Below are 72,089 nucleotides of genomic sequence, written 5' to 3' on the forward strand. Positions count from 1 at the left end.
CTCACCCTGTTATGTATGAAGTTCTCTTTTGAAGTTCCTACTAAGCCCTCATCTTTACCTAAACTCAGCTTTTGTATCTTTGTTATTACATATAATGTTTTTTATCATGTCTCCATTGTGTAATTTCTTTAATGTCATCAAGTATAATACCCACAATGCTCCTTTCTTTCTATCTAGAATCATTCTCAAAGTAAACACACTGAATAATTATCATTGTAGCAGAAAAAAGAAAAAAAAAACTTACATATTTAGAGTTCAAAAAAATTAGGGCAGACCTATCCAAAAGAATATCACCTTGCTCATAAAGTGCCTTTTTTTTGTCTTTTCTTATTGTATTGGTTTGTGTTTGGTGGTAGAGAGATGAGTTTTAATACAGTTACAACTAGTGTCAATAATATTTTAGTTACCATGTTCCTTGCAACAGAAATATGTGTGTATATGTGTTCATGCATAATAACAGGGTGGTATGAAATGTAAGAGGGGAGATAGCTAGAATGCTTTGTGCAATAAATTGTTTTTAGATATAATATTTATGTTGTTGAAAAACAGCAATACCATCCTTCCCCATCTCCACCTCTCTCCAATATACTTTTTTTTTTTTAGAATAGTTACATATTTACAGGAAAATTGTAAAGATGGTACAGACAGTTCCATAATACTCACCCAGTTCCCTTATATTGTTAACATTATGTGTGATAAGATATATTTCTCACAATTAATGATCAATATTGATACATTATAACTAATCGAAATCTATACTTTATTCAAATTCCCTTAGTTTTTATTTTTTCTGTTCCAGCATCTCATCCAGGATACCACATTACATTCAGTCATAATGTTTCTTCGGCTGTTTATGGCTTTGATAATTTTCCAGAAGTTCCTTGGTATTGATGACCTTGATAGTTTTGAGGAGTACTGCTCAGGGATTTTGTAGAATGTCTGTCAACTAAGATTTGTCTGATGCTTTTCTAATGATTAGACTGAGTTTATGTGTTTCTGACAGGAAGACTGCAGAGGTCAAGTGCATCACTCATCACTTAATATTAAAGATATATGTTATCAAAATGATCTATTACTGCTGATGTTAACCTTGATCACCTCGCTGAGGTGGTATTTTTCAGTTTTGGTACTGTAAATGTACTGTTTCATCACCCATTCTGTACTGAAGTCTTTGGAAAGATATCAATCAGTAAGTGCAGTCCACACTTGAGGAGTAGAGAGTTAGCTCCACCTTGTTGAGGGTGATGTAGCTACATAAATTATTTGCCAATTTTCTGCGCAGTATGTTTTCTATTCACCCCATTTATTCATTTATTTAAATATTCTTTCACATTAACATGTGCTGAAAGAAATTTATTTTGAATTTTGGATTATAATCCAGTACTGCTTTATTTATTCTGTTGCTCACATTGGGAGCTTTTTCAGTTGGCTCCTGTCTTGTGTTCCATTGACATTTTTCCATTGATGTGAGCTTTTTTTGTTTGCTTTCTGTTTGTTTTTCGCTTTTTTGGTTTTAGTGTTTTTATGGTATGAGGGAGAGGATGGAGACTTTATATTCCTGTACCACAAGATGCTGCAGGTTCATTGTGTATCTCTCTTATCCAAACATGGAATTGGCCATTTTATCAAGTAACCCTGATTTCTCTTACTGGAAAAATGGTATTAGAAACTAAGATCTGAGTGGTAGGTGTGCTCTTTGATACTATGATTATTTCTAGGTTCTCTGAAGTGACAAAGAAGGAAAATACATGTGTGTATACTACACCATGTATGTACACATATCTATAAATATCCCTATATATTAACAGCTACATATGTTATACTAAACATTCTGATATCTCTAATTCTAACACATAAGTACATGGATCATGCAAGCCTTTTCCCCTTTCTGGTCTATAATTTCTCACTTTAATAATTAGAAAACTGGCTCCACCATCTGCCATTATTTACATTACTGTTCAATTCCAATAGACATGTATAAGGTCTGACGGTTATGTTTGAGAACTTGTTGCAACTATGTTGCTAACTTTTTGATATCAGAGGGATTGCTTATTATGAATTTGTACCAACTGGACACTCAGTTAACTAAGTTTACTCTTTGGAAGTGCTGAAAAAGTTAGACGACTTGAACTTTTGGCCAACAATGCATGGTTCTTGTATCATGACAAGGCACCAGATCTCATGGCACTGCCTGTGAGGGAGTTTTTATCAGGTAAACAAATAACTGTATTGGAAAACCCTCCCTACTCACCTGATCTTGTCCCCAATGACTTATTTCTTTACTCTAAGATACAGGAAATATTGAAAGGAAGACTTTTTAATGATATTCAGGACATCAAGGATAATACGACAGCTCTGATGGCCATTCCAGAAATAGAGTTCTAAAGTTGCTTTGAAGGGTAGATTAAGCACTAGAGTCTGTACATAGCCTCCAAAGGGGAGTACTTTGAAGGTGACCATAGTGATATTCAGCAATGAGGTATGCAGCACTTTTTCTAGGATGAGTTCGCAAACTTAATTGTCTGACCTCATATAGCGATTTCAGAAACTTACACTTATACTCTTGTGGGAAATATTAATAACTACAATACAGTATATAGTTTATTTTACCCTGAATCTTATGGATTACACTCATGTTCAAAGTTACTTAGTTCTGCAACTTGTGTCCCCAGCCCCTTCAGTGAGATTGCGTCATACATTTTTAATACCGTTAGATATTTTAATCATATTTGTCCTTCCATCTTGAGATTCACATATCTTCTAAAAGGCTTTTAAATATGTGCATTAAGGTCCTGTTCCTGTGCATTACTGGGTACATACTTCATAATCTCCTTCCCAATATACAGAATCAGATTGCATTAATTCCACCCCTATTAGGAACTACCGTAGCCCTTCACAGAAGGTCTCATTGGGTTCTTCCACCAGCTTCCTAACTCTAACAGTGAAACGTTTTAAGGCTTTGGTTTGTTTGACATCACTTTTCTTCTGTTCCTCAAAAGGAACAAAAACTTCTTGGGTAGATGAGTTTTCCCCTTTTCATTCCTCATCATAACTTCCAAACCCTCTTTGATTCAAAATCTGCATGTATTTCAATTAACATTCTTTAAATTGATGAATATCACAGAAGAATAAAAATTTCCACTTTACAATTCCATATCACAAAGTTTCATTATGGAAAGATTTCTGGATTTAAATCTTGTGTGTATCTGTGGGTGTGTTGTGTGCTAATATGTAACACATGAGACTTAGAGTTATTTTACATATAATTATATAAAGTAGGCACTATGTATTAAAAAATCAAACAAATTTTCACCAATTATTTATGTTTGTGTTTAAAATATAATGATTTTTAAAAATCTAGGCTATGGGTCTTTAAGATACCTGTGCCCCAGTAATTTATTCTTTTACAAATATAGCTATTCTTTTAAAGCATTAACTCAAACATTTTATAAATAATTGTATACTATAAAGAAACAATTTTAATATTAAACACATCAAAATTTAGCAACTTAGTTATCAAGAACATAAAATCTTAAAATCCACTTCACACGATGAATGTAGAGACTAATTAGGTGATTTGCTTAAATGTCAGACAAAACTCTAATGCCAAAATCTAATCTGAAAGCATATTCACATTAATTGCATGTTACTTTTCATTTTGTTCAATAAAGGGATTTTTTTTTTAAAAGAAAAACTGGAAAACACAAAGGAAAAAAACAATTCCAGATGGATGGCTATGCTGACGATAGCACTAACAATCTGTCTCTTTAACTCAGACATTAGCTTTGTCCCCAAGGCTAAAATTATTAGTCATTCTTGAGCTAAAACTTGTTTTCCTAACACATTTTGTCTATATTCTTAAGATGCTGTTAGGCTTATGCATAATCAGCAATCGTTCTTACCTTGACCTGCCTGTACCTTGTTTCTTGTTCACTCCATAATCAATCTTCACCTAACTTTATTTCATTCTCCTAGAATAGTCACATTCCTTTCCATGTATGAATTGTAGTTGTATTATAGTTCAAAATTTACTTTTTCAAGATGTGAACTTTTCAAAATAATTTAAATTCAGTGTCCCTGAAACCAAGTCAAATAATTTTTGTAGCTATATTTACATAAAAATATTTTCAATTTGCAAAATAGCTATATGTTGTTTTTTAAAAAGAATTAGCTCTAGGTTTAATTCAGACACATGTGCTTGTTTTCTAATTATTGTATGAATATATATTCACAATTGGCTATAAATTTATAGTATCACATTATTTTATATACAATTTTAGCATGAAAATATTGTAATGCTTAATTTCATTTGATGTGCCTTAGTGGCATTTAAATTATTGTTAAATTTAACATTTATTTCATTACATAAGCTCTATACACACTTTGTTCAAGGAATTTATCATCATTTATTTGGAAAGGTGTTACCTCTATTATCATTTATGTGTTATCTATTATTTAAATGCTATGTATTTTAAACAATTAAACACTTTGCAATAAATTGAATAATACAAAGCTCTTTTAAATCTATATACCTATTGTCTTTTATGGTAAGTAGTAATTTATACACTGATTAGTGAAACTTTGTGGACACTTCATACTGTTTACAAGATAAGTTAGTTTTCTCTATGAAGTTAAAGTACAGATTTATTTGGAATGTAAACTATCTAGATATACAAAATAAAATATTTTATCCATAGTCATATGAGTTTTGGGGTTTGGGGTTTATTTTTTTTTATTTTTTTGTTTGTTTGTTTTCTGTTCATAAATACAAAGAAAGTGGGATTCAAATCTTTAGGTCCAAGTCAGAGGTGTAGTCAAGGTAATTCAGTTGTGAAATCAATTTTTTTTAAGTCTATTTTCTACCTTTAGCTTCTACAAGGTGACTGTCAAATTTACTGAAAGAATATATTCAATCTTCTATCTTCTGTGAAAAAAAACAAATAAATTATATAAATATATATGATTTACATATTAATTATGTATATAATATATATTAATATATAAATATATATGTATTTCTATTAATTGACTATCTGGAATGTATATTAAGAAATATTATCATTAATTTGAGCAATTTAAAAAAAAACAGTGCTACAATATTTGTTCAGATATAAAAAGGAAGTTTCCCAAGTGACCATGTACTTGATATTCAATAAATGATTCTGGAATAGTTCCGCTTTATTGTTTAACAATTAGATATATTTAGCACGTAAATTTATTCTATTAGGCTGTATTCAATTTTGGAGTTAAGTTTTATCTGAGCAAAAATTTTTATTTATTTATTTGTTTGTTTGCTTTCAGTTTATCAGGGTAACAATTGTTAGTAAAGCTATGTAGATTTCAGGTGTACAATTCTGCAATGCATCATCTGTATATCACATTGTATGTTCACCACCCAGAGTTATTTCTCCTTCCGTCACCATATACTTAATCCCTTTTGCCCTCATCTATCACCCCCTTCACTAAACTGTTGTCTGTGCCTATGAGTTTTGTTTCTTCATTTGTTTGTCATGTTCCTTTGTTGTTTTCAGCTTTATATACCATATATCAGTGAAATCATATGGTTCTTGACTTTTTCTGTCTTTTTTCGCTTAACGTTATAATTTCAAGATCCATCCATGTGGTTGCAAATGGCACTATTTCATCTTTTTTATGGCAGAATAGTATTCCATTGTGTATATATACCACTACTTTGACAAAATAAAGAGGCAATCAACCGAATGGGAAAATATTTTTGCCATCAACACCTCTAATAAGGGGCTAATATCCATAATATATAAGGAACACATACAACTGACCACCGAAAAAACAAACAATCCAATTAAAAAATGGGCAGAGGACCTGAATAAACATTTCTCTAAACAGCACAACGAAATAGCCAATAGACATAAAAAAAAAAAAAAAAAAAAAAAGTCAACATCACTAATTATCAGAAAAATGCAAATAAAAACCACAATGAAATATCATGTCACATCAGTTAGAATGGCTATCATCAACAAGAAAAACAATAAGTGTTGGAGAGTCTGTGGAGGACAAGGACCCCTCAGACACTGTTGGTGGGACTGCAGACTGGTGCAGCCACTATGGAAGGCAGTGCGGAGATTCCTCAAAAAATTAAAAATAGAATTACCATATGACTCAGCAGTTCCTCTCCTGGGTATCTACTCAAAAAATCTGAAAACATTTATCCATAAAGACACGTGTGCTCCAATGTTCATTGCAGCTTTACTTACGGTGGCCAAGACATGGAAACAACCAAAATATTCTTCCATAGATGAATGGATAAAGAAGTTGTGGTATATATACACAATGGAATACTATTCAGCAGTAAGGAAAGATGAAATAGGACTATTTGTGACAACATGGATGGATCTTGAGATTATAATGCTAAGCTAAATAAGTCAGACAGAAAAAGCAGAGAACCATATGATTTCACTGATATGTGATATATAAACCAAAAACAAAAAAAGAACAAGACAAACAAATGAGAAACAAAAACTCATAGGCACAGACAATAGTTTAGTGGTTATCAGAGGGTAAGGGGGATGGAGGGTGGTAGATGAGGGTAAAGAGATCAAATATATGGTGATGGAAGGAGAACTGACTCTTGGTGGTGAACACACAATGGGATTTATAGATGATGTAATACAGAATTGTACACCTGAAATCTATGTAACTTTACTAACAGTTGTCACCCCAGTAAACTTTACTTAAAAAAAAATCTGAAATCATTTATTTGTAAAGGTACATGTGCTCTGATGTTCATTGTGGCTTTATTTATGGTGGCCAAGACATGGAAACAACCAAAGTGTCCTTCGATAGATGATTAGCAAAAAACATATTTAGAAAAACAATCACATTTAATAATCTGAATATTGTTTAAAAAGTATTCTCCTTAATCAATTTCTTTAATTTCTGTCAGAGTTTTTGTATAAGGAATTGACAGACAGACAACCCTCAATAATTTTCTAACTAAAATGCCCCGCATTTAATTCCCCACATAATTTTTATCCAGCTGGGTTGTGAGTACACAAGCACAGAATTCTGTGGTGGAAAGTGGGATCTCATAGATTGCTTTTTGGGGTATCTAAGCTTGTTAATAGCATTCTCTGTTGTGGGAAATCTCTAATATCAATAAATCCTGGTTGATTTAATAGACTTGTCAGCTGATAAGTTAATAGTCCACTTGATAAACATTAAAGAGAATATGGCTTACCAATGAAAGAACTCATATTAATGTAGTGATGTTGACTGGTTATTATGGCTCTTAGCTAATGACAAAGAGGCACTAAATATGCCATTTTAAAGGAGAGATTTCAGAACCCAGAGTGTTAGTCCATGTAAGGCATTCCATTTGACATAGTGCTTAGCAACAGTAAGCACCCAAAATATTATTACCAAGCCTTTCTAGATATAGTTCTCTCTTAATATTTTCCCCCTACTTCTTAGAAACCAGGTCTTTTTATGTTCGTTTGTTTGTTTTGTTTTGTTTTGGTCATCTGAAAGAGAAAGTATACAATAAATTTGGTCCAGATACTCTATTCATGACTTTTATGGAGTGAAAACAAAACAAAACAAAATTTAGCTACCAAGTAGTATCCTGGCTCCCCCAGTATATCACATTATCAAAGAAGATCAAGCAAGAAATGAAACAAAGATGGGTGGATGTGGGGTAGCGAGAAGGGGAGAGAGAGAAGTCATGTTCCTGGTGGAGACTATATAAGGAAGCTCTGAGAAAACTCTTAGACACGGGGGATGTGTGCCAAAAAGAGAGTCCTGCATCATGGCTACATGTTTGTTAAACTGAAACATCTTGGGGCCCACTCTGCTGTTCCAGTGACTAGGGAAGGTACTGGTGAAGAATTTCTTAGGAGAATGTAACTTGTCTACCATGGTGTGTGGAAGCAAAACATTAACACAGAAAGTGGTGCACATTTAGAAGTGTGATTCTAGGAGTAGTTGTTGGTAGCAGAGTGGTGTGAAAAATCCACGAGGTAATATGCCAGGAAGAATATAGTGGTGGGATGGCCAAATCCTGTTACTTGTTACCTTTAGAATTCCAGTGATACAGCCTCAACTTGTACTGTGAATCCTCTTAAAGATGTATGGTGGTTTTTCAAGAGAAAAGAAATGTTGGAGATGCTCAAAGGTTGGCTCAAGGGGTGGTAGAACTAGAATAGTCTGATCATTTTGGTGCATGCTGTATGTTTATGTGCTGAAATGAGCTTTAAACCCATATCTATCTTAATGAGTCAGACATAAAACCTTTCTGAAGAGCTTTCTCATACATGAGGATTTTCAGTGATTATAGCCTTTCTGTGAGTAAGGCATTGTTTCATACCTCTGATGGTCAAACTGTAAATCCAAGAGTTTACATAATTATTCAGAGCCTCAAAGTAAGAATTGCAGATGAGTTTTCAATACAGAATTATGAGTTACATCCCTTTTGTTCAATTATAAAACTTATTCCATCTTGTCCTTTAAGTAAATTTGCAGACCATCTCTTCATTTATTTTCAGAATACAGACATGTGAAATGAGTCATACATTTTAAATGTCACATCATTAAAAATAATAATGATAATTGGTTTTAATTTTCCATTATTTTAATTTTTATTGATATATAATTCACAAGCCATAGAATTCACCATTTTAAACTGTAGAATTTAGTTGTTTTTGCATATTCACAGAATTGCGGAACCATCACCACTATATAATTTCAAACTATTTTTATGACCCAAAAAAAAAAGCCTGTGTCCATTAGCGGTCACTCCCTTCTATCCATCCCCAGCCTACAGATACCATCAATCTACTTCCTTTCTTCCTAGATTTGTCAATTCTGGACATTTCACATAAATGAAATCATAATATATGTGACCTTTTGTGTCTGGCTTCTTTCATATTTCTTTCAAACTTCCATCCACAATGGTAACTTGTAACATGTATTGGTATTTCATTTTTCTGCATGGTTGAATAATGTTTCATTGTAAGGATATACTGCATTGTATCTGTTCATTCAAATTATGGGCATCTGCATTTTTCCTACTTTTTGGGATGTTATTAAACATTTTTCTTTGATCATTCGTGTACAAGTGTTTGTGTTCACATAAACATTTATTTCTCTTCCATGTATACCTAGAAGTAAAACTGCTGGGTCATATGGTAATTGTGCATTTATGTAGTTAAGGAATTGCCGAACTGTTTTCTAAAGTGGCATTTAAATCCCCACCAGCATAGTATGAATGTTCCATTTCTTCCTACTTTTACCAACACTTAATATTGCTCATCTTTTTTTATCATAGCCATGCTAGTTGTTATGAAGCAGTATGTGATTGTGGTTTTGACTTGCATTTCCCTGACAAATAATATTGAATATATTTTCATGTGCTTATTGGCCATCTGTGTATCTTCTTTAGAGAAATACCTATTCAAATAATTTGAACATTTATTACTTGGGTTACTTATCTTTTCATTGTTGAGTTATATTTTCTCCCATTCTGTGGGTTGTCTATTCACTCTCCTAGTAGTCTTTTTGAGTCATAAAAGTCTTTAATTTTGAACAAATCCAATTGATTTTTTTTGTCACTTGTTTTCAGTTTCTTATCTAATAAGTTATCAGATCCAAGGTCATAAAGATTTACATCTATGCTTCCGTCTAAGAGTTTTATGGTTTTAATGTTCACATTTAAGTCTTTGTTCCATTTTTATCACATCAAACTCTCTTTCAATTCTTAAACTCTTTTCTCAGAACTTTTCATTCATATTTATCATTTAGCTTAACACGTTACGATGCAACATTTCAAACGCAATATATTTAGCCAAATGCACATTTACTTCTACAACCAAAGTAATTCTTCAGTATTATAGCTATAGCTTGAGAAATGCTATGAAACATTCATATTAGTATGCATATGTATATAAATATGTATTACATATTGATTTGTCAAATGATGTATTATTATTCTAGTTAAATTATAATTATTCTAGTTAAAGGATATATTTCACATGTTTAAGGCAAAAAATATCCTATATTTATGTCCATGTCTTATTCAATATCATGTCAACTTTTATGTTGCTTTCTTATCGGGCTATGACTGTAGATAGATAGATAGATAGATAGATAGATAGATAGATAGATAGATAGATACCTAATTACCTTTTTTTTCTTGTTAATAAGAAAAATGTAACCTTTCCCTGTAATCTCAAAATTATCACCCATTTACTCAGCCCCAAATCCTTGCGTCATCTTTGATGCTTTGTTCCTTATCTCACACATGGAATCCATGAGTAAATCCTGTTGACTGTATTTTCAAAATGTGTTCAGAATTCATTCTTTTCTGATATGGATTAACTCCATCCACATCTACTCCTTTCTTTCTAGCCTGTATTATTATACAAGTTTTCTAAATGATCTTGCTGCCATTTGTTTGCTATCTATGATCATGGTATATAACACAATATTCAAAGTGTTTCTTTGATAAGAAAATAGTATAGAAGTCGCTCATAGAATCAAATTCCCCTTTTGGCCTTCTGTCATTTTCAGAATAAAACCTAAAGATTATATATAGATCTAAATGACTTACATTAGCTAGGCGTCAATATTTCTCTGATCACTTCTCCCCTTCTACCTCTCTCTCACTCAATCTAGCCACACTTGCCTCATTTTGCATTTATTGAAGCCAATTTTGGTTTTTACTCATGGAGGGCATGCCATTAAGAATATCATTAGTATTAACACTAGCATTATAAATGTTAAATACGAGTGTTTGTAAAAATTACTGTTTTTGAAACATGTCCAGAGGCAAATAAATTGTGATTTATTTACTTAAAATACATTTAATGCCTCTATTTCATTTGGAATCATCATTTACTTTACTATTTCTGTAATCACCTTGAAATAAATGATATATGTGTTTTAAAAGTACAATTTTATAATAACCTGATTTTCATTGCTATTTCAGTGTAAATTTATTATTCCATTGATGAGACAATCAGGGTTGAAGACTTTGGTGACAAATTTTATCTGGCAACTAGTCCAGGCCATTTTGTAGCTCTCTAGCTTTGGGCATGCCATTCATATTTTGAGGCTGGCTTTTCTAATATATAGAATAAAGATAACAATAGCTAGTTCAGGGCTCTGAGTGAGTTCAGTTAGGTAATGTATTTAAAATATCTACTACAGAGCCTAGCACTTTATAGGTAATCGCTAAATGACAATTCTCTTTTTCCCTTTTTATAAATCTCCATCAAGGGTTATATTGTTAACTACATTGATGTTGCTTTTGTGACTCTAAAGTCAAGTATTATATTGTTTATATAACTATTATGTTATCAATGTTATATTTTCTAACTATCTTTATAATACTATGATCTTTATAATGACTAGAAAACTTTTAATATTTATGGAAGCAAGTTCATTTATCTTCTTTTCTAAATAGAGGGTGAAGGAAAACAATAGTCTCTTTGCTTGTAGAAAAATAACACTATCTTATGTTGGTGTTATGAAGGTTGATTGAAGCATTCGATTTAAGAAAATTACTTTCCCATACCAAGAAATGTATTTATGTAACACTTGACTATTAACTACCAGGCATGGTAATTTCATCATTCCACCAGCTGTTCACATTTAATGTTTGCATAATAGAATGAATAGTTTCTATAGTTATTGGTCTAGATTTTCATCTCTATTCCATGTGGACACACTTTTATCAAAACAATCACATCTTTCCTGAGCTTTCTGTTGGGTCTAGTTTACTTTTCTTTTGTAGTTATATGGTAATGAGGAAACAAAGTTTTTCTTACAAGGTAAGTCTGTCAAGTATTTAAAAGCATATCAGGTTTTATTCTTTTGACACACAGAATGAAGATGATTTGAATCAAAATCTAATAGCATATTACAAAACAGTTTGTGCTTTATGATTTACATAAGGTGTTCATATTTCTACTAGTGTGTTGAACATGCTGTGTCCTTTGAAATGGCAATCAAATTACCTGTTTGCTCTAAAGTATTATTCATTATTCATATTCTCATATATTTACTTGGATATATATACACACACACACACATATATATGTATATATACACATATATATGTGTATATATATATATATATAAATTATAGCAGAAAACAACATTTTATCATACACCTGCATATAACTTACTTAAAATAAGTTGTGAGTGTGTGTGTGTGTGTGTGTATACATGTGAGAGTGTGTGTATGTACATGTATTCATACACATACATATACACATACACATATCTTCACACATACGTGAATTTTTATCTACTATGTATACCCATTTGGGCTTTGAAAGAAGAGCGATAGAAAATATGATTATTATCTCCCATTGCACAGTGTACCCAATGCTTAGTACAAACCTGTTGACTAAAATTTAAATGCTGCCTAGATTCTTAAATTTGTTAAATCACTGAATAATTAAGAAAATAAGAGGCAAAAAATGAGATAAAAGTAGAAGACCTAGGATTTGGTGAAATGTAAATGTTGATTTCACTCTGACCATATTGATGAATCTTTATCATATTGAGGTGATAGATTTATGGGAGACATGTGATAAAGTTAGAAGGCTAATAGGACATCCCAGAATAAAGCAGAAATTCCCCCCAAAAATGTATATCTTAATTTTACGGTGAAAGAACACATCATCAAGCAACTTGCTTTCTTTGAATTTAACACTGGATGGAGGGAGACAATTCTCTACTAAGAATCCATGAACATATGTTGGCCCACACACAATTTCACATCACCCCAGGGTGGAGAGGCAGTGAAGTGGGTACCCCAGCAGGTAATTTTAATTTAGCACATATGGAGTAGTTTCTTTTTCCATTCGTCTGATAGGGACAAAGGCAGATATGTTAGGAGTGATACAATTTCAATTTAGCTGTAATTATTTCTACAAATTAATTATTCAATGAAAACTCATAAAACCAAAAAGAAAGAAACATCATGAGGCTGAACTTGAAGAGACAATTGTGAGCAGAATAAAAGCTCAAAATATTTCCAATATTGAAATTGTGAGACAGAGAACAAAAATGTTATTTAGTTTTATATAAGAAATAATTAATGGAGTTGAATATATTTTTAAAAAAGGAAGGGGAGTCTATACAAATTATCAAGACATTTTGAAAAGTTAAAGACTTTAGAAATTAAAAACGTTAATAACTGAAATTAAAATTTCAATGACTGATTTAAACCACATATTAGAGCAAGCTGAAGAGCTACCTGGTCAGTTATATATTAGATACGAAGCAATGAACCAAGATGCAATTCAGAAGAACACAGAAATGAGAAAAGTGAAAGATTAAGACAAATGGCAATCAGAATTAAAATATTTAACTTTCATTTTATTAGATAGCCAGAGGGATATCATGAAGAATTGTAAAAAAGAAAATAAAACAATGACAATTAAGATTTTTTTCGTAATTATGAGAAAAAAAATCTCAGTTTTGAAAAGTTCAAAAATGAAGAAAAATAATTCGGTGAATAGACATATAATAGTAAAAATGAAGAACACAAAACCACAGAAAACCTTATAAAAACAAAGACCACAGGAAATATAGACAATTTATTTTTAAAATTTTCAAATTATTAGGTGGGTGCAAAAGTAATTACAGTTTAAAGGGTTAAAAATAATCACAAAAAACACAATTACTTTTGCACCAACCTAATAGATTGATGGCTGCTTTCTCAATTAGAAGGGAGCTTGAAGAGCCTAGTATGCTTTTAATAGCCTGGCTTCCTAGGGTTGGCTTTATGTAAATTATGTTTTTGGTTTATTGGGAAAATAGGTCCAGTAAAGACAGATTAGCTTATATTCATACTAATCTTTCTTCATATAGCAATTATGAACTCTGGGCAAAATATACAAAAAACTCCTGGCAAACAACCAAACATATCTTTGGTTTTCATTTAAGTCAATAAACGTATAAACCTTTGTAACATCACATAGATGTAAGATATAGTAAAGTTTGACTCATTATATATACATCAATTAAAAATTACAGTATTATTTTTCCATTCTCTAACAAATCAGAAATTTTTTTTTTTTCCACATGCTATATATTCTCAGTAATGAGGTGGTGAATAAAAGCTATGGTTTACTAAATTTTAGATTACATATTCTTTGGGAAATATCCCAAATATCCCAAAGATAGTGTATGTTTTAACAGACAAGAACTTCCAGGTATGGTTATCTAATATTGTCCAATCATTCCCTTGGGGATGACATAGTGGTATTCCTTTATCAGTCCAACAGTAACAATATAACCACTAGGGAAGTGGTAGATACCATGGGAACATGTTAGATTACACTAAAAAGAAGATGTTTGATAGCAAGAGACAGTAAACTGTCTAGTAACCTCCTGTCATAGCTTAGATTAGCCAGTCTTTCCATAAATTTACTACCATAGCCTGGCCTAAATTTCAAGAGATTGTCCCTAACTGACTTCCAGAAGTAAAAGTAAATCTTCCCTTGAGAAACTCCAAATCATCTGGATATATTTTAAATAATATATCCAGCATGCAATAAAAAATACATAGAAAAGCAGAAAACAGGATCAAGGTCATTACCGAAATAGAGAGCTACAGAGAGAGAAAACATTTTTTTAAAAAGGACAATAGTCACATAAGAGATTCGTGTGTTGGTGTTCAAAACTTGGAGACAACTTACAGAATTTTAAGAGAAAAATATATTATTTTTTAAAAATCAAACAGGACTGAAAAATCCAATAACTGATATTAAGAATTCAAAATATGAGTTAACAACAGATTGGACTTGGCAGAGGAGAGGATTAGTAAACAAAAAGAGCTCATTAGAAGATATTTTAACTAAAAAGAGAGAGGGAGGGAGATAAAATGGATGAAATAAACAGGAATTACATATAGGACACTGAAAATATCTAGCAATTTAATTGGAGAGCTAGAAGATAAGAAGATACAACATGACGTAAAAGCAGTATATGAAAAGATAGTGGATAGCAGTTTTACAAAGTTGATTAACACATCAAAGCACATATTCAAGAAGCAAAATTTAAGCAGGATAAATATAGAAACAACGGTATCTAGAAGTATAAGAAAACTACCAAAAGAACAAAGAAATGAGACGACAAAGGCAGAAACCGGAGAAGAAAAATCAAATATTAGAGAAAGTATAATGCAAACTGAATTGTATACTAAAGACATTTGAGGATAAAAAAAATAGCAATAAAATGTTAAAAGCAGAAATGATGAAATAGAAGGATAGGACAATAGAGCAAATGAAGAAAATCAGACTTAGTTCTTTCAAAACACTAATACTTTTGATAAAGACCTGGCAAAACTGAATGAAAAAAATAAAAGATTTTTCAAAAAGGTACATTACTACAGGTACTAATAAAAATAAAATTATGAGGATATTATAAGCAAATTTGCCAGTAAATTTGAAAACTTAAACACACAAATCCCCACATAAATTCCTAGACATATTAATAATTTGATGAAATTTAACACTTATGATAGAAGTTTTATTATTGAGGGTCAGCAAATTCTTGAGAGGCTAGATAAAAAGTATTTTTGTTTTGTTGGCCATACAATGTCAGTCATAACTGTTCAGTTCTGAGATTGTAGCATAAAACACCCCAGAAAATATGCAAATAGTCACTGTTATGTTCCAGTATAACCATATTTATGAGAAAAGGCCATAGTTTGCTGACCCTGCTCTATATAATTATGAATTGTAAGGAATTTGTATTAATCAGATAAACGGTATTTTTTTAAACCTACAGCCAACATCATATGTAACCATTAATTATTGAAAGCTTTCCTCCTTTAGATAGTAAAACAGTCAAGGATACTCACTTTCATCCTTCTGTGTAACCTTTACAGGAGCTTTACACATGTGCTGTCTAATTACAATAGCTTCTAGACGCATATGGTGATATCTATTTAAATTTAACTTAATTTGAAGCAAAGTCCATACAAAGAAAAAAGAAAAAAACAAAACAAGAACATCACCACCTTTATTACAGTTAAAGCAAAGTAGGAGAATATAGCTTAGTATAAGAGCCAAATGTTCCTGCTAACTGAATTCCAGATTTAGACATATGTACCCAGCTCAGCTCATACAGAGCTGGATCAGAACCTCTGCACACTTGACAACATAGAGATTAAGAGAAAGCTTGGTCTTTTGTAATGAGGTGTGCACCCAAGAAGCACAGAGCTGAGCTAAGTACACCCATTATTTTTACATACCTATTCAGAAGGTAAGTCATTATATCTCTGCCTTAGTTGTGGGGAGCCATGGTTACAGCTAACTCCGAGCCGTTTATGCTTAACCTGTTTCCTCCCCTGAGGCAATTGTCTCTGCCTGCACCTGGAGGGTGCTTGCAAGCTGCTAAGGAATGTGGTGGGAGCGGCCAGTTCCTGGACACAGAAGACTGATGGCTATCAGGGTAATTGATAGGATAATTACTTTTGAGAGTTTCAGTGAATTTTGTATCCTCTATGTAAAAGTTAAAGAATTTACATTTGCTAAGATAATGCATACTTTCGTTGCTAAGTTGCACGTACTCAAACCGCTTATATTGGTGAAGAAGAATAAACTCGGCGCTTCAGCATCACTGGAGTCCCATCATCGCATCATCATGAATGTGTGAGTGTCTTTTATTCATTCCCACTCCCCCATTCGGGAACTGATCGACTTGTGGCGGCTGGCCCGTCACACTTAGTCCATTCAGGCTTCTGTAACAAAACACCGCAGACTGGGGCTTATAAACAACAGAAATTTATTCTCACAGTTTTGGAGTCTGGGAGTCTGAGATCAGGATGCCAGCATGTCTAGGTACTTGTGAAGACCACTTCTGGGTTGCAGACTGCCCAATTTTTACTCTGTCCTCACATGGTGGACTGGACTAGACAGCTTTCTCAGGCCTCTTTTATGAGGGCACTACTCCCATTCATATGGGCTTTATCCTCATGACCTAATTACCTTCCAAAGACAGGACATCCTAATACCATCACCTTGAAGATTAGGATTTGAACATCTGAGTTCTGGAGGGATACAAACACTCACACCAGTACTGGATGAATTAAAATAGTGGATAATGTTCAAACCTATACTAGTTAACCTCACTTTATTAACATAAAGAAAGAAAAAAAGTAACACCCGTTAAGGAAATGGTCTTCAGTTATCCATTGTGGATCTAGAGGATAGATTTAGCCAAAGCTATCGATGACTCACCATAACGTCTTGGCATTTAACTTTCTTGTGCAAGGTAGCCTGACTTTCAAATGCCAGTACCTATTTGTCTGAAGACTTTTTCTAATGATTGTTGTGGAAAAACTAAATATATGGGGGAATTAACTCCCCTTAGAATATCCCTTCACCAAGGAATGGCAATAGGGGTAGATAAAGACCCCAATTTATTTCTGTCTCAGGCATGTAAAATACAAAATATGTTATACATGGTCTCCTACAGTTCCTAGTATGGATAATCTCCAGTTGATACAGGGTAACTTGCTGAATACCTTACCTTTCTTTGATTTCCCCCCACGATATACCCCATTTTCCAATCTATGAGAGTATGTTATGTATTACCTGCTAAATAAATTATTTACACCCAAATTATTTTCTCTTGTCATGTGAAGGAATTCAAACCAAGACAATATTTTACTGTTTTTTTAACGACTTCCTATATTTTCAGTGTTCTTGATCAATTGGTTAATTTCTCCCTTAACACAAGTCAGTTGACCCCATTAGTATCTAGGCCACTTTTATTTGCATTAACCTCGTTCTAAATCTGTTCTCTTTTTATCTACGTTAGATTATATGATCCATCATTGCAATTACTCTTGCTGATATGCTAAGCTTCTTATCCCCATTTCCATTGCTCTCTTGATTCAGCAAAATGTCAACGGTGCATCATTGTAGCTGTTCTTCACGATATCTGATAATACCCAGGCTGCTGATCATTGCAGAAGAAAATCGCATAATTCACAGAATTAGTAACAATAAATTTGACCTTTTAAATAGAACCAAAAGCACTGTTAAGCACTCAAACATTTCCATAGTAAGCCCACTCACCAAATATTTATAAGATCTAGTTCAACCATTCCTTCTCTCTTTAAAATAGTCACATCCCTGCCCTGACACACACACACACACACACACACACACACACACACACACACACACACACACATACACACACACGATCTCTCATTCTTGCAGTATGATCACTCCCTACCTTTCCTTGCACGAAAACAGTTTTTACAAATACATCCTTCTACACCAACTGACTACACACTTTCCTTCACCATCTTTGAACATTCATCTATCATTGGCATTGAATTATGTCCACATGTATGTCATGCATTCATATGTAAAATAACATACTTGGAATAAAACCTATAAATGTCACTCCGTTTCTCTAGTCACAGTCAAGTAACGTTGAAACCATCCTGATTCTTCCTTTCCCAGTATTCTCTCGCAAATCTTCTAATCCGGAGTCTGTTACAACTCCTGTGCATCTCTTACCCACTTCTCTCCATTGTCACTGTCCATCATCTCTTCTCCCTGGAATTAACCAAAAGCCTCTTAACCTCTTGATTTGCTATCCCTCTTACACTGTTCCAATCTAGTCACTACTTTCCATCCAGTGATAATTTAAAAACTGAAATATTTATACGTTTTTCATTTGCTTAAAACCCTCTAATAGCCTACAATTTTCTCAAAATACAGTTTATACGTCTTAAAATTTTAAAAGCCCTCTTAATATATTTCCTTCTAACCTCACCTTCCAAGTTCTTCTTTTAGATCCAAGCATTTAGATTTTATAGATCCATTTTGTCTTTTAAAAAAAAATAAATTTTGATCTGTTACCATGTGTCTGGCACTCGCCTAGGTGCTGTAATAAAAAAAATAGGCATGTGAAATTCATGGGACTTAGAGACATAAAGGATAAAACATACTTTTGGAAGTAAACTAAGATGATGAGTGATATTTTTGCCTTTTTGTGCAGGTATTATTGACTGGGTACACAGCTGAAAAGAAAAATTATCTTTAAAAGAGAGCATGAGCAATTAGCCAGACACTTCCACCAAGTGCCGACCTAAAAGAGGCATTGTTTTAACCTCAATTAAAAACAAAACAAAACAAAAAAAACCCTGAAACTTATAAGTAGGAAAATTTACGTTATATTTGCTGTGAACATTCTTCGAATTCATAACATGAAATGATATTAAACATATCTCTCAAAAATTTGATAACATAGTTAATTTCCCATTGACACCATTGATACATTTTCTCATATCTTGATCTGATTGTCTTAAGTGTTCTTTAACTTCACTAGGGGGGGATTTTTAAAAAGGTGAGCTAGGTAAAAAAATATGTTCTAGTGAGTCACACTGATGCATAGTGAGAACATTGTATAAACAGTTGTCTTTAGTAAAATCAATTTAAACTTTTTTCATTGCTGTCACACAGATCCATCATCATGAATATAAAATATATATATATATATATATATATATATATATATATATATATATATATATATATATATAAATGAAAGAAATATCCTCTCCCATCTGTTTATCTTCTGTGGTCAAATAATTCCTTTAATCTATGTCTATAGCTTTTCTACTCTTGGTTAAATAATTTGAGAATTGAGGCATGAATAAAACCATGGAAATACAATTCATATATTTTAATTTTTCCATTTACTTGATAACTAGATAAAAATAAATACGAAGACTAAATGATGTATAGACGAACATATAATTTGTTAAAGAAACTACCCTCTTTCTAGATAAATTGATAGCATAATAAAAAATATATTGTTTTCACAAAAATGATTTTCTTCACGAATAGTGAAAACAAATATGCCAGTTATATACTTACTCAGAAGGAGAAGAACTCGTAATTTTGGTTTCTTAGCTTAAGAATATTTAAGAGAACCTAAAATGACAAACCATTTTGTCACGCTTATACATTTACTGTCACCACGTTTTTGGAAAAACTAAGCCTCCTACAAAAGACAGTTTGATTTTTAAGGTAGTTGTGTTTATTAGTTCTTGCTGCAATTAAAACCTTTTTCATCTATGCAATATTGCCTTGGTGAGGGTGGTGGACATACACTATTCAGAAGAGGCATATGATCTTCATTAGCTAGGTATTCTATTTTGTCTCTGTTATAACTCAAGCAGCTAGGACAGTGAATGACATAAAGCAGATGTTTAATAGCCATAGTTTTCCTGTCATATAATAAAAAGTTGCAATGAATGAAGTATGGTCCTTCCTATTGAACCTTTTATATTTTATTTTTAATTTCAGTATGTTAGATACATTTCTTAGAAATACAAATAATACTTAAAAATCATGAGTCCATGGAAAGAGTATGGCTTCAGTAATGTCAGACACAGGTTTTAATTTTGTTTAGCACTTAGTTATGATACCTTGGGAAAATTGCATAATTTCAATAGACTTGTAAAAATAACTTTAAATATATATAACTGTAAAAAATTCTCATTGCTGCTATAACCAATTACTACAAATTTGGTAGATTAAGACACAAATTTATTATCTTACAGCTCTGAAAGTCAGAAGTCAAATTCAATATGTTAACAGAGTTCCTTCTAGAGAATCTAAGGGAGAATTAATTTCAAGTTCTAGAAGCCACCTGCATTCTTTGGTTTATGGCCCCTTCCTCCAGTAGAGCATGTTCAAATCTCTCTCTTCTCTCCCTTGCTCTCTGCCTCTGTCATCAGATCTCTGTGTCTGACTTTCATTCTCTTGTCCTTCTCATAAATAACCTTGTATCATCTCCCCATCACAAGATCCTTAACTTAATTACATCTGCAAAGTCCCTTCTACCAGGTTAAGTAATATAATCATAAATTTGGGAGATTAGGATGTCTCTGTGTTTGGGAGGTGGGGGCGTACTAGCAGCCTACTACAATAACACTCAATATATGAACACTTGATATAATTGTTTGGCCTTATGGGATACATTTTGTTTGTATCTATCTATCTATCTATCTATCTATCTATCTATCTATCATCTATCTATCATATATATGATATATATGTGTATATATACATATATATACACATATATGTGTATATATATATGTATATATACATATATAGACTTTATATTTAAAAAGTCTAATATATATATATATAATTATATAATCTATCTATCTAGTCTCTATATGCAGATGGTGCCAAAAAAATGTACACACATTTTAAGAAAGGAAAACTGTATTAAAATTGTAAAACAATATATACAGTTAACAAAAGATGAATACAAGTCAAGTTTGACTTCTGCAATTACAAGAGGTGCTCAAAGTGGTTACCATCAGCGTCCAGACACTTCTGATTGTGGTGAACTACTGCTTGAGCAACTTTGACCAAAGTGTCCACTTGTATACATTTTTTAGCACACCCAGTATGTATATATGTATGTATGTACATATATATGTACATATATATACATATACACACACACATATATATATTTACATATATATGTACATACATGTATTTACTGAAGTTATCTGTAACCAACACATTAATACTTTAAGATTTTAATATAGTATACTATATTTTTACATGGCTTATTTATGACAGCATGGTTATACATATGAATGCAATATTAATTTTTAAAAAACAGGTTTCTTTTTAAGTTGACTTTTGAAAGATTGAAAGATATAATACTAAAGTTTTAAAATAAAACATTAAAATGCCGGCATGGGCCTTTGGGGCTACAGGAAAAGTTACTGAAATCACTAGAGTGTAATTTCTTGGCAAAGTATTTAATTTTGCACAGCAGTGGGTTGTGCCTAAGTATTATGCCTCAGCCTATTTAGCCAGAAGTTACCATATTATTGTGACTGTTGTTAAGCTTTACAGCCTTCCTTTCTGCCCCGTATGGAAAGGATTAAAATAACTCAGTACTGCATTTTATTCTTCACTCTGACATTTTTCGTTATTTTTCATTTTCATAATAAAATAAGCAACCTCATAATCTGTATTTTAAAAATAAATTTCTGTTAATAATTTGTTTAACAAGTCACAGATGTGATTTTATGTTTCATAAAAATATCTACAAACCTTATAACAAGTGTAAATATTATATCTAGAAAAACAGTGGAACAAATTATAATTTTATTAAGTATTTAATACATGTGTTTCATAGTATGAGATTGTCTGAGAATGTAATATTGACATTAACATGGAGGAAATCTCACAGTTGCACTTGAAAACCAGGCTTCAATGCCTATATTTATTATAAATAAACTTCCTCTTCATATATAAGCCAGAAAACTCAAATTCACAGAATACATTTATGAGATTTATTTTATATTATAATTCACTGCACTTTGTAGAAACTATGAATTGAACAGTAAAACATCAATTCATTCAATGTGTGAGCCACATTTTAACTGTATACTTAGTATTCAAATAGATATAGTACATTGGTAAACACATGTTTCTTTTGATAGAACTATATGAAAATAAGTTCAGAGAAATGATAGTGAATATCATTTAGATAGATATAAATCGAAGAACACAATTCAAGGAAAATTGATAGGAAATATTTAGAATGGCGATCATTACTATATTTTGTTACATATAAATAATATATGTGAATCTTAAATATCATGTGCCGAAAACTGATATTTTTCATAAAAATGAATGCAATAATGGCTTTTTTGTTTATTTAATTTTTATTCAATATATTGTGGTTACATTGGTTCATAAAATTATATACGTTTCAAGTGTACAATTCTATAATACATCATCTATTATATACTACATTATGTGTTCACGACCCAGAGTCAGTTCTCATCACCATTTATGTATTTGACCCCCTGGGTAAAAAAACAAGGCACATATACTCTAATATATATAATTATAAAATAATATCATGGAGTGGAGACCAAATTTATCAATTATATCAGTAAACACGAATTTCCATAGGTCACAACTAACAACTGGAAAAAAAAAAAAAAGAAAAGTTCCAGCAGGGCTCATAAAGCAAGATGGCCAAAGGTATACTTAGAAGCTGGAAACAGGAAAAAAATCAGGGCTAGTGATCTTTATATTAAAAAAAAAATTCTAATTCAACACAAAAGGTATTAAATATTAAAATAAAATAATATAATATTGTAATCTAAAAGTCATAATTCACAATGAAAATTAATATCCATCAATATTTATGAACTAAATTACCCAGAAATTATTTCTATGAAGGAAAAGCTACAAAAGATGCAATGTAATATATGTAGAAATGTTAATACTAGGAGAATCAGTACAAGAAAAATCAAATTTACACTAATAATAAATAAGCAAGTGTATAAAAGACCTAAATGTACCAATAAAATAGAAGTACTAGCTATATATGAAACTTTACTTTTGATATTTGGGAATCAACCTTCTTATATAGGAAAAGAAAGTACCCTTTGTGGCAAACACTGCTGGTTACCTAGCCCACATCCATTCTCACTTCCATCCTGCATTTCCCCACAATCTCTTGGACCTAGTGGTGACCTTGTGACTTAAAACTGAGCAGCAGGTTATAAGGCAATTCTGTATGGGATTTCTAAGATACTGTTTTTATTGCTCTTGTTTATTATTATTTTTTTTAAATTTCTGAGTTAAAAATTCAAAGACTTTTTTAAAAAACATCTTGCATTTTACCTGTTAGAACTGAGAAGCCTGGAGCTGCAAGGAACCATCACAATACCACAGAAATACATGGCACAGGTTAAGGATGTTGTAAGAAAAAGGTAGTAGGAGGATGCATATTTGCAAAACTGAGAATCTTCCCTCCAGCTCTGGACTACCTACTTCAAGACACAATATGTGGGGGAAAAGAACAACAACTATTTGTTTAAGACCTGGGAGTTGCATATATGTTACTTGTGCTATAGACAAATATAGTGTTAAATAATAGAGTTTATAATTATAACTACCTTCTGTTTGTAAACGTTGAATTTCATAGATATTAGCTTAGATTATACTGTGACTAATAAAAATAGAGGCTCTAAGGAACATCAGTTTCCTGTGAAATTTATAACAAATTCTCTTCAATTATAAACACTGATATTTCCATTGAGATGTCATAGTGCTCAGTTTTGAAGTGAGTGCTCTGCTTTTCAAGGAGTTGGGTGTATTAAATGTGCCCTGCACTTTTCTTCAAAACTATAAATTACCACCAAATGAGAATTTCAGTTCACACTTCATTTATCTTGGCAAATTTTGCTTTCAGTCAACTCTATTGAAAATCAGCATCAATATGGTAGGGATTAATCAGTTATATATATCTACTACTGTAAATAACTTTTACTTATTTTTTAATAGAATATTACCTGACGTATGCATCCTCTCCTTTAAGAGGACTTCAAAATAGTTTAACAAGGAGGAAAAACCAGGTAGCAAAACCAGAGAAAATATTCCTCTAATTCTGCCTAAATAATTTTATGCTGAAAATCAAGTTTTATTTCAGTATTCAACATACATACTAAGATATATGTATATATAATGATGTCTGCTTAACATATGGGTTAAAAGTATTGTTTCATTGTACATGAGACAGTGAAAATCTGAAGTTCCTAGTTTTCCTTACCCCTCAGGATTCTTCCCTTAACTGGCATATTTCCTTAATTAAACTCAAAGCATAATAATTAAGGATAATATGTTAACAAAAGTTATACGTGAAAAGTGGTTTAGATCCTCACAAATTTAAGATGTTTTCTGGATGGCTTCTCATCTACTTTATGTAGCTGATAGAATTAAAATTGAAATCAAAGGGGGAACAAACTGAAGCACAATTACAACATTGGCAGGAGTCACAGCGTATTTTGGCTAAAACCTATGTTTTTTTCAGGGTGGAAATTGTGAGCTTAGAATGATAGCAAAATTGAAGAAAAATTTATAGCAGTTGCAAAGATATTGGGATTTAAGTAGACTTCAGCAATTTTGAAGAAGGAGAAATTGGGTTACACATGGCATAAATTGAAATACATTAGGCTTTGAGAAATGGAGATTACTTAGGACTTGTGAAGGAAAATTGAAAGCTATAAAATCTATTGAGAGTATAACATTCTATTCTGTGTGGAGAGAGTGTTTAAGATTATCCTGAATGTGTTTCTGAGTTTGGTGAATAATATATATTTCAGTATTTTAGTGCACTCAAAAAAAAAAAAAGAAAAAAAAAAAAAAAAAAAAAGAAAGAACAATGGTGAAGCACAGATATAAAATTTGCAAGATAAAATGATGTCTCAATGTCTCTTTTAATGAGAATATTTCTAATTGTCTAATTAATGTAAAGAAAAAAGATGTGAAGGACCTTTTCTTTGAAATATGCTCCCCATCTCTCCTCCAAAGTATGTGCATAAATTTATATTCAAATATACTAATAGGTTTTGAAGACATTTGAGTTAATAAGAGTGTAAATATATCAGCCGAGACTAGAGTTCTTTGCCCCAAGCATTCCAGCATTAATTTATCACACATTTATTCAGCCTATACCCATCTGGATGCTTGGGTTACATCTACGCATATGAGCAAACTAAGTACTCGTAAAGATGCGTTCTATATTCCACGAGGAGGGAACAGACAGATCAAAAGAGGAGACAGGCAATGAATACTAAATACAAAAAGTTAGCAAAGTATATAGTATATATGAAGTTGATAAAATCTTTGGGAGAAAAAGTAGAATATGCAAGAGATATTCAATATTTATGTGAATGTTTAATCATTTGGTATCTTCAGTTACTTTTCTCTCAGAAATAGACACTTGAATTATAGTAATTCCAATGATATCAATGTCTTATTCTAAATATCTATAAGCCACAACCAGAGCAAAGAGAACAAAATACCCCCCCCAAAAAAATTCAGTAAATACTAAGGTGACAACTGAAGTAAAATTAACAGAGGATAGTGCTACCCTGGGTGCGCTGAATGTACTTTAAAATGGAATAGACATTCACTCTACTGTCAATTAATATGGTAACAAATTATTCTAAAGAGGGTCTACATCACAAGCACCACAAAAGAGACACTGTTTCATATATATTTCATGACAAGACAAAAATAGGCCCACAAAACTTTGTCCTAAAATACTAAAAGAAAAGGCAGGGGGCTGCTTTATATAGGAGTGTTTCCTGAGAAAAGCACTTAGGAAAATATTGAAGGATTGGCAGAGTATCGAAGCACTATGCACATGCTTAATTGAAGTACCTAGATCATAATGTACATGAATTATTTTTAGTGAGCATTGCAAAGAACTCTAGCTATCGTTAAATTTATTTAAAAAGGTAAAATAGTGTTCCTAGTATAGGCAGTTTATTGAGATATGCTATATCCAATAGTAATTAACATTAAAAAATGAGATGTGGCATTCTAAAGTTTTAAATTAATGAAAGGAAATGCTCATCTTGAATCTGAAAAAGCATATTTTGTTTTTTTAAATAATTTGTAAACATACATTAGTTTCTATAAAATTTTCACCACTGATGATGAAATTGTTTTATAGTAGTTTGCAAAATTCTTCTCTAGAGAATGTCAGAAAGTCAAGTGCTTCCGAGTTTAAGCATAAAATAAATAGAATGATTTCATAAAATAAAAGAGATAATTTGGTTCTATCGTTACAGAGATATAGGCTTATCTGAAGATATTAAAGTTATTTCTTTGCTGGAAAGTTATGTTATTTGCACAAAAGAAATATAACATAGCTGGAATTTTTTCCCCGATAATCCTTCTAGATTTGTTTTTTTACTGCAGTATATTTACTAAATGAATATTCAAAATATAAAACATTGTTAGAGAAGTTTATTTTCAAATCTTTGAAAATAATGATGTCATTTATCTCTGTTTTAAACTTAAAATGGGCAATAATTATTTTAAAGTACAGTATGATTGTATTGAAATCTTTTTAAAATCCATTGATGAGAATAGATTAAGTTAAATCTCAGTAAGACAATTTTTAGAAATATCATCCAGTGCATAAAATGTGTAGATTTTCTACAAGTTCATCAAAACCCATAACAGAAATACATAAAGCAGTGTACTATAATTACTTTATACTAACCCAATGAGAGTAGATTTGATATTTAAGAAGTACATTTAAATGATGTAAAGATGTCTGTGGTTCATTGTGCTTGTAGTAAAGTAGCCAAAGGTAGTGTTTCAAAGAGCACAGTAAATCTGAATACTAAATAACAATAATAAAATAATAGGTTTGGTGTTTTTAAAATACATTTTAGGAAGAAGAAAATAAATTAGAAGAATGAAACTGGAGTCTTTGTTTCAACAATACATTTTGAAAAATTCAGCCAATTTTCACTAATTCATTCACCTGCATAGATACTTCCCAACATCTTTTAGAAAATCATTTTTTTAAAGATGAACTGAAAAGAAACAGACTTTTTCTCCAACAGAATAAGTTCCCACAAAACTGTCCAAACAATTTTTAAAATTCACTAATGCTGCTCCTTTTTCAGTTATAACACAATCCACAGCATTGTCTAATAAATGATGTATTAAGAGAAGCAGAAAATATTCCTCAAGACACTCCTACAACTACAACACACACCTTTGGTATACTCATTTTCAAATATGTAAATCACACATAGTTTTCACAACCAACTGCAATATCGCTACCTCTTCCAAAAAGATATGCTGGCTGATATTAATGCCCCCTTTCCTGAGATTTTACAGCAAAATCTCTGCTACTCTTTTATGGCATTTATCATTTTTTACTGAGAACCCTACGATTTTGCATATTGGTCTGACCCTTTCTAAGGTGCCTGAAGACCTTTAAAGAGAAGGCATGTGTTGAAATTTAAAATTTTATCTGCATTTATTTTGCATTATTGATACATTCCAAAGAAAACCTAGTACTATATGTGTAAGTTGTGACTGTAAGATAAAGGACAAATAAATAAATAAATAAATACACACAAAAAAAACACAGGAATGAACCACTAAAATTAAAAAGGTTAACCCGACATAAAACCTTGATTTCCCCTCATCTCGTATTCAATTTTCCTGACCTTGTTGAGATCAAGTATATACTGAATTTTATGTTCCCTGTTCTCTTAATTTTCTATAATAGCTTATAAAATAATCTGTGATCATATAATTGTGCAATATATTGTTTCATTTTTTTTTAATTTTTAAATGGTGTCATAATTTATGTAGTATTTTATGGCTTCCAATTTTACCTCAGACATTTTTATTCTGAGATATTACCATGGATCTATGAGATATATATATATATATATATATATATATATATATATATATATATATATATATTAGCAATATATAGTATTAATTTATTCATTTACTAGTAAATGAAGTTTTCCTTCATGTTTTGCTACTGCAAGCATTATTACACATATCTCCTTGAGCAAGTGTGCATAGGTTTCCCCAGATTATATAGGTAGAAATGGAATTGCTGGGGCATATTTAAGTTGCTATATAAATTTATTGTGACCACTAGCAGTGTATAAAAGTTGGCCCACATCCTCATCAATATGTATTATCATCAGACTTAAATTTTGACCAGTCTAGTAGATATGTGATGTTATCTAATTTTGATCTAAATTTGCATTATAGTTACCAATGTAGTCAAACATTATTTCATGTGAATACTTTCTTAGTTCTATTTGTAAAATGCCTGTTCATATCATTTACTTGCTTTTCTATTTGGTTGTCTTTTATGTATTGACTTACTGAATTTAATAATAAGCTGTATGTACTGGACTAATGTTAGTTATATATGCTGCAAATATCTTCTCTCAGCATGTGAATTACCTTTTAATTATTTTTAACGTTTGTTTTAACTAAAAGTGGTTTTTCATTTCAATTAGTTTGCGTAATTTATTAATTTCCTTTATGATGATGGCTTTGGAGTTTTCTTTTTTTAAAAAAATTTATTTTATTAAATTTATTGGGGTGACAATTGTTAGTAAAATTACATAGATTTCAGGTGTACAATTCTGTAGTACATCATCTATAAATCCCATTGTGTGTTCATCACCCAGAGTCAGTTCTCCTTCCATCACCATATATTCAATCCCCCTTACCCTCATCTCCCACCCCCCACCCCCCCACCCCCCTTACCCTCTGGCAACCACCAAACCATTGTCTGTGTCTATGAGTTTCTGTTTCTCATTTGTTTGTCTTGTTCTTTTGTTGCTTTTGGTTTATATACCACATATCAGTGAAATCACATGGTTCTCTGCTTTTTCTGTCTGACTTATTTTGCTCAGCATTACACTCTCAAGATCCATCCATGTTGTCACAAATGTTCCTATATCATCTTTTCTTACCGCCGAATAGTATTCCATTGTGTATATATACCACAACTTCTTCCTCCATTCATCTATCGAAGGACATTTTGGTTGTTTCCATGTCTTGGCCACCGTAAACAAAGCTGCAATGAACATTGGAGCACACGTGTCTTTATCTCTGAATGTTTTCAGATTTTTTGGGTAGATACCCAGGAGAGGGATTGCTGGGTCATATGGTGATTCTATTCGTAATTTTTTGAGGAACCTCCACACTGCCTTCCATAATGGCTGGAGTTCTTAAAAAACACTTCCGTATACACTTGCTTTAGAGGGAGGTATGTTATATATTATTTTACTTTTTTTGAAAACTGTCCTTTTATTTGTAATTACTTAATTCATTTAGAATAGACTTTTATGTGTAGGTAGGTCTACACATAAAAGTCTATTCTAAATTGGTATAGGTGAGGTAGATCTACAATTTTACTTTTTCCTATGGATAACCAATTGTCTCACAGCTTCTATCAATTTTTCTCTCCTTTACCCAGTGATTTGAATTGCCATCTTAATCTTAAACCAATTTTCTGGGTTTGTTTCTGGGTTATTGTTTCAGTGGTAAGTTGCCTATCCTTGGCTCAATATCACTTGGTCTTAATTAACTTTTGTATATAAGTCCTAATAACTGGTAGAAACGGTCTCTCCCCAACTCCAGCTAAACACTGTTTTTCTTAGAACTGTTTGTCTAGTCTTGACCCTTTTTTCATACACCATTTACAATTCATTGTTAAGATTCTTTTTTGAAAATCTATTGATATTTGAGTTTTTTCTTGAAATCACAATGAATCTATAAGTCAATCATTTGAAATCAACGTCCATGAATATTGTATGTCTCATCATTACTTAGGTCTTTTTTACTGATTTGAATTGTACTTCAAAAAATTTTTCCGGTAAGTATGTCCACATTTTTTTTTAATGCATTACTAAATACCTTAACATTTGATAGTATTTCAAATAGTTCTAATTTTGGGGAGTAGTAATTACAAAGTCAATTTATTTGTGCATTAACGTTTTGATGATTTTAGCTTACGTATATAATTATATACTCAGAAAATACTGACTGTTCTGTTTCTTTCTTTTTAGTCCTTCTGGAGTTTATTCTTTTATGGGAATTTGCTAGTTCCCGGTGTACAATCTCAAATACAAGTATTGTTTCTAATTTCAAAGGAAACGCTTCTAACATTCATTCCACTTTTAAGAATGGTATTTGCCATTGATTTGTTGTAACTGTGTTCTTTTTCATATTCACAAGTGTCCTTTATTCATCCTTTCCAAATTTAGGGGGGAGGGGGATACATTTTAGCAAATAAGTTTTTCTCTATAATTTTGAAATGACTCCATTATTTTTCATTTATCTGTTGAAAAAACAAATGAAATTTGTAAAATATTCTCATGTTAAACCACTCTCCCAATATTGGAATAAAGACAATTTGGTTATATTGCATATATAGACATATAAAAATATATGTAATCTTTAGCTAGATGTTTTATTAACATTATTTTAATATTTTCCAAATATGTTTATGGCCTGAAATTTTTCTTTCTCATCATATCATTTTGTGGCAATAGTATCAAAGTTGTTTTGCCTCATAAAAGAGATATAGAAAGTATTCCTTTTTTTTTTTTTTTTTTTTTTTTTTTTAACAGGACTTTATTGGGGGAACAATGGTCAAATTGTTGTCCTTTCAATCTTAGTTGTAGGGGGTTCTGTTCAGCTTCAAGTTGTTGTCCTTTCAGTCTTAGTTGTGGAGGGCGCAGCTCAACTCCAGGTCCAGTTGCCGTTGCTAGTTGCAGGGGGCACAGCCCACCATCCCTTGCGGGAGTCGAACCGGCAACCGTGTGGTTGAGAGGACGCGCTCCAACCAACTGAGCCATCCGGGAGCTCAGCGGCAGCTCAGCTCAAGGTGCCGTGTTCAATTTTAGTTGCAGGGGGCGCTGCCCACCATCCCTTGCGGGAGTTGAGGAATTGAACTGGCAACCTTGTGGTTGAGAGCCCGCGCTCCAACCAACAACTGAGCCATCCAGGAGGCAGCTCAGCTCAAGGTGCCGTGTTCAATCTTAGTTGCAGGGGGCAGAGCCCACCATCCCTTGCGGGACTTGAGGAATTGAACTGGCAACCTGGTTGAGAGCCCACTGGCCCATGTGGGAATCGAACCGGCAGCCTTCGGAGTTAGGAGCACGGAGCTCTAACCGCCTGAGCCACCGGGCCGGCCCCAGTATTCCTCTTCTTATAACATGCTCTAAAATTTATATTTGAATAAAATGATTTGACTTTGAAAATTCACAAGAATTTCCCTGAGAAGCAATATTAGCCTGCAGTGTTCATTATGGGAAGATATAAAACTGCTGATTCTTCTGTTTAATGGTTATAAGAACAATCAATTTTTATATTTCTCCTTGAGTAAATATTGCTAAAATTTTTCCCTAGGAACCTATCAATTTAGATTAAGAATCTAAATGTATAGGCATACGATTGTTTATAGTATTATTTTACTGTAGCTTTACTACCCAATATAAATTAATCCTAATTTATTTTTAAATATTATTTATTCTGGCCTAATATTTTCATGATGGAACTTTAAAATTTCAATTGTGATATTGTCCTTATACTCATAAGTTATAGTGTCCTCTTTAATTTGCAGGAAAAAGGGCATTTTTTTCTAATTTATTTATTTTTTAATTAAATATACTGGGGTACCATTGGTTAATAATATTATATAAGTTTCAGGTGTACAACTTTATAATAATATGTCATATGTCATATGTATATTCCATTTTGTGCTTTTGCTCTTTGTCATAGAACACCATCTATATATGCATACTACTGGATCTTTGAAAATTATAGAGACTTGTTTCATGGTCTTCTAAGTCTTTTCTAAAAGGTTCTATGAGGGCTTTTGAATTAAAGAAAGATTTTCTTTAATTTTGGGGTACCAAAATCTACATATTTCCAAAAATTACATGTTGCTCAGATTTTCCTTATGTTTACTGTTTTCTTTTTCCTGTAAATGTATCAACAGATTGAAAATGTGTTTTTAAATCTTCCTTTAAAATGCTGGATATATAAAGTGTTCACGTTATGACAACGATTATTCTGTTTTGAGGAAATTTTAAGCAAAAATAAGTTCAGAAGTTAACTTAAATTTTAATTATGATTTATATCCCCAATAATGCTTTGCATTTTAAAATATCATTGTGTCTGACATTTATAAAGTTATACTGGCATTGTTTTCTATTATATCCCTCTCATGTGTATTTGTGCTTTGTCCTTTTAATTTATAGGCTTTACTATTTCTAGTGTAGTTTTACATTTACAAACTGTAGGTAGGTCTGTGATGCATTTTGAGTTAATTTATTGTGAAAGGTGTAAAGTCTATGTATAGATTCATTTTCTCTCAACCCTATTTGTTGAAAATACTACCCTTCTTCCTGCAATAAATGTTTTGATTACTATCACTTTGTGATATAGCTTGATATCAGGCAGCGTGATAGCTCCAATTTTGTATTTCTTTCTTATGATAGCTATGGCTATGCGGGTTTTTATTCTTTATTTTATTTATTTATTTTTTGGGTTCCATATGAATTTCAAGATTATTTGTTCTAGTTCTGTGAAAAATGCCATTGGTATTTTGATTGGGATTGCATTGAATCTATACATTGCTGTGGGTAATATGGACTTTTTAATGGTGTTAATTCTTTCTATGGTATATGCTTCCATTTCTTTATATCTTCTTCAATGTATTTCTTCAGTGTCTTATAGTTTTCTGAGAACAGGTATTTTACCCCCTAGATTAAATTTGTTCCTATTTTTGTTCTGTTTTGTTTTCGTTTTTCTTTCCTTCTTTTTTTGTTTGTTTTTTGATGTAATTGTAAATGGGACTTCTTAATTTCTCTTATTGACAGGTCTGTATTGTATATTAATATGAAACCAATTTCTGAATATTAATTTTGTATCCTGCTACTTCATTGAAATCATTTTTCAATTCTAATAGTTTTTTGTTGGAATCTTTTAGGTTCTCTCTCTATAGAACCATTTCATCCACAAATAAAGACAGTTTGATTTCCTCCTTTCCCATTTGGGTGTCTTTTGTTTCTTGCTTCTTGTCTGATTGCAGAAGCTAGGACTTTTAGTACTTCATTAAATAAAAGTGGTGAAAATGGGTATCCTCATCTTGTTCCTGACCTCAAGGAGAACTCCTTAAGCTTTTTCCCATTGACTATGTGGTTCACTGTGGATTTATCATAAATGGCCTTTATTATGTTGAGGTATGTTCCCTCTATTCCCACTTTGCTGAGAGCTTTTATCACAAATATATGCCGGAATTTGTCAAATACTTTTTCTGTATCTATTGATATGATCATATATTTTTTATCTGTAATTTTATTTATGTAGTGTATCACGTTAATTGATTTGTGGATATTGAACCAACCTTACAACCAAGAAAGAAATCCCACTTGATCAAGGTGTATGATCTTTTTTAATATATTGCTGAATTTGGTTTGCTAGTATTTTGTTTAGGATATTTGCATCAATGTTCATCAGGGATATCAGTGTGTAATTTTCTTTTTTTGTAATGTCTTTGTCTGGTTTTGGAATCAGGGTAACGGTGACCTCATAAAATAAGCTGGGACGCTTTCATTCCTCTTGAATTTTTGGAATAATTTGAGAAGGATCAGTGTTGATTCTTCTTTGAATGTTTGGTAAAATTCACTTGTGAAGCCATCTAGTCCAGGAGTTTTGTTTGTTGGCAATATTTTGATTACTGATTCGATTTCATTAGTAGTAATCAGGTGGTTCAAATCTTCTGTTTCTTCTTGATTTAGGGTTGGAAGCTGGAACGATTCTAGGAATTTATCCTTTTCTTCCACATTGTCCATTTTGTTGGCATATAATTGTTCATAATATTTTCTCATAATCCTTTATATTTCTGTGGTGTCAGTTGTCATTTCTCCTTTTTAATTTCTGATTTTATTTATTTGGGTCTTCTCTCTTTCTTTCTTGATGAGACTGGTTAAAGGTTTATCAATTTTGTTTTCTTCTCAAATAATGAGCTCTTTGTTTTATTGATTTATTGTTTTGTAATTTTTTAGTCTCTATTTGGTGATTTCCACTCTCATCTTTATTACTTCCTTCCTTCTATTCACTTTGGGCTTTGCTTGCTGTTCTTTTTCTAGTGTAAGTTTAGATTGTTTATTTTTTATTGTTTTTGTTTCTCGAGGCAGGCCTGCATTGCTATGAATTTCCCTCTTGTGACTGCTTTTGCTGTGTCCCATAAATTTTATATCATTGTGTTTTCATTTTTGTTTGTCTCAAAGTATCTTTCGATTTCTTACTTGATCTCATTGTTGACCCATTCATTATTTAGTAGCATGTTATTTAGCTTACTTGCATTTGTGTGTTTTTTTCTTCCAGTTTTTTTGTTTTTGTTTGTTTGTTTGTTTGTTTTTTTCTCCTTGCAATTGACATCTAGTTTCACACCATAGTGGTCAGAAAAGACTCTTGATATGATTTCATTATTTTTTAAATGTATAGAGACTTGTTTTGTGGTCTAGCACATGGTTTATCTTAGAAAATGTTTCATGTACAGTTGAAAAGAATGTATATTCTGCTGCTTTGGAGTGAAATGCTCTAAAAATATCAATTAAATCCATCTCATCTAGCGTGTCAGTTACAGCCACTGTTTCCTTGTTGATCCTCTGTCTGGAAGATCTGTCTGTTGGCATCAATGGGGTGTTAAAGTCCCCTACTATGATTGGGTTACTATTAATCTCTACTTTATTTTGGTCAATATTTGCTTTATATATTTAGGTGTTTTTATGTTGGGTGCATAAATATTTAAAAGGATTATATCTTCTTGTTGGATTGATACCTTTATTATTATGAATCGCCCTCATTGTCTCTTATTATAGCCTTTGTATTAAAGTCTATTTTGTGTGATATATGTATTGCTACCCCAGGTTTTTTGTTTGTCTGTTTGTTTGTTTTCATTTCAATGAAATATCTTTTCCCATCCCTTTTCTTTCAGTTTGTGTGTGACTTTTTATCTGAAGTGGGCCTCCTGTAGATAGCATATGTATGAGTCTTGCTTTCATATCCATTCAGCTATCCTATGCTGTGGAGCATACTACAAAAGCCTTTGCCCAATGCTTTCTTCTAGCAATTGTATACTTTTATTTTTTTATATTTCAAATTATAATGTATTTAGATTTTCCTTTTCTGTGTTTGTGTGTGTGTGTGTGTGTGTGTGTGTGTGTGTGTATGGTGTGAGATATGCATCTTTTTTTCCTTAAGTGGCTATATAGTTTTTCTTAAACCATTTTTTTAGAATTCATTTTTGGTCCGGTAATTATGATGGTACCTTTACCAAATGCTAAATATTCATATCTACTGGGATGTACTTGTGAATTTTCTATTGTATGTAATGATTTGACTGTTACCTCAAGATATATTATTATTTCCTGTATTGTCTATAGACCAATGATCAGATCTCAATATAGTTAGAAGTCTGTACTGTGGGAGAAGAGAGTAGATGTTGAATGGTTATTTAGGTTTGCCTAATATAGTTCAGTAGGAGCTGTTTGGAGTTTCTCAGCACATGTGCTTGGAGTTGGTCATGATGTGTTTTTTTGTTTTGTTTTTGTTTTGTTCTTTGACCATTCATAGGATGATGGATAGTAGGTAAGTTATTGATATGAGAGCAATCTCTCCTGGCTAGAATTTCAACATCCTGTTAGGAACTTCTGGAGTCAATACTAGTTTGTTGCTAAAAATGGTCCCTTGAAGCTTGCAAACAAAGAGATCTGATAGTAGATTAGGTAAAGATTCTGGTACTGCCTTTGAAGAGTGTTGAGGAGGGAGTAAGAAAGCATGGGAGGAAAAACAGAAGAGTTAAAATGGTTTTATTTTTTTTGAGGCCAGGGAATGAACACTGGGCTATATTCCCCAGATTATAGAGGACTTCTTTTTCTAAAGTAGTGAAAAACCAATTGATAAGCTGCACACCAGTCTATCTGAGAAGAGAGTAGTGAGTGTCTCCTATACGTGGAGGTTTACAGGATATAATGCCATTGAAAAAAGCTTCCTAGAATTTCAGAATGACCAAGTAGCATCATTTTCCTATAGAAATAATGTGAAATTAATTATAATAATGGGATTCAGACTGCTGACATCATGGGGACTTTAACTCCTAGGGATTGGTGATGATGGTACTCTGTTTATGGATGACTATATGACATCCATATAATCAAATTATTACAAGAGTAATAATTTGTCACATTATATCTGCCTAAGTTCCCAGTCAACTTGAGTTTAGTGAAGCATTTATTTCATATTTATTCAAAGTTGGTGATAGAATTGGCATGAGTTATCTATAGTCAAATTTTAGGCATTTAGGGAATGGAGGCATACATTTCTGGAATGGATGTTCACGGTGAGTTAATGTGTCCCTATTATCATTCACTGATTCATTTAAAGGTAATTTATCAAGTAGAACACACACAAGCAATACAGATTCTCTTCTATATGATGTTGTTCTGATGTGGGCACATGTGTAAATGTAATGTACTAAAACTTAATAATCATAAAACCATAAAACCTGTTTCAAGTGAATGAAAACATAAAATATGGGTCTCAGTCTCCCGTGGAAATTTTGGGAATGCTTTTTAGCAAAAATGTATTTGACCTGGTACTGAAAGATGGGTATACACTTTTAAAGTTAACACATGAGAAATGTCTGCTAAGAGAGTAAGTTACATTAAAAAACTGTAAGTATTTGGGAATTCCTGTCTTAAAGTTCAAAGTGCATGAAAACCATGTGCCTTATTTGCATGGTTTTCTGTGCTAATACTTTCCAATATTGAAGCTGATCCTCTGGGGATAAGCTTCAGATAACTGCATTTCAAATGCAATCGGAAAGAAACTTATGAACAGCCAGATTGAGAGCCAGGAATTTAAGCAACAATAACTGGTATAAAAGAGATTAAAGACATAGCAGAACAGTGAGGATCTCTGAATGACCTTAATAGCCTTGATTGATGCCAAGATGTGTGAAGAGGATGAAATTTCTCTTTGCTTCCTCTAGTTATTTTTCAGTAGCAATTGTCTTTGAAATTCCATTAAAGGCTAATGTCCCAGTGGCCCTATCCTTTGAATTTCTTACCACCTGTTCACAACTGCTGAGAACAAATTACTGTTTATAATGTACACACATATTTACACTTAGACACACACAAAGAACTGGTTTAATAGAAGCCCATGTGGAGAATTGGAATTGACACCCAGACCTCAGGGTTAATCATGATGCTGGTGGAAAAGTCTTAAGAGCAAACTACTGATTTAAAAAGATTAGATGCTAGAGCCACAAATAGTTGCTTCAAATCCATGTGATTAAACTCCAGGTGGCTCTGGACTTCAGTGTATATTCTTCAAGTCCCTTTGACTCAACACAGATGAAGTAAATGATTGTCAGGAGTTGTGCTAAAACCTAAGGGCAAACCAGATGCTTTTATATTTTGTGTTTGCTGAGGGGCAACCGTTAAAATAGAGATATTAAATAGACATATAGTGTAACATCGAGACTAGAGTCTCATTTTAGGACATATTTAAATCTCTCAACATTCCTCTCTTGTAATTGCTCTGACTTTTGAGCTCCATTTTTCTTAATGACACTGAGTGAACTAAATTGCTTCGGTGAAATGAAAAAGCAGCAAGGAAATTCAGTGAAAGATTTGATTACATTCCTTGTTGTAATCTAGTTTCTGAATAATCTTATACCTTGATTATATAATCTTTTCATGGTTTACCCACCATCAAAATGGAAATTATTCAGGGGTGATATAGTTCCTTACCATGTAGTATTTCTAACTAAGTTATTAAAAATAAATTATAATATTTTAATTTGAAATTTCTCTATTACTGACTCTAGATTTACTGTTTTTAAATCCTGTAAATTGAGAAATTTCGTACACAACTATGTATGTTTTTCTTGTGATTATAATTCATATGTTGCTTTTCCAGTCATGTGGTTAAAGTATTAAGAGTGCTTATGACATTTCTGCACTAATCTGTCTATTCAGGGTAAATTCTATATTAAAAAAAAAATGGTGTTTTACAGAAAGATGTAAAAAGTAGGTTACCAGAAATTCAAGGTTTTGTAAACACTCCATTCTCATCCTTGCATGTAAAGCTGCCATGCATGCTGAGATTTTACGTACAGGCTGAGATTTTTATATTTAAGCAGATGATATAAGGCAAGCTAATAACTGCACCAGTGAGTTGCTAAGCCACCAGAAAAAAGCAAACTGTTCTAAGCGTAAGAACCAGTCAAGCTGTGAGATGTGGAATCCATGACCTGTCTGTCTGTAAAATGAGGTCACTGAATCATGATCTCATTCTAAACAGAATAATTTGGATACGCATGTACATTAAGATGACTTGTTTGAAGCCCAAATGTTGTAGCTGAAAATTATACAGTGCAGTACAATCATATGCATAAAAGTAAAATGACTTTTTCATTAGATAAATGTACTTCCATGTGGAATCAGTTCTTATTTTTTTTTTATTTTTGCTTATCCAGATCATCACCTATTTAATGATAACAATTAGAATCTACAAAATATCAATACATGTTTAACCCAGCTCATTTCAGAAACCATTTGGAAATACGGGATGATAATATATTACTAGGAGAGTCTATAAAGAACAATAACAGGAATATACTTTTGGTTAGCAATGAGAGTTATGAGCAGAACAGATTTTTATATTTTTTGGAAGGAATAAATAAATGTTATCTTGCTTCTCAAGTTACATAACTTAAGCATGATTTGTAAGGTATGGATCCAAACCCAGTATAGAATACAGGTATCTGGCAGAACACAAATAAATGCCCTTTCTTGTGAAATGCAGAATGGGAAAAGGGATAGAAAATTCACGAAAACTTTGATAGAAATTAAAACGATATTTTACATTATGTGGTCACTGGTACACAGGACATAAAAGAGGGGCTAGATTTCACTAAAAGGAACCTAAAGCTGAAAAGAATTAATTGGCAATTAAAGCGACATCCTGAGTTTCATAATAGGAAACAGCCCTCTCAAGTACCAGCCCCAGTCAAAAATGTACTCTGAATGATGACACATTAAAAAAAGATAACCAATTATTTGCAAACCGTAATATGATAAAATAATTTTCTGTAGGAGAAAAGATGAAACTTACTGGTTTAGGGAATTAATACAAATGAGTAAACTATTGGTGGAAAGTTGAAATATTTATAATATATCTATAAATAGATATAAACCTTGCAGTTTGTATTGGTGTTACAGGAAAAAAAGTGCTATGATAAAAAGATAAATAGATGTCTTAAAGGACTTAGAAGCTCTTCGATAAAAGAAAATGTGTCATTCTCTCTATTTTTTTAACATCCAAGACCTATCATAGATCATGAATTGCAATAAGCCTCCAAAAATGTTAGAAATATACCTTGTATAATTTCCAAAAATTAACAAAATATAGATTAGGGACAGGAAAGATAATGTAGATAATTGTACAGGATTACATTTTTTTATAGACTAAGACTAAAAATATTCAATAAAAGAGCCATGGTTCAGCCCCTATGGAAAATGGTATAGAGGTATTTCAAAAACTTTTAAAAACAGAATTACCATATGATCTAGCAGTTCCGCTTCTGGATATATATCCGAGGAAATGAAAATAGGAGTTTAAAGAGATATCTGTACTCCCATGTTCATTGCAACATTATGCACAACAGCCAAGATATGGAAACACCCTCAGTGTCTGGCAAAGAATGAATGAATATAGAAGTTGTGGGGAGATTATACACAAACACACACACATACACACACACACACACACACACACTTTGTTCAAAGTTGTGAAAGCAGCAGTTTGCCATAATCAGAAGTGTCTAGATGCTGATAGTAACCACTTTGAGCACCTCTTGCAATTGCAGACATCAAATGTGACTTTTATTCACCTTTTGTAATTGACATAATTGAGTATTACCAGTTTAATATTTTTTTCCTTTCTTCAAATGTATAATTTTTTGTCGCCCCTTGTGTGTGTGTGTGTGTGTGTATATATATATATATATATATATATATATATGAATAGTAGTCCTCTATATATACAATATAAATTCATATATATAATAGTTATAATTAAAAATTTGAAGAATCTGTTTAAGAATGTCACATTCATATATATATATATATATATATATATATATATATATATATATATATATATATAAAATATCTAGTGCACAGCATAGTAATGCATGAATACTATTCAGCCATGAGAAAGAAGGAAATCCTGTCATTTGAAATAGTATGGATGGACCTTGATGGCATCATGTTATGTGAGATCAGTCAAAGAAAGATAAATAAACATTGTATGATATCAGTTATATGTGGAATCTATATAAAAAAAAAAAGCTGAACTCATATAAACACAGTTTTTATTAGTGATTACCAGGGCCTAGGGAATGGAGGAATGGGGGAAATGTCATTTAAAGGTACAAACAGAGGACTAATGGTTATAATACATCCTGGGTATCTAATGCACAACATAGTAATTATAGTCAACAATACTGTATTACAAACTTCAAAAGAGACTAGATCTTAACTGTTTCCACCACACACACACATACACACACAAATGATAATCATGGTATGATGGGGTGTTAGCTATGCTAGGTAGTAATTATATTGCAATCTGTAAATGTATCAAATTAACACTTAGTACACCTAAACTTACACAATGTTATATGCCAATTATATTTCAATTGAAATGAAAAGAGCCCTGAAACTATCTATATTCCTTTGCATTTTTTTAAAAGGAAGTTGAGCCTTGTTTAAGAAGTTAATTGATTCAGTCATTTTACATGTTGTGGTCACATGTTCAGGTGATATAGTACTAACTGCACAAAGCTAAAGAATCTAAAGATTACATAAGATATTTATTTATCTATTATTATTTTTTAACTACTTAAAGGTCTTGTCACTTAAAATATATAAGTGACTATATATCTGGAGTTTGGGGAAAAGTAACACTTCCTGGCTTTATAAAATGTTATATAAAGTTCTTAGAAAATTGGATATAACATATTCCAAAACCCTTATTTTACAGGTCAGAAAACTAAACCCCAAATGTGTGAAATTACCCACAATCACATATAAACAGAACCAGTCATAATTCATGTCTCCTGACTACAAAGCAAATATATGCCTATGGTAAAACACAATAAACCCTTATTGAACCCAATAATTTAAATGAGGATCCATATTTTTATGATTGTTTCAGTATTTCCACCCTAATAAGAGGAAGTAATGATAACTTCCTAATCAGTAGGAATTGAAGTATTGCAAAAGTAAAATAATATTTTCTGATTTTCTCACACATTACTGAGTATATGTATGGTAAATACAATCCATTCACTGCTCTAAAGCCTGTTTTATTTTCCGAGAATGAGAGAGTAGATAAGAGCATATTAGTCTAAGGAGAAGAAAAGGCGTCTACTCTATACAGTTAATAAACTGCCCTAATAACTTCACTATTTTAAGACTACAGAAAGCATCCATTCCAACTACATGAACTTTGTTGTTATTTTTTTTTTTTTTTAACGTGTGCTCATGGCTTCCTAGAAACATGATTAATCAAAAACAACTAAAGAAAAAAAAAATAAAAAGCATTGAGCAGTAAGAGAGGTAATGTTTAGATTAACAAAGTATATGGAATTTGTAGTGACAAAATGGAAAAAGATTTTCCAAATGAACGTTATTGACCTTAAGGAACTTTTCTCTACTTTTTCTAAATTCTGTGGGACTGTGAAACTGATTTTGTTCTAGGTCTATCACAAATTCACTTCCTCTGTTTCTTGAAAAATAACAACAAAAAGCAAAATTATGTGTGTTCACTTTCTGCTTACAATGAAAGCTGCTCAAATTAGCAAACTTGAGGGGGAAAGTAAGATGTGTAATAGCTGTTCTTTCTTTTGAGTGGTTCTTATATTTCTATTGTTTCTACCCATCATGGTACCTATTTTGTTTGCTACTATTCCTGTACATTTATCCCATGGTTCTCCTCATTCCCATCCAGTGCCATATTAAGTCATGCTGGAGAATAAGGCAAAAGAACAAATCAATAATCCTAACTTTATTTAAAATTCTTATATCTGTTAATCATAGATTCTTGCTCCACATTTGGTTTCTAAAGTATAATTTAACAAGACTGAGCATGTTTTCATGCCCGCTTAAGTTTTGTGTCTAAAATGTGTGCCGACACATTTCATTTTATTCCAGCCCTGTAAAAATTCTTCAACTGATTCAAAGCCAGTTTAGTTTTTCGCTTTCTCATTGTGGATATTCTTAGTATTTCAAAAAATGTGTGGATTGTTAATATACATTAGGTAAAATGTTAGACATTTTTGGATATAGAATTAAAACATAATTCTTCACCTAATTTTTTTTAATATAACAAAAGGAAGAAGAAACACATATACTTATTTTTTGTGTGTATGTAGAAAAATGTAGTATACAAAAGATTATAATTTATGAGAATAAATCAGTGAAAATATTTTATTCTGATGAAATGATGCAATAAAATGACATAGTTTGAGCAGGAATTTAAAGGTAAACCTTTGAAAAGCAGAACCAGGCACCAAGGCTCAAGTTAGATTGAATGGCATTAGGAGACACCATGAAGAAACTGAGCTTCAGCAGTCAAGGGGAGATGTGATATTATTGTCTGAACTTAGTGACTCAGAATACCCTAGCATTTATCATTTTAAAAAATCTGGCTTTGGGGTTAAGATTCTGTTAGAAGATGTGATTATAGCACATAAGTGGGAAAATAAATTTGAAAATCTTTAAGGGAGATTAAAGAGTATTGAAGAATAGATCTCAGTGGGGTTCAAAATGTCAGGCACTACATTAAAATACCCATTTAGTATTGATGTTAAATTTGCACATATTAATATAGTAGTGTGGAATTTGATGAAGAGAGTTATGTGATTGATTTTCTGTTATCACCAAGGCTGTTTTCAAGGGTAGGTGAATTGGGAGCGTGGTAAGCAGATTGCAGTTCGTAAATGGTAAATGATCGTATCAGAATCATGGCCTAAAATACACATTAGAGAAGATATACACTAAATACTCTCCCTTCCATTAAGCATTTTAGGGAGTATGGAAATGTGAGAAGAGAAAGTGTTCTTTGGAGACATTTTTAGGTATAGGGTTGGATAATGAGTACCGGTCTGGAGAGAGTCAATTTCAATACAGTTTGAATGTGGGCGTGATCCCTTTGGAAATGTTTTCAAATGTGGGGAGTCTTTCCACTAAAGAATGGAACTGAAATGCTGGAAGGAAACTTTGGTCAGACAGGACATTTTAGATGAGGCAAAACAGTGAGACAAAACCTATCACAAAGAATATCTGCCTCAACTTAATTCTTGCACAGAAATGGTGCTCCCTACTGTGGAATGGTACCCAGTATTTCATCTGAGTTGAGACACTAAGGGTTACTTCTTTGAAGTAATGGAATGACTCAATTTAAGATTAGTAATTGTATATTCATATAGCTTACTTTTTTTCCTCATGGTTGCCCCTTTCAATGTTCGCAGAACATGACCGCTATAAACCAGAACCCTGGAACTTTTCAAACAGCTTGGATAGAGTTATCTTTTCAGTACAGATCATCATTGCAAAACGAATGCCTTGAATGCAAATAAAGCACATGCTAGATCAGCAGTCCTTTAGACTTTTAGTTTCCCTGCTCAAGTACTAATTAAAATCACTCCTAATTAAAATCACTCATTATAGTATGGCTTACAATACTTTGAAGATTCACATCTTTCTTTCATCGTTTTAAGCTACATTATGCTTTACACTTCCTTCTTATATGCATTAGATGCAAAGCCTTGTCATGACAAATATCCCGTTAACTTTTTTTTCTTTATTTCCTTCTATCATATTCATTCGCACAAAATTTCCTTGATTTTGTGATCTTAGGGTTACGATGTGTTCTGAATATTGCCTGGCAAGTCAACCCTGTTGCTTCAGTAGATTTATTCTCTTAATTTTTCAAACTGCTATATTTTACCTTTTCCTTACTAAAATTTTCCTCCTTAGTTCTTTCCCTCTCATCAAAGATCATAGCATGGTCTGATATTTAATATTATTAAAGTTCACAAAAAGAACTTTAACAATGGAGATATTTTCTTATATGGGACAAATTAATATTAAAACAAAAATATCAATTATTCTCCAATAAATCTGTAAGTGTAATTAATCAAAATTTTAGCAACATGTTTCAAGGAAATCAACAAACATATTTGAAAATTTATATGGAGAATACAATTTTATTATTTAGAAAGTCTTATCACTCTCAAATTGTAATGCATTCCCTACAAATATATTATTTTGGGTTAAATTTTGATAGTCCACATATAGGTTTGGAACCCATTTGCGATCACTTTTGTACATGTTTTAAGTAGGACACATCTTCATATTCTCCATACTCTAAGATGATTTTAAAAAATCACTATCTACTAAATAATTCATTTTTCCCTGTGTAATTTGTGGTACCACCTCTTTAACTCATCATTTACCAATGGGCATATTCATACACTAAGATCTACTGTTATTACTATAGAATTTTACTAAATAGCTCTAGTAGAAAAAAAATGCTCTTTTTAAAAAGCATATATTTTATTTATGATTTTAAAATTCCATGTGTATTTTAGAATATGGCATTCTTAAAGAGTCTTCAAATTTTTTATTATAACTATTGAATATATATATATATATATATATATATATATATATATAGAGAGAGAGAGAGAGAGAGAGAGAGAGAGAGAGAGAGAGAGAGAGAGGAGAGAGAGAGATGAACTGATATATTTACAAATGTAAGCTATAGAGCCCATTAACATGGTATTTAATCTCTAAGTATTCAGATCTTTGTGTTTTCTCAGTAGAGTATTAAAGTTACTTTATAAAGATCTTGAGTCGTCTTGTTAGGTTGATTCCTAGAGTCAGTAAAACTCATTTATTGCCATATATATATATATATATATATATATATATATATATATATATTAATTCAAATGGCTTGTTTTAATTAATTAGGTCTTCTAAGTAGGTGATTATAGTATTTCTAAATAATTATATTGTGATTTTTTTCTTTCTAAAACTAAAACCACTTATTTTTTTCTTCATATTTTACTGCATAATTCAGGACTTAAATTATTCTAATATTCTATACTAAGCATAGTGATTGCTTTATAGTAGAGGAATGCCGGGCTTGGGGAACACACCATTTTAAAGGAACTAAGCAAGAGAGGGAGACCTTACCCCAACTCTCAGTACTGCTTGCTGAGATCAAACCCCCCAAGATGATCCAGATAAAAAGTATTTAAAGAAACTTTGAATTCCTTATATATGCAGCAAGATGCATAGGGGCACAAGACTCATAATGAAATATCTGTAGCTCCAAAAAACCTTTTTAAAGTTATCTTGAGGTTTTTTAATTATAAATTGATATTTAACATTTAATGCTTTATTAAGAGCTACTAAAAATTATTTGAGTCTTCTTCTTTAGTCTCTTAATATGAGGAATCAATCCATAATAATTGATTTGTGATGTTGACTTCTCCTTAAATTATTTATATAAACTAACTTAATCATAACTGAAATTCAGGCAGTTTTATCAGATTAAGCAGCTTGTTGTTCAACAAGGCCTGTGGGAACATGACACAGACCGTAGTTGTGGATGATAATGAGAGGAATACATCGCTGGGGAATGAAGTACATTTTAGCAGTGCAATCAAAGGTCAAAGACAGTCTTAGCACCGATAAACTCCTGACCAAGTGGGAAGACAGTCAAAAAGACATAAATAAGGAAGGAATGGCAGACGAGTTCAAGTCATCCTTACCTTGCCAAGGACTGTTTCTGTTGGAGAAATTACTTGTCACACTCAGAATTCTTCTCCACATAGACTCTGATTCTCTGCTGTGTTTTGAGCCTTCGAATAGCCTTTGTTCAAGGAAATGTCATAGATTTTAAACATATAAAATAATTCCACAAACTGCTTTGTTAAGAATGAATATTAATTATTGTTTTCATAAGAAAGTAAGAAGTGATTTTAAAGGTAAATACTATTACTTGAAGATAGCATTTCTGAAGCTAGGAACCACATAGTAAAACTTTATTTTCTTTCTGTAAGTGGTGCTGCTTTTCATGTATTTAGGCTCAATCAACAAGAATACGATGTCTTACCACAGATGGTTTACTTGTAATACCAACCGTAAATAGATATTTCTTTCTAGCATTTCTCCTTAACTGAGAGAGATGTTGAGGATTTTGTTCGCTCTTTTGTTTACACTTCCATTTGAAAGTATATTCTATGTTTGTATAAAGGGTAGAAAAATAACTTAGTGTTAAATTCAAATCAAGTCTTTGCTCTTATACAACCCAAGTAGGCCTTTTATTTTCAAAATTCTAAAAACTTTGATCATGTTTGCAAAAACACTATATTGAAAAACTATGTATCAAACACACAGACAAATGTCCTTTGCATCTAAAAAAATGGTGAGATATTGTTGCCAAATAGAAAGTGAGTTTTAGGTTTGCGTTTATATTCTATTGACTGAATTCCATCAATTATCAGAAGGCAAATTCAACCAAAATAGACTCTAACAGAGAGATCCTGGGATTGTCACTGTCACGGTGGACTGAAAAAACCTGACAATGTATCATGTGAGGAGAGAAGTGTACCTCTCTTAGGCAGGTATTCTGGAGGACTACTTTCTCAGCAAAAGAGTGATTTGAAAAAACATAAAAATCTTCATTAATGGCACAGGGGAAAAGAAAGCTCATCTCTGCCAAGGATTCTAAATAGAAGAAGAAGAAAAAAATTCTGTTTGTAACCTCAAGCCTGTACAATTCGATCTGTGCAGATATTTTCAAATTTGAAAATTATATAAATCTTATTTAAAGCCTGTGAGGAGCAAATGCCAATGGCAGGAGTCTCTATACTGTGTCCACTTCCAAAAACAATACAAGCAAGATCTAAAACAAAGATGTTGAAAGACAACTTTATACATATGATACAAATACACACGCCCACACACACATATGATTCTGTGTGTTTTGTGTGGTGATCTGACATTCAAAGTCAAAATATATTTAACACACAGGTTAATTTTGTGTGTCAGATCATCATAATATATACACAAATCATAAGGGATAAGCAGTAGTTACATAAATGTTAGGGAATCAACTGTTTAGTACAATTTTTACTTTTTCTCTTTAATATTATTATACTAGTATAGTTGACTTATGTATGATATAAATAGTGGGAAATTCATGCCAATTTTAATATGTGATAGAAAGTGATCTTGACAATATGTTTACCTTGTGGAAGTTATCAGATTATTACTGCAAAAATGTTCACTCTACAAGGTAAAATGAGTGGTGACCTTTTCCTTTTTATAGAAGTGACACTTACAAATATGCTGACTTTCATGTCTGATGCCAAATGCTAGGTCAGATGAATTGGTATCTAATGCACCCTTCCAAGAAAATGAATTTTTTTTAATGGGAAGATAACTAATTTAGACAAAACTCTCATATTAACAACTGATTTTGGAAATTTTAACATTGCTATATAATATTTTTCACGGTGCATAAACCAAAGGACTTTACATGGGAAAATAATTTAAAAGTGGATGTTGGTAAATTCAGTTTTGTTTCTGAAGTGATGAACAATGTTAACAATGGACAAATGCGAAATTTGTAAAGCCTGGAACTTATAAAATTTCGGAGGACATTTTTATGAGAAGAATGAAGCAAGAGCTTACTTTCCTAATTCTACAGAAAGAAATGACTTTATGAACACATCCCTTGGATGGGGCTCCAGCCAGTGAAGCGCCCTGAAGGTCCCTCGAGTGTCACAATAAACCCGCTATTAGTTACAATTAATGAGAATTATCTCTTACCTACACTAGCCATAGTTAATGATTTATTTACAGTTATATGAATATGTTTTTCAAGGCACAATATTCAAATAGGTTACTTTTCAGATGGGCAGACACAAGCTCAATTGTAAAACGGTAACGACTGGAACCTTTATCTCTTGAAATTGTATCATCAGCAAACATAACAAAGAAAATGCATTACTCATGACAAAAAAAAAAAAAAAAAAAAAATAGAACATATTCTAAATGAATCTCACTCCATACCTTTACCTGAGTCTAATTAAAAAAATAAGTGTTGTTCTTTTTTATTAGTTCCCTGGTTACTACACATCCTGCAAACCACTGCTTTCTTTGCAGCATGCTCGTTAAATGAAAGGTGAATTTAAATACTTGTATTTTAGCTTGCCAAAACATATAGACACATTGTTTGATTCAATTTTGATGAATTAAAATGTGGTTTTACAAATTTTTACTTCTTAATTCTATAAGATCATAAATTCTGAAGACACATATGCTTTCATTATTTTGCTTGTTTTAGCTAAAACAATGGCTATTCAAGTTACTCCTAGTATTACTAAGCTATAGGAAGTCATCTAATGTTCTTTCATATTAACAAAAATTTAGTACCTCCTACACACCTGGCATTCTTCTCAATGCTGGAAGAATACATTAAACAAAAAATATCCTTGCTGTCCTGTAGTTTACATTCTGGTGGAATGAAACAGACAAAAAAGTAATTTCTGCTTTGCAAATTTTTCAGAGGAAATAGCTGCATTTCTTTCAGTTCATATTCCTGTTAATGACCATAATTAACCATAAATATCACCCTAATGCCCAGATTCCTTACATAATTCAAAATGAGTTTGGCGTCATATGTGTATGAATATTGACAGTATGCTTTCTATATTTTTTTTAGATAAGGTAAATGCTGGCTGGACTAACCAATGAATTTAATATCCATTGGGCTCAATATTGAAATTAATTGTTATGTTTTTAGTCAAGGGAATAATAGATATATTCAGCTCTTTTCATTCTTTATATGCAAGAAAATATAAGCTGGAGAGAGACAAAGACCAGGGCAGGGGAGCGGGGTAGGGTGGGGAGGGAATCAGACAACCCACCAAAAATACAATGATGAGAATGGCATCCTACACTGACAAAAGATACACAAGAGCATAAATTCAGGGATGGAAACAGAGAAATGTTTTAACTCTCTTGGACTGTATCTCATCTGCTTAAGATTTATTTACATAAAATTGTCAGAATATCATTACCACACGTTACATGAAATTTGAAATTTATAATCATTTTAACATTTCTATGATTTTCACTATTTGGGTGGGAGGACTAAAGTTCCTTTTCGAGGTAAAGATTTCCAAACCTATTGATGTCATCAAGATTGTATGACTATCAACACGATGCACTTTAGGAAATGCTATGATAGGGAGTCTTTAGGAAGAATGCTGATGATATGTTATACCCTTGTAAGAGCAGGAGTTCATTATTTTTGTAATTAGTAAGAGCAGTTCATTATTTTTCTACTGATTTAATGATAATATAATTCACAAGTTTTGTAGAATCGGATTTCAATTTTGAGATTGTTTTAACATAGTGAATCTGTGTAGTGCGGGAAATTAATCATATTAATATTCAGTAGAGCCAGGTTTTCTTGTTAATCCTGTCATGCAAATTATTTGAGTAAGTTGTTTATTGTTCTTAGTATTAGCTCTGTCATATTTGATCCTTCATTAATTATTCTAAGCTCACAGAGTTGAAGACTAAATAAAGCCACCAATTTAGACATTTATTTATTCATTCATTTTCTTATTGCGTGATTTTTTTTTTTTTTTTTTTTTTTTGGTTGTTGCTGTGTGGCAATGAGCATAGAATAATGAAAAAAAAAGAGACATTTTTGCTTTTTGGTCTCGTGGAGTCTAAGTGAGGCAGATATTACTAGAATAATTAATTTGTATTTAGTAATGACAAAATGAAAATTTAATTTTAGTAAGAGATAAGGAGAAAGATATGCAGTATTATTTGAGAACATGTAGTAGAGAAACCTAAGAGTCAAGCAAGACTTCCTTTAGGCAATAACATTTCCATAGCATATGACACCACTTTATGTAATTTAGGGACTTAGATGTATGTTTATATATGAGAATGTAAGCTCCATGAGGGTAGGGATTTCAGTATTTTGTTCACTGTGTTATCTCCCACTGTCTAAAATAGTACAAGAATGGATGGATGGATTGAAGCTAGGAGAATGTTTAAAATGTTAGTAAATTGAATAATGGCTTTCTTTCAGTGTCATATTGTGATACGAGTACATAATAGACACTCACATTTTTTTTTAATTTTCAATTTTTAAGAAACTTCAGACACAATAAATAAAACTTTAATTTATTCATTCAGTATCCCCTTGATATTTATTGAGTACCTATTCTTGACAAACAGTGTGTTACTAAAAGGAAAAAAAAAAAATCCCTGTTTCTGTTTCCTCCTAATACTCAGAGAACACCACTTCTGACAGCAAATACCCAGTTTTCCACACCAACCAAGGCTCTCTAACTCTCCAGACACCAACTGGGTGCCTTGCAATTCAACCATGGCACTAACTACCTGGAATTAGCACAAGCCCCATAGATTAAGGGCTCAGTTCCACAAGACTAGATCTTACTTCAGATACCAAACGCAAAAAGTGGACCACCGGGTTACCCACAATTTTGTCTGCCGTGGCTATAAATTGGGGATTCCCTGAACCCCTCCTCAGTCCTGTAAAAGAGCTCGTGGCATAATGTATTTAAGATAATACATTAATAAAGGCTGCCATCGATTGACTACAAGAACTCAAACTTTAATTTGAATTACTTTCATTATCTCTCTCTCTACAACCCTGGAAGAAAGACGTCATCTCTATTATTCACTTATGGAAACTGAGGAGCCATTAATTTACGTTGATTATCCATGCCACATTTGGCAATAATGGTGTTTTGAAACTAAAGCTGTCTTTTTCTTACTTTTTCTTTAGACTCCATTTTCCCATATGTTATCTAGAAATGTGTTGCTTATTTTCCAAGTGTTTGGAGATTTTTCAGCTATTTTGTGGCTATTGATTTTAGTTTAATTTTACTATGGTCTGAGAGCATTTTTGTTTGATTTCTATTTTTTAAAATGTGTTTTAAGGCCCAGAATGCAGTCAATCTTGGTGAATGTTCCCTATGAGCTGGAGAAGAATGTATATTCTGCAGATGTTGGATAAAATGTTCTATAAATGTCAATTAGATCCAGGTGATTGATGATGCTGTTTAGTTCAACTATGTCATTACTGATTTTCTGCCTGCTGAAGCTGTCAATTACTGGGAGAGAGGTTTTGAAATCTCCAACTGTAATAATGGGTTTGACTATTTCTCCTCACAGTTTGCATTAGTTTGCTGGGGTTACCATAACAAACTACCACAGACTGGGTGGCTTAACCAACAGAAATACACTTTCTCACAATTCTGGAATCTAGCAGTCTGAGATCAAGGTGTCAACAAGCTTGATTTCTTCTCAGGCATCTTTTCTTGGCTCACAGATGGTAGGCTTCTCCCTGTCTTTACATGGCCTTTCCTCTGTGTGTATCTGTGTCTTTATCTCCTTTTTTTATGATGACAGTCCAACTGGATTAGAACACACATTAGAACAACCCAAAACCTTAACCTTTATCTTCAAGTACAGACATGTTCCAAAGCATTGTGGTTTAGGACTTCAATATGTGAATTTTGAGAGGACTCAATGCAGACCACAGCACAGTTCAATACGCTTTTGTCTTATATACTGTTAATGCTCTGTCATTAGATGCATATATATTAAGGATCAGTATATCCTGAAGAAATGATCCTTTTATAATTATGTAATCGTTCTCTTTCCCCTTACAATTTTTGTTTTTTTCTAAAGTTTCTCTGCTTCGTCTAAAATTAATGTAGCTAACTCCAACTTTCTTGTGGTTAATATTAAAATGGTATATATTTCTCTATCCCTTTACTTTTAGTATGTCTCTGTCTTTATATTTACAGTGGATGTCCTATAGAGAACATATAGTTGGGTCTTGAGTGTGTTTTTTTGTTGTTGTTGGATTTTTTTTTTTCTTTTTTGTGTACTATATGTCTTTTAATTGGTGAATGTAGATCATTCACATTTAAAGTGATTGTTGATTTATTGGATTACTATCTACCGTGTTGATAACTGTTTTCTACCCACTACACTTGTTTTCTTTTTTTTAATTCCCTCTGTTTTCTTTTATCTCCCTTTTCTTCCTTTTTCTCTTGTTTTAACTGAGTATTTTACATGATTCTATTTGCTCTCCTCTCTGTTATACTTCTTTTAAAACTAATTTGAATGATTGTCTTAAATTTTGCAATATAAGTCTACAACTAATCTAAATCAACTTTCAAATAACACTACCTCACTTCACAGGTAGTTTAGGTAGCTTATAATCAAATATCCCTAATGCTTTCTTCCCATACGTTGCTTAATTGGTGTCACTCATTTCACTTACCCATAAGCTATAATCACTGTATACAATGTTGCTATTATTGTTTTAAAAATTTATCTTGTTATTAAGAATAATAAAAGTAAGCAATCTTAATTTTTTTTATTCCTTCTGTAATGTTCTTCTTTCTTTATGTAGACATAAGTTTCTTACATATTATTAAGAACTTATTTTAACATTTCTTGCGAAACAGGTCTACTGGCAACAAATTGCATTGTGTTTAGTTTGTCTGAGAAAGTCTTTGTTTCTCCTTTTCTTTTGAAAGATAATTTCACTCAAAAGAGATTTCTAAGTTGATGAGTTTTTTTTTTCTTTCAATGCTTTAAATAGTTTACGACACTTTTTTTGTTTGTATGGTTTTTGAAGAGAATTCCAAAGTAAATAACATCATTTTTCTTCAACAGGTAATATTCCCCCACCACTGACTTCTTTCAAGATTTTCTCATCTTTAGCATTTGATTATGATATGTCTAAGTGTACATTTTTTGGGGGGTACTCAATCCGGCATTCTTCTGATTTCCTGGATTTGTGATTTAATATGTGTCAACAATTTTGCAAAATTCTAGTCAGTATTACTGCAAATATTTCTGCTGCTCTAGTCTATCTTCTCCTTTTGTTATTCCTATTAAGTGTATGTTACACATTTTGTAATTGTCTCGCACTTCTTGAATATTCTATACTCCTTTTCATTCTTATTTTTATTTTGGTTTTTCAATTTGGGGATCATTTATTCATATATCTTCAAACTCATTTATTATTATTTTTTCTCAGCTATGTCCACTCTCCTGATGATTCAATCAAAAGCATCCTTCATTTCTTTTACAGTGTTTGATTTCTAGCATTTTCTTTTAATATATTCACAGTTTTCCTTAATTTTTCCCATACTGCATATCTGTTCTTAAACATCATTCACTCTTTTCAATAGAGAGGACAGCATGTTATCATAATCATTTTAAATTCTAGGTCTAATAATTTTAAAATAGCTGCCATATATCAGTGTGATTCCAAAGCTTGCTTGTTTCTTTGGGCTGCATTTTTCTTGCATTTTACCATATCTCATAATTTTTTGTTTTTGTTGAAAGCTAAATATGATATATTAGTTTATAGAAAAAGAGATAAATAGGCCGTTAGTGTAAGGTTTTTATATTTACCTGATAGGAGTTAGGCCGTGTTTAATGTCTGTTGTAGCTATAGTTGTCAGTGACTTCAATGTCCTCTAGTGGCCTTTTATATATCTCAACTCTTGCCTTTGGGATTTTCTAGAAACTTCTTTTAAATACAGTCTATTTCTAATAGCTCTTTCAATTGGGTTCCACTGTTCTACTGGAGTCCTATCGATAAGGTGGTAAAGTATTGGAGAGTGGGAGTATTCACATGCTTAAGCCTTAGCTTTTTTACTGGACAAGAATCCCTGGTCTATGACCTTCAGATGAGTTTCTTGGCATTTTTTTGTTTTTTTCTCCATATGTGTGACAGGGAAGGTAGAAAGGCTTGTATAATTGCCCTTCCCTTATAACATGCCAGATTCTGGGAAAGCACTGTTTCCCCTGAGGGTGGGACTTTGCTGCTGAGAACAGAATGTTTTGGGTAAAGTCAAATGGTTACTTTTCCCCTCTTCCTACTAAAAGCAGGAAGATAGTTGTCTCCAATCATCACTATGAGAACTGATCAGTTCTTATGTGTATAAACTATGAGGAAGTGGAGGCAACCATATGACTGTTGCCCCAGGAGTTTCTAACTCTCGAGAGCTAGTCCATGCCCAGCCTCCGGAAATCAGTCAATTACTGTTTAAATGTGCTTACCAGTTACTGACCCAACTGGCTTCAACTCCAGGTATGCTGTGATTCTCTGTATTCAAGTTTCTCCAGTTTTCAGAGCATTAATTTGCCTTGTCACCTCAATTCTCTGATGTACATTCTCTGAATTTTAGTTTGTTTAGCTTTTTTCTTATTATGAATTTGGGAGTTACAACGTCTAAACTCTTTATATGTTGGTGGAGAAACCAGAAATGGGGACAGCTTATTTCAGATGTCCATATTTTTACTGGCTATATCCAAATCTGACAATAACAGCAGTGTTGGGATGGATACACAGAAAAGGGAGTTTATTGTAACCATCCAGGTGATCAGTGATGAGAAAATAAATTAACCAGTATATACATAGTCAAGTTTTCATAATAGTCAGAATATCAAAGTAATTGATAAGGAAATGGCTAAAAATTTGAATATCTCAATTTTGAGAGTAAGGCAAATTGTAAATCAGTATCCAGATGATATCACATTGATTGAGGATTTGATTCATGGATCCTTGTCAATATGCACATGATTGTTACTGAAGATGCCACATATTATAGGATGTTAAAAAATTTGAGATAACTTATAGTACTTTTTGAAAAAATATTAAATTATTACAGGTACTATATAAATGAACAATGGAAAAATACATTAATATATAAGGCAGCATTAGGCCTAATTTGGGGAGTTAAATGGTTCTGAATACATATATTAAATAATTTGCATAGAATTTAATGAAGTGACATATTTCAAATTATATCATCATTATCCAATTTTTCAATGTATATGTTTTTTAGGTAATTGAGTTCTCTTCATGATTACCATTCCTATTATAATTTTTATACAAAGCTATATGAGCCACTTCCATCAAAATATTTTATTTGTTTTTAAATATCTAATTGAGATCCTCATTTGCATGTACTAAGGATGCTCAAATAATTTTATTTGAAAAGGAACTATAGTATTTTACTTATAATTTTATGTTTTTGGAATCCTTTTCTAAAACTAAGTTTTTGTTTTCTCAGAATTTGATAGTAGAAATTCAGACCAGCACTCTTTATTAAGGAAGTTGACAAGCTACCAGTGAGTTTTGTACTCTTGAGGCTTTATTTACCTAGTTAGAAAATAATTTGCAGTACATGGAATCTGAAATGTTATGTAAGAAAATAGAAAATATTGCAACATATTTTATTTGTCTTCTATACATATACAGAATTGATTGGTAAGAAGAGTTTCTACATCAAGCTTTGTGAAAACGTGTGTTGCTTAAGAATTAATTAAAGCTTTGTTCAATATAATCAATCTGGATGTCATTTAATATATGCATATTTAGTGGGCTGTCATATAGTACATATGTAAAATCTTTTTGAATTAATCCCAATCACCATAAAATACTATTATGATTCTTTAGAATTTTTAATTCATGTATCTTTAATTCATGTATAGATAGATATAGTTTCCTTGTAGAAAAAAAAAAACACATAATAACATTTACAGACAAAATTTGGGTGTTGAAGTAAATATCAGATTTTGTTTTTGAGTGTTCAAGTAGTAGTTTTGTTTTTGATGTTTTGTCATAATAGCATTAATCAAAATGGCTTTTTGCTCTGTTAGCTCACAGTCTTAATAAATTAAGTATAGTAATGTGCATAGACAATTTGGAATCAGAAGACTCTTTTAATTTTCTTCCAAGATAGTTTTAATTTAATTTTTTTATATTCATTAAACTGTTGTAATAAATTATAAACTTTGTGTAATAGATAGCAACTAGCCTACAATCTACAAAAAGTATTCTAAACAATATTTTTAAATGAACTATAGAAAAAATGACCCACACTCTTTGTAACTTTATTCCCCCGTTCTCTTTGCAGTACACACAGTCGTGACAATTATGATTAATGTTTTTGATGCTCCACTCTTTTATTTTTAGAGTCACTGTGTACAGTGATGCTCTATGTCTTTGTGTGTCTTGTGAGAGTTCATGCAGTAGGCTTGGAATTGGCTTAACAGTTTACTGAAATACGAAATGTACCATCAGAGGAATGACCACTGGTCAATGCATGGAATTTCTGTGTCCAAGGAATTTAGGGCTGTATGTAGAACCTCTCCAAATTGCTTATTGATAACAGTGAGACTGGTGACTTACACACATTTTTGGAGTTCCCTTGGAAGACCGGTTATATAGCAAAAATATGCCGACGTAATCACTGGAGTATAAGGAACCTTTGCCAAGTCTTCATTTTTGGTTTCAATGTATTCTGTGTATATATTGGTGATTCCTAATCTGAGAGAAAAATGCATAGCCTAGCAAAACTCTTAGAAGAAGACTTCAAGCCGGTGGCCTTCTGTACCATTTCTGTGAGTCAGACTGAAATTCATGTATATTTTTACTTTATACACTTCTTCTATATCATATCCTTCTCCTGCAATAATCATTGATTTGTATGGGTTGCCGTTTGGGGTTCTGTGAATTTTCTTTAGTAATTGAATACTGACTGCCACTGATACTACAATGTTGTTGTGCACTATGTCAGAGCTACCCTTAGACTGATAAAACTTTGTGGCTGAAAGACATTTTAGCCAGCATCTCTTTTATCCCATTTACTTTAAGAAATAAAGCTGAAGCAACAAAAGTTTAGATTATTTTGCCAAAAGTGCTTACCTTGTTGGACACCAAACTAAACTAAATCATCTTCCTCCATTCCTCCTCACCTGTTCCATTCATCACACCAAATCTAAACCTAATAATATTATACCTAACTTCCATGTGCCATCAATGCTTTCTCAAAGCTAAAAGTATGGAAATAAGACATTGGTTTGCTCATATCAATAGGTTATGTTTGTAACATGCTTATATCAAGCTCATATATTAGGACCCTCTATGTTTATTTTACTTGTAGAGTTTATATAAAGAGATCAGGGAAGTCTTCTTTGTATACTGTGATTGATATTTAAACATTTTATACATTATGTGTGTTTATAATTATTAAAGTAAATTACATCTAACATGCATTTTAGTGAACTGAATGAACATATGTTATTACCTTTTACTGAAACAATATACATATAATGAGATTCATCAGTATTTATCATAGATATCAAGTATAAAAGGATGTTTAAAGTATAAAAGGGTGTTTAATTTTTCTGTTGTTAGGGTACTTTATAGCCTACTGGAGGAGACATTAATAATTAAAACTTTACGTGAAAATCATTATTTATTTAATTGACTTTTCAAATCTTTTAATTTCAACATGAATACACACACACACACACACATATAAGAGAGAGAGAGAGATGTGTACACATTTTAAGAAAGGCAAAAACTATTAAAATTACACTGATGGTAACCACTTTGATCATCTTTTGTAATTGCAAAAGTCAAACGTGACTTGTCATCTTTTGTTATCAATATATATTGAGTGTTACAATTTTAATACAGTTGTTTCCTTTCCTAAAATGTGTATACATTCTTGGTACCCTCTGTTGTATATATGTCTTTTAAAAATTTTATGCCAGAAATATATGCCTTCTTATTATGTAAGAGTCAGTGATTTAAGGGGTACTAGTTACATACCGTCCACCCCTAAATGTCTTCCCAGAATTTGACTTGACATATACTATTATGATAAGCATCACATAAGAAATTTTCTATTAACCTTGTCTTCTCAAGTTAAATTCTGTGCTCACAACCATGATACCCGTAATCCTTACAATAATTTAAAGATAGAACAACACTGTTTTCTAACAAACGTTAATAGTCCTTAAGTACTTCCACATTGTCTTATAGAAGGATTTATTGTACAAAAAGTAATAAAGACTAAACTAATTTACAATGTTTGACACCTCATAACGAGAATAATATGAAACCATATAATAAAACTGAAATTATCAATATGGTTGAGTTTAAATATATCAGCTTTTGATTTGTTATTTTATTTATCTGATCTCATCTGTATCCTTCATTTCTTCATTCCCTATTTTGCATTAGTTGAGTAGTTTTCAGTTTACCATTTTATCTCCTTAATTGCCTGCTAATTATAGTATATTTTTTTCATTGGTAGTCACTATTGGGTTTAAAATATGCCACTTTAACTTATCATGGTCCACATTAAGTTTATACATTTTCATGTGTAATTTGAAACATTTTACTTATATTACAAAATTTATTTTCAGTTTTAGATCCCTTAAAATCCTATGGATATTAGCTGAGAGTGAAACCTTTTGATCTTTATAACTTTATAATTTGAGAATTAATTGTATAGTGACTTATATTGAATAAGCTATTTCAAATAGATGACATAGTTGACTATATATAAGAGTTGAATGTGGTAAGGTAGATAAAACATTTATTTAGTTTATATAGAATATCTAATTACATATTTATGTTCATAAATAAAATTAAACATTAGAACTGCAATATTTTGATGTTGTAAATTGTTATAGTGTTTTTATGTCAGTTGTTTCACAAAACTACCTTATATAGAATTATATGCCATCAAACTAGTGTTAACTCTAGAGTAGACACTGAGGTAATGTAATGAGTAATGGAAATGTTACAAAAAGTTTAGTACTTTTATCCATTATCAATTTTATACAGAACATAAAGGAGAACATTTTAATTCATGATAAGATAACTTGATCAAAAACAGCAACTTCTATAAACATATAGCAAACATGAAATAAGGGAAATATCTCTATAAGAGATAAACAAATAATAGGAATTTCTGCAAGGACTGTATTATATATGAAGCATAACATAGAAATCTATGTAAATGAGATCAATGACTACGGTACAGGGGATAGAAATCCTCAGGAAAAGAGATGACATTTGAGGTAATTGGTTTAATTCTATGAGTTGGTGATTTTTATTGGCATATATTTTGCTAATTAAACCAATGTTTCCCTTGTAAACAGTTTTTATATAAAATTGCTGATTTTTTGTTTATTTTATTTTATTTTATTTTTGGTATATGGATTGATGAAAACACCACAGAAATGAAGATTTACCTGCTGAACAAACAAAGAAAAGAATGAAAAAATAAATAGGAAAGGGAAAGAAAAATAAAACAAAACAACAACAACAAAAAAACAAGAAAGTAGTAGAAAAAAATAAAGCAGTAATGGCAAGAAGATTCATTAATCAAAGTTTTTCGCTGTAACTGATATAGGTAGTCAGGGAAATATTCATAAATATCTGCAGAATGATAATGGCAAAGGAACAGCAATATGATATTTATAGACTTGCAGACCATAACCTGAGTGCCTTGAACATCTGAAAATACTTTGGTTTAATACAAAATCCATCTGGATTTTCATTCTGACTTTACCCTTAATTTTGTATAGTTATCCATATTTTTAACAATAAACAATGTATACACATAGAAAATATTTTTCCCTCTTGGAAAAGCCATGAAATATTTTATCATCTCTATATAGGACACTTATAAATAATACAAAACACAATGTAAAAAGAAATCTAAACTTTTAGCTCAGTTGATTTTAATGAAACTTTTCTGATTTAGCCTTTCCCTTTAAAATGGCTCCTCAATTAAACATGACAACATTTAGTGTTTAAAATGTACTAAATTCCAAAACCTCTCACATTGTGATAATGACAAATGTACTATGCTATTATGACACAACTTCATGTATGCTTATTAACTTTGTTTGAGAACATTGCAATTGAGAATGCTTGACTTGATATTTTCTTTTTTTTAATGTTTTCCTTCTACCAACATTAATTGTTCTACCAATATCACAACAATTTACTATCTTAACTGTTTTTAAAAGTACAGTTCAGTGAAATGAAATACATTCACATTGTTGTGCTACCATTATCACCGTCCATCCACAGAACTCTATCTTGTAAAACTGAAACTGTACCTTTAAACACTTATTCCCCATTCCTCCCTCTCTCCAGCGCTTGACAACCACCATTCTACTTTCTTTCTCTGTGAATTTGATTATTCTATGTACTTCATATAAATGGAATTATATAGAATTTGTCGTTTTGTGTCTGGACCATTTCATTTACCATAATGTCCTCAAGGTTCATCCATATTTGCAACAACATGGATGGATCTTGAAATGATCATGCTAAGTGAAATAACTCAGACAGAAAAAGTCCAGAACCATATGATTTCACTCATATGTGAAATTTAAAACTGAAAGCAACAAACAAAACAAACCAACAAGAAAAGCTCATAAACACAGACAACAGTTTAGTGATTACCAGAGGGTAAGGAGGCAGAAGGAGAAGTAGAAGAGGGTAAATTAAAGAGGATCAAATATTTGTTGATGGAAGGAGATTTGACTTTGGGTGGTGAACATACAAGGCAATGTATTATAGAATTGTACACAGGACCTATATAATTTTATTAACCTATGTAACCCAAAAAAAATTAGTTAAAAAAATCTTAAAAAAAGAAACAAAAACAAAAAACATAGTAAGGTATCACCTCATACCCAATAGAATGGCAACTATCAAACTACAAAAATAACAAGTCTTGTTGAAAATGGAGAAACTGGAACTCTTACACACTTTTTATGGGATTGTAAAATAATGCAGCCACTCTGGAAAACAGTATGATATATTTCTTAATCTCTGCTAAATATATTCACCATTAATATTTTATTTTCTCTTAATTTAAAAAAAATAATGTGAAAAGACACAACTATGTAATATAGTTGTGTGCAGTGCTTCAATGGGTAATTAAGCATGTATTTTAAAAAAGCAATAAGAAAAATGATATAAAATAAGACATATAGCTAAGAGTACTATTTTAAAAAAATCAATTATTCTCTGAAACATAGAAAGCTGCTTTTCAGAAATTACAACAAAGGAAACTGCTGGTAACCACCCTACTGTATATCCATTTTTTCAAAATAGTACAAGCACTTTCACAAAATAAGCCAAGTCATTCATTATAAAATGCCCCCAAGGCATAGATTTTCTCCAAGTGAGATTCACATTTCTCCTTTGCAAAGAAAATCAATTTAAAAAAACTAGAGAGAAATGCTTAGCAACAGCAATTCAGTTTCTTTAAGCATATGTAATGACTATACAGTGTATAAATGTATGGATAGTTGAATACCATTTATACTTGTAATTTAAAGAGCTGAGTAGATAGTTTCACTGAACGTTGAAGTGTCCATTTGCAATAGTGTTCATTGTGTACCATAACAATGTACTGTAAGTAAAATTCATATAATAATGACATTGTGAGCTTTTAAAATAATAATTACTCAAATTTTTCATTTAAATGCAAGCATGTTGTGAAAATGAATGATTTCATGAGATGACTTGTTGTAATGGATGCTCCTCCAGTTACATATTCTTCAAAATATCAAAAATCATCCTTTATAAATCCAACACTTCCAAATAAGCACTTTGTTCTTTTTGCAGTGAAACAATATGTTACCTTAATATCTGTTGGCAGTTATTATAGTTCATGTTTTACACTTTCACAGATATAACACTACTTCAGAAAACTATGTATTTTTTATTTATATATGGACAAAGCTGGACAACTGAAAGCAAGATCATTAGAAGATGAATATTGCAGTTTTATGAAAGATTACTTTTCCTAGTATATAACTTATACAAACAGCACCATCTTGATAATAAGTAAAACATGTTGGATAGTCTCTTCCCAGGGAGACTGTGATTTCCTTTTGCACTATATTCAGATACATATTATGAATACATAGAAATTATAATCATTCAACTGGGAGTTAGTAAATACAATTTTTCTATTCTTTTAAGTTATAGCATTCTTCCTTTCTCAGTGTTAGAATAACTGATCAAGGATAGTCCATGATGCCGCACGGTTATTGGTAGTCACCGTAAGTGTCGATCCATGTACAGGGGAGCCTAGCTTTTGAGACTGACTTGTTTGCTTGGAACAATAGAACTGAACACCTAGAGAGAACTGGTTCATGCTTGTAGGTTTCAGTGATACGTCTTGTACCAGGAGACTGAATGTTTATATTTCTGATTATTATATTTTACACATGTTCTCTGCAGGATGCATTTAAGGTAAACAAAATAAAGATAGAGTAACTGCAAAATTAACACATTCTTCTTTGGTTCTTTGTTCTTAGTTCTACCAAATATTTTGAAGACAAAATTTATGAACATATGACAAGTTTGTATATATGATCAATTGTACAAAATATAATATTTTTATTTATATCACCCATTATATTTTAAAAATAGCATCATATATACATTTGGATCTCAAAATAATATTGCAAAGTAAGTGCTGGCAAAAGATCATTTCCATATTAGAAAGGGAAACTGAGGCTTAGGTTTTATGGCTTGTCAAAAATCACAGAGGTCTATGAATTAGTACTGTCCTCAATACTCAATACAATCATTTATCACCCTATTCCCTATGGTTTTATGTTTTACTGCATTAAGAGAAATCTGTACTTAATCTTCTCCTTGCATCTACACTACATTAGAACTTTAAATAACGGAAAGAAACGTACTTGGCCTTATATATTTGGTAAAAGCTGTATCTATCTCCCATTATAGGTGTTTTCATATACTATAGTATGTAAGTTCAAGAAATCCTTTGGGCATTATGTCAGAATTTTTGTAATTAAATAGAGGCCATGTAATAAAGAGTTTGAGTCCATATTTGATAATTGGTGGCTGACAGATTTCAAGCCCATAATCCCTCGCCCCCTTCTCTTATGCCCCAAATGTGGAAATATCTGGATGCTCCCTTTTTTGGTGTTGGTAAGCGTTACAAATTACTAAAGCCCTGGCTCCCCCTGCTTACCCTGGCTCTACCCCAGAACTATTATAAAAGTCTAAATCAGTATCCTTTCCCTGTCCTCTTGAAACAATTTTGGATCGGCTTAAAGATTTTTTAAAATCATTTATTTACTTTCTTCATTAGAAACATATACACATTTGCTTTTTTTTTTTTTCAATTTCATTCCCTCTTCCATTAGTTATTAGATATTACCTAGAATTTAGTTCTGACTTTTATCTATATAATTTTTGATGTTGTTGTTGTTTCTTTACTTTGGTCTGTCTTTTATTATCAATATTCGGATATTGTCTTCTCTTTACTTCCCAAATCATTTGTAACAGAGCACAGATTCATTTTTCTTCTTATCATAATACTTTAGCCAAAATTGTTTTTATTATGAGTAATATGGACTTATATGCCTAAGAATATATTCAGGACTCATATTTGAATAAAGATTGTCTGGATGCAAATTTCTAGGTTCAAAATAATTTTTGACCATTAATTAAAACGTAATACTCCATTATCTTCTTGAGTACAATATCTTTGTCAACAAAATCTATTTTAAATTGATTCATTTCCTTTGGGGTAATCCATTGCCCCTTCTTTATGAAGACTTTTAGATTTTCCCTACATTTCAGACATTTTCATATTTTATTATAGCATATCCAGGTTTTGTTTTTTCATTTTATTTCCTGTTTGGCATTTGATAGGCCTTTTCAAACTGAGGTCTACATATTCTTAATTATGAATCATGTATCTTCAATATTTCTTCTTTTTTGACTTTAATTTTTTCTCCTTATGTGATTTCTAGTATGCCCATATTGGCTTTTATATTTCTATACTCCCAATCTCTTAGATTTCCTTTTTTATTATCTATTTTTATCTTTGTATTCTTCCTTCATCATTCAGCTAGATCTTTGGTACCACTTATTCCATCTTAGTTTTTGTTTTAATCTCTATAGATCTTATAAAGTATTTTTTTTTTACTGTAGTTCCTTTTGAATGGCTTTTGGTTTATATTGCTATCATGTCCCTATACATCTAAGTATATATAGATGTGTGTGTGTGTGTGTGTGTGTGTGTGTGTGTGGGTGGGTGTGTGTGGGTGTGTGTGCATCACACTGATATATATCTACATATAGATATTCTGTTTGGTGCCTTTCAACTGAGGTAGGGTTCATATTCCCTAAAGATATCTATTACTTTTATTAATCATTTATAATAGAGAAAGACCAAAGCAATACATGATTCTGTGTTGGTCCTTATAAGTCTAGAAAGAGGCCCAGTTCCCAGAGAACAACTGTTGATTACTCTCATTCACTGCCATGACAGACAAACTCCGCTGTTCAAGAGTTGTTCATTAAATCCTTAATATAAAACATCAATGGGGACAGGCAGTCTTAAAAGATTAAATTCAACCAACCCAAGGATTTTAGACTGAAAGTGAGTAGAGGGATAAAATCTCAAATGTAGCTTGTCAGTCTGCCTCTATGTTAATGAAACCCTCACTCAAGCAGAGCTATTATGCTACTCTTATGTAACCTAGCAGTCTGGGTGGCAAGTACTCTTTGGCTGCAGTGGAGAGCTAGGCAATGGTTATTATCAGGAAAATCAGAGAAAAGGCAAATATTCAAGAGCGCCTTTAGTCTCCCAAAGTGTTTACTTTCATTCTCTCTTTCTCTCTCTCCTTCAGCTGGTTCTTGGAAACCATGTTTTCCTTTAATTTTTATACTTTACCAATGTTGATTTTTGAGACAAATAACTATATTGGTTACCCATATTGAAAGAAATTGCTTAATACTTTTCAATATTTTTTCATAAAATCAATTTTATTTTTGAAAACTAAAATTGTTTACACAGACATAACTTACTAACTACATTAACATAATTACTATTCCACTGTATTGCTGTTCTCATCAACATCTTTTTTTTACTATTAAAGGGGAATGTAATCCAGGAACAAAAAATTTACATAACTTGATTGTTCATTCCTGGACCTTCTTGAAAAACTCATTACAATGAACAACAAAATGTTAATTTCTTCAACTGATACTATTAAATATTTACTACCTAAGACTCTTCAGAACCCTTACTTCAAAACACTCATTCATTATAATTTCAATATTATTATATCATAGTCACTACCCGATCCCAATAAAGAAGACCCTGACTTGAAAAAAAAAAAAAAAAAAAGAGAGAGAGACTCCAATACACATGAAATGAAGAAAATACACTTCTTTTTCTTCCACCCTGAAGATTCTTCCAAGACTCTCTCAAGCTAGAATAATGCCACAGTAAGAATAATTTCAGTTTTTCTCGTCAGCACTTGATTTTAACAGTATTTTGAGCGAGCCAGTATTCAACAATCTTGGAGGTCTACCGCGCTCCAACTGAGATCTCTTTACTACCATGCTTCAAGATCCTCAAATCAGAAAGCACTCCTCTTAGGTCCTTTGAGGTCCCTCCCAGGATGGAAGGCTTCATGGACGTGTGATTTGTGCATTCATACAGGGACCATGATCTTAGAAGGGTTCTGTCCTTAGTTTAAGGCTTTGTTATTATTATCATCTTAAATTTCTTAACAGTTGAAAAAGGGGCATTGACATGTCATTTTGCACTGGACCCCAAAATTATGTAGTAAATCCTTTTATCAAGAACTCTATGAATGATGTCTCCGAATAGGAGTGAGGAAGGTAAGTTTCTGATTTATAATTTTTGCTCATTGATTTATTGATAAAATCAAATGAGCATATTTTGTCTCCTGAAAATAAATCAATCATGTTTTAAACTTTTGATTATCTGGTCAGACTTGAAAACTTTTAATCTTTGGTGCATATTTGCCTAATTATTATCAACTCTACAATTTGTCCCAGTCTGTTCTTGTCATTTTTTGATGTACAGTTATAAGAGTGAAGTTCATGGAGACAGTTATTGGGAAGGAGATGGTCAGTTTTCTTTTGGGACCCACTGAGCTTCCTTTGACTCCAGTTATGTGTAATAAATCAGTTACTTTTCTGGGTAACTGGAATCAAAGATACATGACATTTTAGATGGTAAACACCACAGTGGACCAGAATGCAAGAAATTTAAACCACCTATCATGTTTGACTTAAAAAGAGTTACTTATCTTTAAGATTCTATCTTTATGGAAACAATGTCTTATAAGCAAAGTTTAACAGACATAGAGCTTGTAAGATACCCCATGGTATATATTTTTCAAGTATTATGAAACAATGTATGCATATGGAGAGAATTAGGTCATTTAAAACTGTAATGACACTACCTTTTAGGTAGTATTATGCATCACAAAGACTGTCCTTAGAGAATTTTGAATGTTTTTTGAAAAAAATAAAAAATAAACGAAAACTCTTTACATCCAGTTTTTACCTCTCTTGCCAAGTTGTGCAGAATAATTTAAAATGAAACATAAAGATTCAATAGATAGTTACATAGTAAAACATAATGCTCTATATCTAAAATTGGTTCACCTACCCTTTACCTGAAACATGAGAAGTAATATATTAATTACTTACATATTCTCTAGATTATTTCCAACTTTAGTGAGTAGTCTTTCCCCTAGTTGTTGTTCCCCTAGCTGTAAAGAATACTGCTGGGTTTTGTTATAGCTCAGCATACAATGTATGTTTTGAAGGCATACAGATACAAGTTTTGAGGACATAAATCTTAGTGTAAGCTATGCTTTTTGGAGGGATGTATATTAATAAAAAAATAATGCACAGTGTATATGTAATACTACTGAAAGAAATTCCACAATGTTGTGAAAGAAACCACAATATAAGTAAGTTTGGATACTGTAAAGCATAGACTTCTACAGTTTTTCTCACAAGAATTTTCTAAGACAGAAATGAGTGTACAAGTTCAGACAATTAAGTTCACAAACTCATCCTACAAAAAGTGCTACATACTTCATTGCTGAATATGACTATGGTCACCTTCGAAGTACTCCCCTTAGGAAACTATGCACTGATGCCAGGGCCTAGTGAACCCTTCAAAGCAATTTTGGAACTTTTTTTGGAATGGCCATCAGAGCTGTCATTGTATTACCCTTGATGTCCTGAATGTCATCAAAATGTCTTCCTTTCAATCTTTCCTTTATCTTCAGGTAAACAAAGATGTCATTGGGGGCCAAATCAGGTGAGTAGGGGGGGATGTTTCAAAATAGTTATTTGTTTACTGCCTAGAAAGTCCTCCACAGACAGTGCCATGTGAGTTGGTGCATTGTCCTGACACAAGAGCCATGAATTCTTGACAAAAAGTTCAAGTAGTCTAACCCAGCCTTTCAGTACTTCTAAATAGTAAACTTGATTAACTGTTTGTCCAGTTGGCACAAATTCATAATGAATAATCTCTCTGATATCAAAAAAAGTTATCAACAGCGTTGCAACAAGTTCGCAAACTTAATTGCCAGAACTTGTATATATTCTGTTCCTTGAGTAAAGTATAGTGACAATACAATGCTTCATTACTAATGGTATTAATTCATTATCTTGTATTTTTACATGAAAAATTGGGTAGAATATAATGCCAGTTCATTTCTTATTTTAAAAAGTTAACATAGTAACCATTAATTAGTACTCCATACATAAATTAATAACATTAAAAAGCTTCATTTATACTACCTTTTAAAATTAAAAATTAATTCCCAACAGAAAACAATGTGTACTTGATAAATTATATAAATGATTTGTAATTTATTAAGAGAAGAGATACTATGTAAAGTACTTTACAGCCATCATGTCAATTTTCCTTTGCAACAACCTTGTGAACTAGGTAATATTATTATTTTAGAGATATGGAAACTGAGATTATTTAAGAACAGACAAGTGATAATAGGTAGATGGAATTTAAAATATCTAATACCAAAGTCAGGGCACTTAACAGCTATTATAATACCTCCCAGTGTGTCATGCAGAGAGTTTCATATAAAATACCTCATTTGTCATGGTACCAACTCATAAAACAGTATTTGGTGATAGCTGTAACATTTCTTCCCCAAGAATATGCATTTAAAATCCAACTAGAGATCGCAAGTGGACACTTATATTGCTTTCTGAAAGTGGAGGGCTGAAATTCTGTTCCATATTCTCTTTTAGAGCTAACTATGGGTCATTTAGATGCCTCATTCTAGAGTGCATTGTGAATTTCTTTGGAATACAATAGTTAGTACAGTAAATTGATACAGTAAGCCCATCAGATTTAGTAACATACCTTGATTTTATGAGCAGTGGAATGAGAGCTAGATGAGGAGCTAACAGTAAAAGCACAGCATAAGAAGATATTTGAGTGCTGTTGAAATTAGGATTAAAGTAGAGGAAGAGAAACAGGATAATGGAATAAGGGTAAGAGTTGCATATTAAAGAGAAGAGGAGGATCTGTAATGAATGAGGGAGGAAATATGGCCTGAGGATTAGTTAGACTTACAGGCAGAGGTGGCAGTAATGGACACAAAAGTTAAACTATTAAATGAATATATAATATATATTGATTCATTATATATAATTACAAAATAATAAATATGTAAGTATTAAAGATAAATGTTTTCAAGTTCAAAAGTAAAATGAGTGTCTTTTTATTGCTTTAGAGAACATATTGACATATTTATTATATTTTTTTAGTTTTCAATTACAGTTGGCATACAATATTATATTAGTTTCAGGTGTAAAACATAGTGATTAGACATTTATATAATTTATGAGGTGTCAGCCTACTAAGTATAGTACCCATGTGGCACCATACATAGTTACTACAATGTTGTTGACTATATTCTGCCTCGCTATGTGACTTCTTCTGTATGTCCTTAGTTGTAGGGCTTCGATTCATCTAGACTTCAGGTGATTCTCAATGATGGTTGTTCTGTAATTTAGTTGTATGTTAGATAATTACAATATAATAAATATGTAAGTATTAAAAGGAAATGGTTTCAAATCTAGAAATAATGTTTTCAAACTCAGATGTGGACATGAAAGGATGCTAGCACAGCATTTGCCTACTCCTCCATCTTGACCATTTCAATATTGACATATTTAAAGGATAATTATGTCAATGATAAAAGTATATATTCCATGGTACATACCAGGATCTGTCTATCACTGTCCATATGAAAGGATGCATTAGGAAGCCAACATTATAGGTAGCATATATGATACTTTAGAGAAATCATTTTAATACATTAAAATATCAATAATATTTGTCTTGACTTTTACATTTATTACATTATCATGGACTATATATATATGTATATATATACATATATATGCATATACATATATATACATATATACATATATATATACATATATATATATATATATATATATATATATATATATCTTATTTCAACATGTAGTTTTTAACCAATATCTTCACTAGACTAACATTGAAAGATTTATCCAAAATATATAACAAACATTTACAACTCAATAGTGGAAAAAAATTAATAACCCAATTTTGAAAATAAACACAGGACCTGAATAGATATTTCTCAAAGAAGGCATACAAATGGCCAACAGGTATATGCAAAGGATGCAAAGGTACTCAATATCATAAACCATTAGGGGAAATTTAAATCAAAACCACAATAACATATCACCTCACCTTAGGATGGCTATTATAAAACAAAACAAAACAAACAAATAACAACAACAAAAACAGAAGAAATCAATCATGGGTGAAGATGTGGAGGAAAAAAAAACCCTGTACTGTTGGAGGGAATATAAATTGATGCAACTAATATATAAAACAGCATGGAGTTTTCTCAAGAAATTGAAAAATGGAACTACGAGATGATCCAGCAATCTCCCTTTTGGGTATATAAACCAAAGGAATTTGAATCACAATCTTGAAGAGATACTTGCACTACCATACTTATTGCTGCATTACTCATAATAGACAAGATACAGAAGCAACCTAAATGACCATCAGTGGATGAAGGGATAAAGAAAATGAGATGTTTACATACAACGGAATGTTATTCATCCTTAAAAAAATAAGAAATTCCTGCCATTTGCAACAACATGGATGAACTTATAGGACATTATACTAAGTAAAATAAGTCACACACAGAAGAACCAGAAGTACATGATCCCACTTATATGTACAATCTAAATTATTCAAACTCAAGCAGAGAGTAGAATGGTCGTTACCAGGGGTTGGGGAAAGTGGAAATGGAAGTTTTTGTTCAAAGGATACAGAACGTCAGTTTTATAAGATGAGTAAGTCCAAGAGATCTACTGTACAGCATAATGCAAATAGTTAACAGTACTATATTGTATAGTTAAAAATTAATGAGAGTATATGTTACGTTAAGTGTCTTATCACAGAATTAAAAGGACAGAGGGTAGGAGGAAACTTTTGAAGGTAAGGAAAATGTTTATAGTGTTGATTATGGTGATGGTTTCACGAGTATATAAATTATCTCCTATTTTGCCAAGTTGTATACATTAAATATGTACAGACTTTCTACGTCAATTATAACAGAGTAAAGTGTTAAATTTTGCTGGAAAAAGTAGGTGAAAATTCATTCCCCAGTACACAGAAACTTGGAGAAGAATTACTTTCTATGCAAAGGCATTAAATATTTTCCTTGTAGTCTTGTAGTCGTGCTCTAGCCCCTGTAATTACTGCCATCTAATCATGTTTAGAAAAAATAAAAAATAAAATAGTAAATAAAATTTTACTCCTTTACATGAGGAATCTTTATATAGGAGACCTCAAAGAAGGGGTCTTCAACAAAGGTCTTCAACAAAGGTCTAAAGACCTTGATAAGGCTTAGCCAGGCTGATTCAGTTACTGCAATGCACTCATACGAGGTTTGACAATTACGTTCGCGAACTTGTTGCAACAATATTGCTAACCTTTTTTGATATCAAAGGGATTATTCATTATGAATTTGTACCAATTGGGCAAACAGTTAACCGAGTTTACTATTTGGAAGTGCTGAAAAGGCTGTGAGAAAAAGTTAGACGACCTGAACCTTTTTTTTTTTTTTTTTTTTTTTTTTTTTAATTTATTGGGGTGACAATTGTTAGTAAAATTACATTGATTTCAGGTGTACAATTCTGTATTACATCATCTATAAATCCCATTGTGTGTTCATCACCCAGAGTCAGTTCTCCTTCCATCACCATATATTCGATCTCCCTTTTTCGCCAACAGTTCATGGTTCTTGCATCACAATAATGAACCAGCTCACACGGCACTATCTGTGAGGGAGTTTTTATCCAGTAAACAAATCACTGTATTGGAACATCCTCCCTACTCACCTGATCTGGCCCCCGATGACTTATTTCTTTACCTGAAGATAAAGGAAATATTGAAAGGAAGACATTTTGATGACATTCAGGACATCAAGTGTAATATGATGACAGCTCTGATGGCCATTCCAGAAAAAGAATTCCAAAATTGCTTTGAAGGGTAGACTAGACACTGGCATTGGTGCATTGCTTCCCAAGGAGAGTACTTCGAAGGTGACCATAGTAATATTCAGCAATGAGGTATGTAGCATTTTTTCTAGGATGAGTTAACAAATGTAATTGTCAGACCTCATACTTCTCTTGTACATTTAAGGGACATTTTCCAATATTCACCCCATGAATTTCTGCATATCTAATACAGATATGCATTTGAATAAC

Source organism: Rhinolophus sinicus, chromosome 17 (genome assembly GCF_057876585.1).
Source record: "Rhinolophus sinicus isolate RSI-liver-muscle chromosome 17, RSI-T2T, whole genome shotgun sequence".
Lineage (NCBI taxonomy): Eukaryota > Metazoa > Chordata > Mammalia > Chiroptera > Rhinolophidae > Rhinolophus > Rhinolophus sinicus.